The sequence below is a fragment of the Anomaloglossus baeobatrachus genome, chromosome 1 (genome assembly GCF_048569485.1).
Source record: "Anomaloglossus baeobatrachus isolate aAnoBae1 chromosome 1, aAnoBae1.hap1, whole genome shotgun sequence".
NCBI classification, from domain to species: Eukaryota; Metazoa; Chordata; class Amphibia; order Anura; family Aromobatidae; genus Anomaloglossus; species Anomaloglossus baeobatrachus.
The window spans coordinates 647,008,318-647,080,406 of NC_134353.1; the positions used below are offsets into that span (position 1 = coordinate 647,008,318).

A 72,089-nucleotide genomic window follows, 5' to 3' on the forward strand; every position below is an offset into this window, starting at 1 on the left:
TTTATGGCTGGGATGGGTGGAGACCTAAACTGCCCAATTAATGACTTCCATTGGGGTTCAGGTCAAGTCCAAGTCTCAAGCCTTATCTAAAGTCCAGCTGAACCCACTGAACCGAACTTCCAAGGGTTCGCTCATCTCTACTCTTCTGTTGATCTATATGATGAAAAATAATCCTGGGCCATAGGCACTTAAAGAACAGCATTTGCTGTTTCACATTATAGATCTATCAGCAATATACAAAAAACATAGTAACTAGTAACTACAAGCTATAGTCCAGAAAAGTGCAGGAGAGTTGAGCTCTGCTATACAGTGTGTCCACCCATATCCTGTCCACCGCCATTAACTTGAGAACGGCGGCAGCTAGAGTAGAATAGAAGTGGTGTTTAGGTATAGTAAAGTAGCCATGCACTAAGCAATGAAACCACCAATAGCGCCACCTGGTGGAAAACAATGGAGTTAGCATTTTTATCTCGAAAACGGAACGAGCTAGAGAAAAAAGTGAATTAAAAAATTGTAGGGCATCATCAATTCAATACGAATCAACACCTTGCATACAGAAATGCTATGATATGAAACCCATGACCCCCCCCCCCCAAAAAAAACATTGAATGCTGGTCACACATATTGCGCTCATTTAACTTTCATGCTCAAAGTGGCCACTGTCAGCTGCAATGCACATCTGGACTCCATACTATATCTTGCTGCACGTTGTGCAATATGGTAAGTGACACATTTGCACAAGCATCTGTGATACGTCGTCGTAGATCCTGCAATGTGGATGGATGTGACCTCACAGAAAGAAGTCCAATTGGTCAGGTGAGCGTGGAGGCCACTCCACACAGCCACCATACCCAATGACTTGTAGGAAGGTCTCCATGAGGTATCGCCTCACGGATGCAGCCTTGTGAGTTTTACATGTTCTAATCATAGCATTTCTGTATGCAAGGTGTCGTTTCGTATTGAATTGATGATACCCTACAATTTTTGAATTCACTTTTTTCTCTCTCTTGTTCCGTTTGAGAAAAAAATGCTAACGCCGTTGTTTTCCACCAGGTGGCGCTATAGGTGGTTTCATTGCGTAGCGCAAGGCTACTTTACTATACCTGGACACCACTTCTATGCCTATAGCTGCCGCTGTTCTCAAGTTAATGGCGGTGGACAGGATATGGGTGGACACACTGTATACTAGCCAACAATTATGTAAAATCACACAAGTAACTATACTAATGTAGGTGGTAGAAGATAAAATCTGTCAGGCAGGGTAGTGTAGACAAAAAGAGAGTACCCAAAAGCATAAAGTGAATTCTATACTTTAAGTAGCTTGATTATAAATCAGAGAAATGGGACTAATAAGTAGCTCATAGGAAAGGAGAGAAGAGTCAGCTGTAAAAATCAGCTGACCCGTAAAAGTTCGGTTCAGCGGGTTCAGCCGGACTCTAGATAAAGTTTGGTTTGGGAATCGGGCTTGACATGAACCCCATTGGAAGTCACTAATTTAGCAGTTTGAGTCTCCGCCCACGTGCAGCCTTCTATAAACAGAACACTACTGGGGGCGGGTGGGTGAGATTATATTTTTGGTGCACACTATATCCGATCATGCTGTTGTTACCCCCAGTGCGAGTTGTTCCAACGCTACTTGGTCTTTGTCTGTACAATTACAATAAGTATGCATTACATTGCTGTTGGAATGACCGTTTTAACATCTGATGCAAGGATGCCCACACCATAGGCTAGGCTACTGGAATAAAACTTCTAAGAATAAAACAAAAAGCGTATGCTCACACTACAGTAGACCTGAATGTATTTTTATTAGGTTACACTGAAGACTCAGAGGTGTTAATATTATTACCCATTTACATAGCTTGCAAACTTACTGCAATCAATGGGTTTGAGCAACCCCTCACATTAAGTATGATATTGTGAATGATATTACTTCATGAAAAAGCCATTTATCTAAAATGAGGCACCTACTCCAAACGTGGAAAAAATCTGGTCATGTTAGCTAGATGTGCTTGGTTTAGTTACCAAAATAGACTTTTTTCCATAAAGAGGTTGTCCACTACTTTTACATTGAGGGCTTATCCTTAGGGTATGTCATCAAATTATGATCGGCCGGGGTGCGACACCTGGCACCCCCTCCGGTCAGCTATTCCTGGTGCTGATATGCATGTTATGCGGATGTGAAGTACCCAGCCAAACCACGGCCGCTATCAGTTAACTGGCCAGCTCCGGGAACTGAGCATTTTCAGTTGCCTGCTACCGGAACCGGGAGCAGCTGATCAGCAGGGGTGCCGTGTGTCGGACCCCGGCCAATCAGATATCCTAAGGATCAGTCATCGATGTAGAAGTAGTGGGCAACCCCTTTAAATCAACCATACAGTTCCAGATATATGGCCTACTAGTTTAATGCTAATTTTTATGTTCTTTAACACAGGAACGGTGCTCACAGGGTAATAATGCAGAGATGCCTACAGACCTGGCCCCCAGAAAAACCAGTGAGCAACATCCCCTTGTGGAAGATCACCAAAACTATATATCTATTTGTATGGCGGATATACTTAAAAAAAAGAATAAAAGAAAAAGCAACAACTGGCTACTTTTGACCTATTCACATGTCCTTTTTAATTAAATATCACTACCAGTATATAATGTGTAATTTGTTTTCATACTTTTGGTTCTGTGTTTGGTAATACCCTGGGAAAAACTAAAAACAATAAACCACATAATAAAAACACACTAATTAACATTTCCTAAAGTCAGCTCTTGCAGTGAAGACCAGGATGGTGAAACCTTTCCAGCTGCCCACAGAATCTTTCTACCAAGGTCACTTCTGGCACAAAGTCGTAAAGCAGGTGCAGTTCTGAGAAATGTTCGAAACTATTTCTATGGGAAACTGTGATCACTTTCTATGTGTAGGGTTTCAGGTAATTTAAACTTGGAAGAAAGGGCAAAATACACAAGAGTTCTGTAAGAATACAATGTACCTTCACTTTCAAAAGAAAAACGATTATAGTGTATGACATTGCGGTCTAATCATTATTCTTAATCACTCCATTAGAGGATTTTTCTGGTATGTCGCAGCACGGACTGCCCGAGGCCTGTTCTGCAAAGTGCTTTATAGGAAAACAGTCCTCAGAAAACACCATGTGCCTGCAGATATAGGGTTAAATAGAATTACAGTACTGTCTGGCTGCAAATTTGTAGAGAACTTATTTCCTCCCAGGAGCTGCTGTCTTTCAGCCATGGGGACATACACCGGTACCACTCATACTATTGCTCCATTCACTGTGAGTGGCGCCTGGAAACACAACCTAGCACTTTGATTTACAGCCATCTCTGTGGAGTCGCACCTGTGCAGCGCAAACTGTCAATGTGCTGTGGAGTGCTTATAGGATTTGGATGTTTGCGCTGACGGGGTTGCTGACTGTAATGACGCTGATGGAGTCGCTGTAGGCTCTGTCAGACATAATGTTCGGCTCTATGTGAGGCGGGCTCCAAGACAGGATGGACTGTATCTTGGGACCACCTTAAAAAAGGATGTATGGCTCCATGTATTATTGTAAACACAGGAAGGAAAGGTTCATGCTTATCTTTTGATGCATCTTCTATGAGCTTATAATAAGTTATACTACATACGGTATGTGTGAAAATTGCCCATATTTAGTGGTCATGGTAAAATTCCACCTTTTCACACACAAAGCAAAAAATGTACAACTTAAGAGGTTGTACAGTGAAAACTAGTTAATACCTATCCATAGATGACAATTTGCTGATAAGTGGGTGTCCAACTGCTGGGACCTGCACCATTTGGCAAATCAGGGAATTTTAGTGCAATCACAGGATGCTCCGATTGTTTGCTCAGTCCGATTTTAACTGAGGAAAAACTCACAGATCTGCTCTGCCTCATTGACTAACATTGGTACAAGTGCAACATATTGCACTTGTCCATTTTATACTTCAGTGTGAGAGGACCGTAATAGGGATAAAAATTCCTTGTTCTGTGAATCGGTGCAGGTTCCAGTGGTTAGGCCCTCACCGATCAACAAATTATCACCTTTCAAGTGAACAGGATAAAACAAAATTCTATTCACACGCTGGGGTAATTAACCATAAGATTTGTAAGGTATGTTGCATGTCAGAGAGACAGCCTGGGAAATCACGCAGAAATCCCACCATTGTCACAAGTTTGTCACGAACAGCACTCTGCTGCCTCCAATCATTAGGACAAATACACAAATGACTGACAAGTGATGGATGAGGGCGCGGCTGTTTCCACTACTAGGCGAGTTTTTAGGGACCTCATAGTGAGCATATGGTATATATACCTCCGATTCCAGTGCACGAAAAAAAATATATATATATATATTTAAATATACACACACACACCCTGGTGCAGTCACTGCCAACTCCACAGTAACAAAAGGATCTACTAGCTGCCACCACCAATCGTTTATGTAGGATAATTGGACACCCGTTACCGGTAGTGTGTGGCTTCAAGGATGCAGTTTATAGAGCAAGAGGACCAAAGCTATTAAATTTTATATATTGAATCCGAAAAGTAGGCAATATTTACAAAAATATACAAAAGATGTTACAAAAGGGACAAAACAATACAGTATATACAGTTATAAAATAAAAGGGATAAACAAAAGGAAAATACAAGACCTAATGTCAAGGAAATGGCACAGATCTATGGAGGGAAGATGTCCAATAAAATGTGTAACAATCCTACACAGCAGTGTATCTTCCAGTATTGAACAAAGGCATAAACTCTAACTTCGATATTTATTAAAAAACAGCCACTCCCACTTACCTCTCCTTAGTGACCTTAGATGGGGCTGGTCATGGGAAATGGCTCCATTCTCTAGGAAATTAGGAAACTCAACTTCAGGAAATCTTTGCCCCTGGAGGTAACAGGTGAAAGATAGCGTGGTCATATTTCCTATCACAATTTTACTTTTCTATAGATATGAAACAAGGCATAGATAGCATCCATCATCCATCTGACTGATATTAATTTGGAGCTCATAGGTGGGCCTCACAGTTATGTAAAAATATGCATGTCATTGTCTTCAGGATAGCAATGCTGAAAATGTATGTACTTTAACTATACCTGCCACAAGAACCCAAATATTCATAACTGTATGCCGCCTCCGAAGAGCTTAGTTGCCGTCTTTTGAAAATCAGCACAACTGACTCCAGAAATGATAAATCAGATGCTTCCACCCTGTGGTATATACAGAACCCAGGTGCTTTTTTCTGCTTTACTGTACCATTTCAATTACCTGTCCACACCAGGGGGTCCCACTTCAATGAAGGCTGAACAAGGGCCAGATGATGTTAGTTTAGAGTGCAAACTATACTTTTGTTTCCACATTATGAGCCATGTTTTAATAGCTTAGTCCTCTTACCAAACATTATGACATTGCAGTTTATAAGAAAGAATCTAATAATGCTGCTATAATAAATAAAATATGGCATACAAGGCTAGCACCCTATGAGAAGTGAACATCCAAAGAATTTATCTTGCAAGCAGGAAATGCAAACCGAACAAAGTCCTCTAGAGATAAGCAAAGCAGTGTGCCTTGTCAAATATATCATACATTGCAGACCTCATTGAATATCATACATTTGTAAAAGAGAGAAAATATTTTTATTTTATAAAATCCAACATGTGAAAAGCAATAGTGAAAAGCAATCAATTGATGCATCCAAAACAAATAACTTGTTAAACCACCTTGATAAACTGCAACTGAGTTTATCAGTGACCTATATCTTTATGTCTATTTTATTTATCTTTTTACTGGCTCAGTTTGTGCAAATATGTATACATACTCAGTGCTCACCATAAATGAGTACACTCCCTTTGAAAAGTAAGATTTTAATCAATATCTTACCAAACAAAAGAAAAATATCAAAAATTTCCACAAGACTGAGTTTCATAGAACAATTTTTACCGTCCTAGAAGTGCTCAATAGGAGACCAGTCCGGAGACGCTGCATGTTATTGCGGCGCCCCTGCGGCTTCATTTTGGATACGGAGGAGGTCATAACCGGTAAACCACCACAACACATCCAACACATAACACGGGAGCTCTGTGACTGGGACCTGGGCTAGGGTAGGTGCCGGGGGTTGCCATCATGAGTGGTTACGACTAAGGAAGACTCTCTTCCGAAACACGTCAAGCACGTCCCCATGTCTGTACGTGTAATGGATTTTAATCAGCACTAATAAACGGGATTTTAATGATGGATATTTTCCCTGAATGAAGACTGTTTTTGTTGCCGGATTCCACCCCCTTTTCTGCAAGCCATTATGAGGTATGGGACCGCTTGCCCACTAGTTCAGTAACCCAGGAGGCGGGGCACCTGCATGGAAAGATAGGAGCCATCTGACACTGAACTCAGCACCAGGCAACAGTCCGCGCCAGGTTGGACTCAGGAACAGTCGTCAGTAGCGACAAGGACAGGGAAGGGGCCCGTGGTCCGGAGCTGGATGCTCGACCCGGGTTCTTAGGAAGAAGGGGGATCCCAGGGAGCGCTGCAGGCACCTGTGACTCGTTCCATGGCCCAGGAGCTGGGGTGGAGGGAAGACCATTGGAAAGGACATTTAGGAGGAAACACTGGCCTGGACCTCTGAACTATCCAGCAATGGATCTTGATGATTTCTGTGCTAAGTGCATTCAGAGTGGCATAAAAGTCCTCAGACAACCATTAGCAACCTCATTGATGAAATGTCAAGGTGTGTAAGTGCGTATATTTCGGTGTGTGGCACTCATATTTGATAATGAATAAATTGATAGGTTTAGAAAATGTTGCTTCCATCTTTTCATCACTTGCATATCATTAATAGGTCTATGCATACTGTGATCTTCATAACTCCAGGAATTTCTTTGTGTTGCAATTTCAATCTTAACTTCTTCAAGAATGTATAAAATTCTTAAAAAATACTATTCATGGTAAAATTAGAACTCTAAGATGATTACGGAATGTTGAATTGTTAAAGTGTGACCGTCGTTTTCATTTTTATTTCATACATAATTAGTACACATGAATGTTAGAAACTTTGTAATATAGGTTATCAGAGAAATCAGCCTTTTCACCTCCAGGACTGATATATCGCTCTCAATTCATGGAAAAAATTTGTGTACAATAAAGACAGAGATTAATATTGCCAAGATAGGAGATGACAGTTGGTGACTTTAAAATTCTATGGGGGTATGGAGGAGGTTGAAGGTAGGAGCAGACACCGATATTCTGCTGCATGTTCTCCTTAAACCACAGTTACAACTTGCCATTGAATTTTATGAGCACCAACTGTCATCTATCTCAGGAATGGGAAACGTATTTAATGAAGACAGATTTTACTGAAGTTTGACAATGAATGATGAGTCCAGCAGGAGAAAAGAGCATTTCTCTACTTATTATACAGTGTGTCCACCCAGATCCTGTCCACTGCCATTAACTTGAGAATGGCGGCAGCTATAGGCATAGAAGTGGTGTCTTCAACTTTGTAATTCACTTTTTCTCTCTCTCGTTCCGTTTTTGAGATAAAAATGCTAACTCCATTGTTTTCTACCAGGTGGCGCTATAGGTGGGATCATTGCATAACACATGGCTACTTTACTATACCTAGACACCACTTCTATGCCTATAGCTGCCGCTGTTCTCAAGTTACGATACCATAATTTCCCACGGAATCAATAAAGTGTATCACAGCAGCACAACTTAAATAATAACATGAATTACTTAATTAACAAGACAGTAGAGTTGACAGAAGAACATTATACATTAGATTAGGTCATACACAGCGGGTAAACTGAGAAGTAGAAGAAATAAAGTAAACATTTACCTTGATGATTTAACACTAATGTTATTGTTGTACATTCCCATAGCAGTTGGCACAAATGATTTCCTATATTTTTCCTTCTTACACCTCAGAAGGATTAGCCGGTTACAAAGGAAAAATATAAGAAATCATTTGTGCCAACTGCTATGGGAATGTACAAAAGTAACATTAGTGTTAAATCATCAAGGTGAATGTTAAGTTAATGGCGGTGGACAGGATATGGGTGGACACACTGTATTATTAAAAACACAAAAACCTGAGCTGAAACAATGTTCAGTAAACATGCAACATAAAGCATGTGAATTGCAGCCTTAAGACTAGAAAAAACCAAGGAGAAAAAATTGTATGAAAAATACCCTGAATATAAATAAATAAATTGCAAGTGCTTAATAACAGGGTACTTAGTGTATACATTTTTGCAAAAAGGTAAAAAGCTGTCTCACCTCGTCACGGTGTACCCATCTGAGACAGTCCCTAACCTACTGAAGTTAAAAACATTATCAATACCTGACTTGTGTCATGTCAAAACTCCAATATGGATGGTGGCAAGTGGTCAGCTGGGTCCCAGATAAAATACACAGCAAAGTGAGACGCAATCAGCTGTTCAGTCTCAGTACTAGGAGGGCTGCGCCCCCAACTTGCAACCAAGCAAGAAAACATACAAAAAACACAAAAACCTGAGCTGAAACAATGTTCAGTAAACATGCAACATAAAGCATGTGAATTGCAGCCTTAAGACTAGAAAAAACCTGGCAAGTGGTCAGCTGGGTCCCAGATAAAATACACAGCATTTATTTATTTATATTCAGGGTATTTTTCATACAATTTTTTCTCCTTGGTTTTTTCTAGTCTTAAGGCTGCAATTCACATGCTTTATGTTGCATGTTTACTGAACATTGTTTCAGCTCAGGTTTTTGTGTTTTTTGTATGTTTTCTTGCTTGGTTGCAAGTTGGGGGTGCAGCCCTCCTAGTACTGAGACTGAACAGCTGATTGCGTCTCACTTTGCTGTGTATTTTATCTGGGACCCAGCTGACCACTTGCCACCATCCATATTGGAGTTTTGACATGACACAAGTCAGGTATTGATAATGTTTTTAACTTCAGTAGGTTAGGGACTGTCTCAGATGGGTACACCGTGACGAGGTGAGACAGCTTTTTACCTTTTTGCAAAAATGTATACACTAAGTACCCTGTTATTAAGCACTTGCAATTTATTTATTTATATTCAGGGTATTTTTCATACAATTTTTTCTCCTTGGTTTTTTCTACACTGTATTATTAGTAGTAATAATGGTGGTGGTAGTATAATAGTAGTAGTATATAATATAATATAATATACACTACAAAGTTTCTTAATTTCATGTGTACTACAAAAGTGAAAAAAATGAAAGTAACAGTAACTTTTTAAGCTTAAGAAAAAAACCCAACATGCTCTTTACAGTATTTTGCAAGATTATGTTGACCCAGAAGATTGCAAAACTCCCAGCTTGCTATCTGCTTAATTTGTTCCTTGGCGCCTCCACACCTAGCAATTAATTTTCTTACATTAATCGGTTATCTACAGTCAGCAAACAAAAAATATGTTTGTGTGAACGTACCCTTAACATCACTCTGTCACAAGCTCAGCCTGAATTCAGTGACTGGATAGCTCATTAACAACAAGGAATCTTTTTTTTTTTCTTTTCTTTTGAGGCAGTGGTGGGGAACCTTTTTTCTGCCGGGGGCAATTTGTAAATTTATACCATTATTCGGGGGCCGCACAAAATTATCAACTTGAAAATCACCCTGCTATACTTGGTCAAACTCACTAAGCTGCTTCTGTTTGCTCCAACTGTGATATTAGCGATATTGATCTTGTTGCTTCTCACAATTGCTGTATACATCACAAAGACGACGCTGAGGGCAAATGCATCCCTGGGGGGGGTACAGACATAACGGGTATATACATCACTGGAGGGCAGAGACACAGTTGGGGGGCACAAACATCGCTGGTGGTATATACAGCACTGGGGGGTACACACAGGCCTGGGGAGGCTGCAGGGACACACACACAGGCCTGGGGGATGCTGTGGCAGCAGCTCTTCTCTGGGATGAGAGTGAATTGCAGGCTTACTCTGCCCACAAAGTAAGTCTTCACACGGGCATTGGCCAGCACCAAGATGTAATCCTCCAATGTTTTCATGGTTGAGCCTAGAATATATAGGCTCCCTCCAGGTAGGTGGGCGTACATCACAACGTTTAGCATTGAACACGCTGCAAACAAGGGCCGGCAGCCAGCAAGACGCGGCTGCCGCCGGAGCACTGCGATCATGGGAATCTGCCCCTGCTTTAAGGGAACCCGTCAACAGGCTTTTCCCTTATGAGCTGCGGCCACCAGCAGTGAGCCTTTAAAGACATGTTTTTTGTGGGTTGAGGTGAATGCTATTTGGTGGCGATTTTGGTACAGAACATTTTGGATCAGTTCACATTTATCCTGTGCTCTATGCTGAGTACTTACTTTGGCGTTTCCATCTAGAACTTCAAAATACATGATTCAGGTGAAACCCCCGACAGATCCATTCACTAATGAGGCAGCAGCGTTACTCTGGACTTTGAATACATTAGGTTTAGAGCAACATTTTTAGGTAAAATGCAAATTTTTTTTTTTTTACATTCCACATTGCTTTAGTTTGTGAAGCACCTGAAGGGTTAATAAACTTCTTGGATGTGGTTTTGAGAACTTTGCGGTTTAGAATAGTGTCACTTTTGAGTATTTTATTTTGAGTGACAACTCCCTGGTTTATGGGCATGAAAATTTGAAATTTGCGAAATTGATTTTTTCACAAATAAAAGCAAAAATTGTTCTAAATTTAACATCATGAAGTGTCTCAAAAAAATAAAAACCCCACAAATCTCAGAATCACTAGGATCCATTGATGTGTTCCAGGGTTATAACCTCAAAAATTGACATTGGTCAAAATTGAAAGAAAAAAAAGCCTGATCATTAGGGACAAAATTACCATCATCCATAAAGGGTTAAAAGTCAGCAATCACAGCATGCTGATACTTTTTTTTCTTTCACTGCCACTATAGGTGAGAAGGAAACCAAACACAAAAAATGTGCATCAACACTGCCATATTGAACATTGTGCAGGTCCATAATTGTTTTTTTGAGAAAATTTTATTATAATTATATATATATATTTTTTTATTTACTGGTAAAGTTGACCTGGCAATATGATTCTTCAGGTCAGTACTATTATGCAGATAAACCTCTATAGTTTTCTAAGTAGTTTGGAGGGGGAGGGGGGGAATAAATTTATATGAATACATATAAAAACAATTTGCCAAGACTCATAACGTTTTTGGTTTTTTTTTTTTCGGGATTTGGGGGCTATGTGAGGGCTTTTTTTTTCGCCCTTAACTAATGTTTCTATTGATACTATTTTGGGGTAGATTGATCAAAAATATCATTTCTTATTGCATTTTACTGCAACTTTGCAGTGAACAAAACCACACGCAAAATTCTGGAGTTTTAATTTTTTTTTTTCTCATTATGCTGTTTACCGATCAGATTATATATTTTGAAATATACTCTGGCAAACTCAGCAATACCAAATGTGTGTTTTACTTTTAAACGGGGCAAAAAAAAAATAAAAAAAAAAAAATCTATCAATATTGCTCTGTATAGCAAAAAAAAAAATCAATCTCCAATGAAAGACGTCTTGCAGCCGACATTCACAGTAGGTTAGTCAAGACAGACATGGGTCATCAGCTGTCATGACAGCACCCCACGATCACGTGACGGCCACACCAATGGGAGCAGGGAATGATGCATTTCCCATTGGTGGGTGTTAATCTCTGACAGCTGGATTTAACAGTGGGATTTAACTGGTTAGAGGCACATTAAATCAGCCATCATGTGGGAGGAATGATGCAGGCTCGGCGTGCAAGGCCACATCAAAGGCAGGAACACACTACCTTTAACGTACATGTATGCCAAAAGGTAGTGAAGAGGTTGATGTTGCTCTTGACTGCAACAACTTAGTAGACTGACACTATGGACATAACTCCTACTCCCATGACATCTTTGGGATATATACTTCCATTTGGTTAAAGGGTTAGAAACTAATTTCATCTGTTAACATTTGATTCTTATTGCACCCTCAGGTGTGATTCATTAGAAAGCTAGTAAAAAAAAAAAAAAAAGTTAATTCTGTAGTTGATGTGTTCAAAGCAGAAACATGGTAAAGCAGATGAAGCTGTGACTGACAATGGCCAAAGTTTGAGTGCCTGGCATCTCTTAAAATTTTCTCTCCAGTAAAGGAGAGAAACTCTAGCGCAGCACCACCTATTGGAAGTAGCAATCCTAAAAGTTAAATGTGGCTTTTTAACAATCCCATTTCTGAAGATCCTGGCTAAGTCATGAAAGTGTAATCAGAATTATGAAATGTTGTGGATGTCCAATTAATTAGCCCTCATAATCCAGAATCATAAAAACTTGATATTACAAAATTCTCAGTGTATTTAGATAAAGAGACAATGGATGTTAAGACACAGCTGTGAAATTAATAAGGACTAAACTTCTGGACTAAGAAATGTAATCAAATCCAATGCGAAATTACAGGGTCATCTTATTTGCTCACTGCGGCTTAGTGGCACTGAGTGCTACCCATTAGCTGTTCCTGACCACATTTACCAGCTCAACTTAAGTCGTTGTGTCACAAGTTTTCAATATAAAGCACCAATGCAGCAAATCAACTTATGAAGCGACTTCCTTCCTGCTCGGTCTCATATCTTAGATCTTTGTGCCATCTGTACATATTGAAATATTACTTGCTACACATTGTATGTTGGAAATTATGTGAGCAAGGATTAATCCATTCATCATACAAAATCACTTGTATCTAGCAATATTTTCTATACCAATTTACGCAACTGGTGCTGCCTAGAGATTATTTAATAATGTATTTTTAATAAATATAATTTACATTGTCATATCTGATGTAGAAGAAGTCTCAATGAAAAGTACTCCATGTACGATTGCTTCTTTAACTTTCAATTCTTTTTATTTCAATATTTAGCTCAAAAGTTGATCAACTGCAGCGTTAAGGTTTGGATACAGAAAGGTGAATCCACTTTGCAGGGTCCTTTGTGGGACTACGCGCTGGCCCTCAAGTAACATTGGGGCTCTGTCACTCCCAAACAGCAACTGTACAGCAAATCCTGGCGTGACTAGGAAAGCAGGGCGTCCCAATGCTTTGCTTAGGACTCTTGTGAAGTCAGCACTGGTATCTGTGACTGCGGAGGGCGACACGGCATTCAGGATACTGCCAACTTTTCCTTCCTTTTCAATCGTATGACATAAGAGTCTACAGAGGTCTTCAATATGAATCCAAGGAAATGGCTGCTTTCCAGAACCAAAAATACCCCCAAGGCACAACCGGAAGGGCAACAGCATTTTAGGAAACGGACCACCATTTTGGCCCAAAACTACACCTAGTAGAAAGATAAAGATCACATTATAGGTGGTTCACAGTCTACTAACTCCAGACCATCAACACTATTGTGCCCGATACTTGTTAAAGAACATCTGTCAGCAGAATGTTAACTCCCCCTCTCCCAAACAATATGTACATTAGTCCAGCAAAACCTTTACATGGCCAGGCCTTTCTCCCACTACTGAGAAACCAGTGTTTGAACTGATATGCAAATGAGGCTTCAGGACTATGGTAGATTTGAAGCCTGTCACTCCAGTTCTAGTCTGTCCAGTGCTGCCGCCTCCTGCTTAATGACAGCCTCTATGCCAGTGATGGCGAACCTATGGCACGCGTGCCTCCAGGGGCACGCGTAGCCCATTCTGCTGGCACATGTGCTGTCGCCCGATCCTGCAGCTTTGATCTGCTAGTGCAGTCGCGCCGGCAGATCAAATCTGTGTTGGAGCGGAGGGGACATTTCTCCTCCGCTCTGACACTCCTCCTCCCCCCAGGCTGCAGGTGTGTTGCCTAGGAGACAGAGGAGTGTCAGCGAGCGGCGCCGTCTGCTGGCCGCGTGGGAACTGAGGACCCAGCAGCGCGCGAGCGTGTGCAGGTAAGTTGTGTTGCTTTTTTTTTTTTTTTAAATATATAACTCGTGTGCGGCTGTGCCAAGGTGGGGATTGGGGTGGGGGGTGAAGATGCACCAGCATGGGGTGGGGGAACACACACATGCCAGCGTGGGGTGGCGGTGGGGGAAACGCGCATGCCAGGATGGGGGAAACGCGCATGCCAGGATGGAGGAAACATGCCACAATAGGGTACATTTACCAGGAAGGGGTACATTTACCTGGATGGGGGTAAATTAACCAGGATTGGGAACATTTTCCAGGATGGAGGACATTTACCAGGAATGGGGTACATGCCATGATGGGGGAACATTTACAAGGATGGGCAATATGTCAGGATGGGGTACATTTACCAGCATGGGGGAACATGCCAGAATGGGTAACATTTACCAGGATGGAGGACATTTACCAGGATGGGGCCGTGATGGGGACAAATATACCAGAATGTAGGAAATATATATCAGGATGGGGGACATGTTTACCAGGAAGTGGCTGAGGAAGGGGGACATAACTACACAATGAAGGGGAGGGGAGCCACTCTTACGTCTTTATGGGATTTCAAGATGTTCAGACTTTGAAAATGTAGATGTGGATTACAGGGTGACATCTGATTGCATTCCAGGCTAAAATCTGTCTAATATGCTGCAATTTGTTTCCAGAAAGATCAATCCAACTGCTGTGTCTGGAAAGGGCAGGGGCTCAACTTCAATGTGTGGTAAAGCATGAGCGTGATCCCCTGCTGAAAAGACGGCAAAGGTAAGGTTACAATCAATTATTTACATGATAGGATTGGTTGGCACTTCGGAAAAAAAAAAAAAAAAAAAAATTGGGTTTAGGGCTACAGTTTGGGCACTCGGCCTGTAAAAGGTTCGCCATGACTGCTCTATGCTATGAGACTTCAGGCAAAAGCAGCCAGTAAAACAGGAGAAGGGGGTGCAGAGCAAGGAATAGAGCTGGAGTGACAGATTTCCGATCTACTATAGTTCTTCAGCTTTATTTAGGCTACTTTACCATGATGAGATTCTGTTATAGAAATGGTGCAGAAGTTCTGCATCTATTATGTAAGGCTATGTGCCCACGTGTGTGCGCTCTGCACCGCAGCGTTTTGTCACTGCATGTCTGCTTCAGAGCGCAGAATTGTGACTGCAGAATTTGTGCGCTCTGGGTGCCGCCTCTCCCTATAGACAGAATGGAGACAGCATGCAAAGCGCACAAAAGTAGTGACATGTTGCCTTTTAGAACGCAGCGATTTGGCAGCATGCAAATCGCTGCGTTCTAAAACGCAACATGGGCATGGAATATGCACATTCATAGATTGTGCTGGGGACGCAGAATGCAGTGTAACTGCATGCAATACGCACATGTGGGCACAGCCTAAATTAGGTTACTTGTGGGTTTTTCTCATTAAGTGTGAGTGCTTTTTTTTTTTTTTTTTTTTACACCATGTGTTGGACGCTGCGACTTTTGTCTCTTTGTGCAGTCTCAGGCTTTAAATAATGCCGCTTTGTTTTTGGTACGGATTTTCTGCATTTAACGCAAATCTAAAGGCAAATCTGCAAAAAAAAAGCTCAGAATACCCACAAAAGAAATTAACATGCTGAGGATTTGGGGGGGGGCATGAGATCATTTTTTTTTATGAACACCAAAAACTCAATGGGAATGTAACCTTACATATTAATTGAAATGCTGATTTCCAAGTACTGGAAGAATGAACTGGCCATATAAAAGCATTGCTGGACTTTCCTATGAAAGGGCTAGATAAACAAATCCTACTGACAGATTATCTTTAAAAAGGGCCAAGCTAACTTATCTACATATTACAGAGTATATGCAATATACTGTATGCAAGTTTCTAGCAAGGACCCAAAAGAAGAAAAAAAAAAAAAAAAAAATTCTTACCTGTACGTACTTTTACCAGCTGGGTGGTAGGCTTGCCCTCAGAACCACGCAGCTCGGCTGCACCCTCCCAGTCTCTCACGAGGCGGGACAAAAAGTCTGCATTGCCACCACGGCTATCTTCAGAATACTTCTGGGTTTGACTGGGTGGATAATATGCTTGAGGGAGGAGCAAAGAGACAGGTAGTAAGTATCACTCTCAGGTGGAAGCATGTCTGTAGTGTTCCAACACCTCATCTTACCCACTCCAGTGACCACCACCCAAGTGTGTGGAGGGGTCGGGGACTTGTCAATAGCTTGAGTAATAATACGCGTAGTTTCAATCCTGCTGCCAATAACTTCCTGTTTGAACTGTTTGGTCCATCTGGCACAGAAGAAAATAATTTTATTCCTCGAGAAATTCAACAGCTCCCCCTCCCCACCCCCACGATTTTCAGTATATTATAATAAAGTCAAACGATTGTTATTTATATTCAAGAAACCAACATGAGCCATTTATAAAATACACACACCATATGGCAATGTCCTTGTCTTATAAAGCAAAAGGGACAAAAAAGAAAAAGAAAAAAAAAAATACACACACGTTAGTTTAATATGGTGTAGGTCTAACTTTTGCGGCGATTACAGCCTCAATTCTCCAAGGTATGGATTCATACAAGGTGTGAATTGTTTCCAAAGGAATTTTAGCCCATTTTGCAGTTAAAACACCTTCCAGTTCTTATGGTGGTGGAAATCGACGTCTAACTTTAATCTCTAAAAAAATTGATCATAAATGCTCAATAATGTTGATGTCCGGGGATTGTGGGGCCAGATGAGATGCTCAACTTCATTAAAACGTTCCTCGTGCCATGCTTTAACAATTCTAGCTGTATGAATTGGTGCATCATCATCTTGAAAGATGGCATCCCCCTCCAGGAACAGTGCTTGAACCATGGGATGCACTTGGTCACCCAAAATGCCTAAATCTCGGCTGTCAATTCTGCCATGAAGGGATATCATTGGCCCAGCGGATCTACACGAAATAGCACCCCAGATTACAGAACCTCCGCCATGTTTTACGGTTGGGAGAAGGCTTCTTTCGGCTGTCTCCAAACATACTCTGCCGGAGGTTGGAAAAAGGGTAAACAATGATTCGTCTAACAATATCACTATCCAGTGCTTGAGGGACCAATTCTGGAGATTTCTACACCACTCTAAACGCTTGGACACATTTGTCATTGAGAGCAGCGGTTTTCCAATTGCAGCTCTTCCATAGAATCCAGATTTGTGTGGCTCCCGACGAACAGTTTGAGGAAACTGGGTTCTGTAGGTGTTCATTGAGCTCAGTGATTTTCAGAGCCGTGGTCTTGCGATGCTCTCACAATTCGCTTTAGAGTCCGACGGTCTCTCAGTCAACTTAGACTTTCGGCCGGAGATGTGCTTTCCTGCGGACGTTTTTCCTTCTCTTTCAAACGTAGTCATTACTTTGGAGACAGTACCTCTTGACACGCCAAGCATTCGGGCACTTTGTTACACTAGCGCCTGCCATACGAGCACCAATAAATTTGGCCTCTTTCAAAATCAGAGAGGTCTGCCATTGGTATCAGGTTCTCATCAATGTTCTTACAATTCTGCAAAGCAAACAGTTAATTTACATACACATATCACAACACAAATAATCAACTACAAAACATGAACATACGTCACGGTTTGCATGTTTATAACACGTTCAAAGATTATGATGCCAAAAAGTTAGGAGTTTCCATTATTTTTTTTTTGGAGGGGGGGGGGGGGGGGGGCGTTAGACTATCCATATGCCAGCTGTGGTCTGTGTGCTGTCCACTTTTTGCCATATGCGTACGGCATATTTTTCCTCAGCCGGAGTACAACTGAGGAAGCTTAGAGATCAGCACTGACTCATTGATTAACATAGGTGAAAGAGCAATCTAATTTTTTATTTATTGGATTGCACTGTAAGTATTTATACGTAGATGTACGCGAACCCTAAGGTGGACACCTGCACATGCCAGTCAGAGGGGGAATGGAGTGTACTCACAGACTAGGTTAGATACGTACAGACAGTACAAGCCACCCCTGGTACCCGGGCAGCTTCATCACATGCCACAGCTCTGTCTCAGCCAATAGCAGCTGTTCTTCACTGGGACACCCATGACGGTGGCACCCAACTCTGTAGTTTGACAGTGTCCAGGGCAGGTTCTAATGGTATTCTCATATTGGGAATAGCCTTTTGTTTAACTCATACGCTAGCATTAATGATGAGCGAGCACTAAAGTGTTCTTTACTCGAGTTGAGCAGGTTTGATGTGCCAGTGAGCTCGACTCGAGTAATAATTATAACGGAAGTCAATTATTGGGCAGTTAGACTAAAGGGGGCTTTACACGCTACGATATCGTTAATGTTTGATCGTCGGGGTCAAGTTGTTAGTGACGCACATCCGGCGTCATTAACAATATCGCAGCGTGTGATACTTACCAGCGACCTTAGGCGACCTCAAAAATGGTGAAAATCGTTCACCATGGAGAGGTTGTCCCAAACTCAAAAATCGGTAAGGGTTGTTTAGCGCTGTGATTCATCGCTCATGCGGCAGCACACATCGCTATGTGTGACACCGCATGAGCGAGGAACGTCTCCTTACCTGCAGCCGGCCCCAATGCGGGAGGAAGAGGTGGGCGGGATGTTTACATCACGCTCAGCTCCGCCCCTCCACTTTGATTGGCCGGCCGCTGTGTGACGTTGCGGTGACGTCGCTGTGATGCCGAACGTCCCTCCCCCTTGAAGGAGGGATTGTTCGGCAGTCACAGTGCCGACGCCGACCAGGTAAGTACGTGTGACGCTACCGTAGCGATAATGTTCGCTACGGCAGCGATCACAAACAATCGCATGCGCGACGGGGCGGATACTTACACGCTTGCCATCGCTACAAATTGCTAGCGATATCGCTACCGTGTAAAGCCCCCTTAAGTCCACAGAGCATTTCCGGGGGAGGGTGGAATGGGTTGTTTTCTCTTTTGACACACACACACTTAACTCCCAGTGAGCCAGAAACTGCAAGCAGCTCCCACTATTCATTGTAGGGAGACAATTCTTGTGTTGGATCGTTCACAAACGACACAGAGCTCCCGCAACACTCTGTTGAGTACCAAGCAGTGCTAAACACGCTCGCCTATCATTAACTAGAATATATGCATTAAAGCAATATCATTGATCAATGCAATACAGTGGCATCTTTCACCAATTTGGAGCCTGGAGTTTCTGCAGTTTGATTGCAGCCGGTGACAAAACCTGAAAAGGTGGCCACTAAAACTTCAGGTTCACAGCCAGCCCTGGTTAAATCTCACAACAATGATTCGGTAGCTTATACAGGAATATTCAATATAGAAAATGAGGATGTGAAAACAGCAAGTGCTCATATATTGGTTCCCATTTTGCTTATGTTGTGGTGTTACTGGGGAAAATAATAATAATATTATTATTATTATTAATAGCTATTTACATATTTAACCTCTTCACCCGTGCCTATATTCACCTGCCTGAGCCAGCCATTTTCTTCTTTCAATTCTGACCAGTGTCACGTCACTTCACTTTGACAGGTTATATGAAAACTCTGGAACCACTGACATATCCAAGTGATCCTGAGAGTTTTTCGTGACATTGTACCTCATGCAGTTGCATTGAGCATATTGGAACCACAGCTGTGTCACTGAATTTTAAACCATTGGGCGGTAAAGAAAGAATAGTTCCTTTTTTCCTCCCCCCCACACTCAAATGTTGCTTTAAACAAAAGAAAAAAAAAATTTATGTTTATTTACCACTAAAACAACGTTGTCTGAACCCTAGATATGTTACACAAATTTCTCCTGTACAAGGCAATACTGTACAATACTTTACACCCCTCTGGGAATTCATTTAAGGCTATGTGCGCACGTGTGCGCTCTGCACCGCACACAAAAGGTCTGCTTCAGAGCACAGCTGAAAAGCTCCGTTCTGAAGCGCCTGGTGCCTGCAGAATTGGTGCGCTCTGCATGCTGCCTCTCCCTATAGACAGCATGCAAAGCGCACGAAAGTAGTGACATGTCACTTCTTAGAACGCACGCTTCGGGCAGCAGCCGAATCGCTGCGTTCTAATACGCCACGTGCGCACGTCTCATGCACAGTCAGATTATGCTGGGGACGCAGGACGCATGCAGTTACGCTGCGGTGCAGAACGCAGCGTAACTGCATGCAATACGCACACATAGCCTGAAGGTGCAGTGATGATTGTTTTTTTGGAAACACACCCATGGTGTCAAACACCGTGAATGCTGCAAAATTAAAGAATTGCAAATAAGTCCTTGTCATTCCCAGTACATTGTAGTGCCTGTACATTGTGCCCAGCTCCTGGAGAGATACCCCCTCACCCCGCAAATTAAGCAGGCTCTCCTCACTACTACAAAGCCAAACATGTAGACGTAAACTGTGGTGTAGGCACATTGTGGGCTCAGAAGGGAAGGGAGTGTTTGGGAGCAAAGATTTTGCTAGTTTTCTTCTGGAGAGGGGGAGGGGGAAGCCATAGTGCTTTTCCAGGGCCTTTGTGCTACCAGTAATGTGAAAGCCCTCCATTTCCATTCACAGATGAGGGACCCGAGTTGGGACTTGTGTGTTGCGTTAAATGCTATTGGTGGCAATTTGGGGTACAGAAGATTTTGGATCAGTTCACATTTATACTGTGACCTATGTTGAGCGCTTACATTGGGGTTTCCATCTATAATTCCAAAATATGCGACTCAGGTGAAACCCCCTGACTGATCCATTCACTAATGAGGAAGCAGAATTACTCAAGACTCAGTTTGGCCTCTGTTCAGCCGTGTAAAGGCCGCTTTACACACTGCGATATCGGTACCGATATCGCTAGCGTGGGTACCCGCCCCCATCAGTTGTGCGACACGGGCAAATATCTGTCCGTGTCGCACAACATCGCCTGGACCAGTCACACTACTTACCTTCCCTGCGATGTCGCTGTGACTGGCAAACCGCCTCCTTTCTAAAGGGGGGGGCTGTTCGTTCAGCGTCACAGCAGAGTCACTGAACCGCCGCCCAATAGAAGCGGAGGGGCGGAGATGAGCGGGCGAACATCCCGCCCACCTCCCTCCTTCCGCATTGTGGCCTGGAGGCAGGTAAGGAGAGGTTCCTCGTTCCTGCGGTGTCACACGGAGCGATGTGTGCTGCCGCAGGAACGAGGAACAACCTCGTTACTGCTGCAGTAACGATATTTGAGAATGGACCCCCATGTCGCCGATGAGCGATTTTGCGACGATGCCGTTGCGTGTGACACCCATGAGCGATTTGGCATCACTACAGTTGTCGGATGTGCGTCACAAAATCCGTGACCCCAACGAGATCGCTGTAGCGATCTCGTAGCGTGTAAAGCCCGCTTTAGTCTTTTCAAAAGGTGAACAGAACTGTTGTCAGTTGCATGTTAAAAAGATACACTGCCATACCACAAGCCAGATAGGAGATCAGAGTGACTCGATCTGGCTCATTACAGTGAATTTCCCTTTGGGCATTACGTGTCATCACTAGTCAGCATGCATACATATGTATTTATGTATTGCTGGCATTACAACCAAAAGACTATGTTATAAAAAGAAATTGTTTTTGCATTGCCGTATTTTGAGAGCTAGAGTTTGTTTTTTTTAATTTCTCCATTATTGGAGCTGTATGGTGACTTGTTTATGGAATAGGATGAGGTTTTCAGCGTTACAGATTTTTTTAAATTATATTTTATTCCACTTGTTTAGCTGTATGATGAGAGAAAAAAAAAAAAAAAAAAAAAATTTTTTGCGGTTTTTTTTTTTATGGGGTTCACTAGAGCTATAGTTTTATAGACTAAATTGTTCTCAACGCAATGATTCCAAATGTGTATTATTGGTATCATTTGTTTTTTGGGTTTTTTTTTAAATAAATATGGTTACAATGTAACTCCCCCCCCCCACACCCTTTGTTCTTAGTCTCTCTGGACAATAGCTTTTAATACACCGATTGCTGGTATAATCTATTGCAATGCACCTGCATTGCAATGAATTATACCCGTCAGTGTCATAAGCCTCTCAGACTATGCGCTTGGCATGATCTCAGAGGCTTGCCATAGCTAGGTGACCCAGTGAGTCTTGGCCACCTCAGGTTGCCATGGCAATGATTGCTTATCTTCCAAGTGCTCAGGGAGTGATCACAGGGGCCCACACTCCCCTCCCTGCCTCCTGCGATCGCTATAAATCACAGCATTTAGGGGGTTAAACAGCCAGAGGCGGCACAGGGGGGGGGGGGGGGGGGGGGGGGGATTCTGCTTCTGGCTGCGAGAACCGCGGCTGCTTTCACATAAGCTGAAGTCCGCGGCAATCTTGCGGGCACAGCTCCTGTGCTTGCACCATCGGCATGACGTACTGTATAGATCATTGATCAGGACCACCTTGGAAACTAATGTACGGGATACATCTTATGTTGTTAAGGGATTAAAGAGTAACCATTGTTTTAACTTTTAGTTCACAAATTAATAGAACACATGATGAACAGCTGCCATCGCCAATCAGTTATTCAGGATTGAGAATTTTGATAATGACTGATCAATTCTGGCAGGGAGAGGGGAAATTTGTCTGATGAGATAGATTATAAAGTTGCTTATTTTCATGTGTACTATTGATTTATGAGATAAAATTAAAATGACGGTTACGCTTTAACTTCAAAGAGTATCACTGCATGGTTTATAAGTCTTCCTATGCTGGCTCGGCACTCCCCAAAAGGGAGAAACGTTATCCCTTAAACTTAAGACAAAAATGTATTACCATAGACGAAGGGAATTTTGTTTACTTACCGTAAATTCCTTTTCTTCTAGCTCCAATTGGGAGACCCAGACAGTGGGTGTATAGCTACTGCCTCTGGAGGCCGCACAAAGAACTACACTTAAAAGTGTAAGGCCCCTCCCCTTCTGGCTATACACCCTCCCGTAGGAGTACAGATTCCTCAGTTTTAGTACCAAAGCAAGAAGGAGGAAAGCCAATAACAGTTTCAAAAACAAATTCAATCCGATAACTAGATCGGAGAACTTAAGAAACAACGTGAACAACATGTGCACCCGAAAAAAACGAAACCCTAAAAACAGATAGGGCGGGTGCTGGGTCTCCCAATTGGAGCTAGAAGAAAAGGAATTTACGGTAAGTAAACAAAATTCCCTTCTTTTTCGCTCCTAATTGGGAGACCCAGACAGTGGGACGTCCAAAAGCAGTCCCTGGGTGGGTAAAAAGATACCACATGAACGGGCTGTCATACAGCCTCTTCCTACAGGTGGGCCACCGCCGCCTGGAGGACCTGTCTACCTAGGCTGGCGTCTGCCGAAGCGTAGGTATGCACTTGATAGTGTTTGGTAAACGTGTGCAGACTCGACCAGGTAGCCGCCTGGCACACTTGCTGAGCCGTAGCCTGATGCCTCAACGCCCAGGACGCACCAACAGCTCTGGTAGAATGGGCCTTCAGTCCAGATGGAATCTGAAGCCCAGCAGAACGGTATGTGTGAAGAATTGGTTCCTTGATCCACCGCGCCAGGGTGGATTTGGAAGCTTGCGATCCCTTATGCTGACCAGCGACTAGGACAAAGAGCGCATCCGAACGGCGTAGAGGCGCCGTGCGAGAAATGTAAATCCTGAGTGCTCTCACCAGGTCCAACAGATGTAAACCCTTTTCAAATTGGTGAACTGGATGCGGACACAAAGATGGCAAAGTGATATCCTGATTGAGATGAAAGGAAGAAACCACCTTGGGAGAAAACTCTGGAATTGGACGCAGTACTACCTTGTCTTGGTGAAATACCAGGAAGGGAGATTTGCAAGATAACGCCGCCAGCTCGGACACTCTTCGAAGAGACGTGACCGCTACAAGAAAAACTACCTTTTGTGAAAGCCGAGAAAGGGGAACCTCTTTCAAAGGCTCGAAAGGCGGCTTTTGAAGAGCAAGGAGAACCTTGTTCAGATCCCAGGGTTCCAATGGCCGTCTGTAAGGAGGAACGATATGACAAACTCCTTGGAGAAACGTGCGTACTTTAGAAAGCTGTGCCAAGCGCTTCTGAAAGAATACGGATAACGCGGAGACTTGACCCTTAAGCGAGCTAAGGGACAAACCTTTTTCCAACCCAGATTGCAGGAAGGAAAGAAAAATTGGCAATGCAAATGGCCAGGGAGAAAACCCTTGAGCCAAGCACCACGCTAAGAATATCTTCCACGTCCTGTGATAGATCTTAGCTGAGGATGGTTTTCTAGCCTGTCTCATTGTGGCAACAACTCCCTGAGATAAACCTGAGGCCGCTAGGATCCAGGACTCAATGGCCACACAGTCAGGTTCAGGGCCGCAGAATTCAGATGGAAAAACGGCCCTTGAGACAGCAGATCTGGACGGTCTGGTAGTGCCCACGGTTGGCCTACCGTGAGATGCCACAGATCCGGGTACCACGACCTTCTTGGCCAATTTGGAGCGACGAGTATGGCTCGCTGGCAGTCGGACTTGATTTTCCGGAGAACTCTGGGTAACAATGCTAGAGGTGGGAACACATAGGGGAGTCGGAATTGCGACCAATCCTGAACCAACGCGTCTGCCGCCAGCGCTCGGTGATCGTGAGACCGTGCCATGAAAACTGGGACCTTGTTGTTGTGCCGTGACGCCATCAGATCGACGTCCGGCGACCCCCAGCGGCAACAGATCTGTTGAAACACGTCCGGGTGAAGGGACCATTCTCCTGCGTCCATGCCCTGGCGACTGAGAAAGTCTGCTTCCCAGTTTTCCACGCCTGGGATGTGAACTGCAGATATGGTGGACGCTCTGCTTTCCACCCACGTCAAAATCCGCTGGACTTCTTGAAAAGCTTGGCGACTGCGTGTTCCCCCTTGGTGGTTGATGTACGCCACCGCCGTGGAATTGTCCGACTGAATCCGAATCTGCTTGCCTTCCAGCCATTGTTGGAAGGCACGCAGGGCAAGATAGATTGCTCTGATTTCCAGAACATTGATCTGCAAGGTGGACTCTTCCTGAGTCCACGTCCCCTGAGCCCTGTGGTGGAGAAACACCGCTCCCCACCCTGATAGGCTCGCATCTGTCGTGACCACTGCCCAGGACGGGGGAAGGAACGACTTTCCCTGTGACAATGAGTTGGGGAGAAGCCACCAACGTAGAGAGTCCTTGGCAGTCTGAGAGAGGGAGACAGTCCTGTCGAGGGACGTCGAATTCCCATCCCATTGGCGCAGAATGTCCCATTGGAGAGGGCGCAGATGAAACTGCGCGAACGGGACTGCCTCCATTGCTGCTACCATCTTTCCTAGGAAATGCATGAGGCGCCTCAGTGAATGCGACTGGCTCTGAAGAAGAGATTGCACTCCAGTCCGTAGCGAGCACTGCTTGTCCAGTGGAAGCCTCACTATCGCTGATAGAGTATGAAACTCCATGCCAAGATAAGTCAGAGATTGGGTCGGGGTTAGATGAGACTTTGGAAAGTTGATAATCCACCCGAAAGTCTGGAGAGTGTCTAGCGCCACCTTCAGACTGTGTTGGCATGCTTCTTGAGAGGATGCCTTTATAAGCAGGTCGTCTAGGTACGGGATGACCGAGTGACCCTGCGAGTGCAGAACAGCTACTACTGCTGCCATGACTTTGGTGAAGACCCGGGGGGCTGTTGCCAGACCGAAGGGTAACGCTACGAACTGTAGGTGCTCGTCGTGTATGACGAAGCGTAGGAAACGCTGATGCTCTGGTGCAATCGGCACGTGGAGATACGCATCTTTGATGTCTATTGATGCTAGAAAATCTCCCTGAGACATTGAGGCTATGACGGAGCGTAGGGATTCCATCCGGAACCTCCTGACTTTTACGTGTCTGTTGAGCAACTTCAGATCCAGGACGGGACGATACGATCCGTCCTTTTTTGGGACCACAAACAGATTGGAGTAAAAACCGTGACCCTGTTCCTGAAGAGGGACGGAGGTCACCACTCCTTCCGCCTTTAGAGCGGCCACCGCCTGCAACAGAGCATCGGCTCGGTCTGGTGGTGGAGAAGTTCTGAAGAAACGAGTTGGCGGACGAGAACCGAACTCTATCCTGTACCCGTGAGATAGAATATCTCTCACCCAACGGTCTTTGACATTTGCTAGCCAAATGTCGCCAAAGTGGGACAGCCTCCCACCGACCGCGGGTGTGGGCATCGGAGACCGCAAGTCAGGAGGACGTCGTTTTGGCAACGGTTCCTCCGGCTGGTCTTTTTGGGCGTGACTGAGACCTCCAAGAATTTGAACGTCTCTGGTCCTTTTGAGTCTTTTTTGACGAGGCGAATTGGGACCTGCCCTGTCCTCGAAAGGACCGATAACCAGACTGACCCCTCCTCTGTTGGGGCTTGTTTTGTCTGTGTTGCGGTAAGGAAGAGTCCTTACCCTTGGAGTGTTTGATGATTTCATCCAAACGCTCTCCAAACAATCGGTCACGAGAAAAAGGCAAATTGGTTAAGCACTTCTTGGAATGAGAATCTGCTTTCCAATGTCTCAACCACAGAGCCCTACGCAAAACAACTGAGTTGGCTGACGCCACTGCCGTGCGGCTTGTAGCGTCAAGAACAGCATTAATCGCGTACGACGCGAATGCCGCCATTTGCGAGGTCAATGGTGCTACCTGCGGGGCAAATGCACGTGTGACTGAGTCGACTCGCGCAAGCCCGGCCGTGATAGCTTGGAGTGCCCATACGGCCGCAAAAGAAGGCGCTAATGACGCTCCAATCGCTTCATAGATGGATTTCAGCCAGAGCTCCATCTGCCTGTCAGTGGCATCTTTAAGTGCCGCTCCATCTTCAACAGCAACCAAGGATCTGGCTGCAAGCCTGGAAATTGGAGGATCCACTTTTGGACACTCTTCACCCTGAGGTGTAGATGCCCGTCCCGGAGCTAGGAGCTGAGGGGGACCAGGGGGCAATACATGCACAGTGTCCGTGGTCTGAAGTACAGGCCTAGCTCGCAATGTGTCAAGAATTTGTGACATAGTGAGAGACATTCTGTCAGCAAAAGCTGCAAACTCAGTCCCTGTCACCTGGACAGCATTCACAGGTGGTACACCCTGGGACACGTCCAGCAGAGGTCCCGACTGTGCAAGCGCCGCAGGGGCCGAGCACTGCACACAATGGGGGTCCGTGGAGCCTGCCGGTAGAAAAGTCCCACATGCGGTGCAGGAAGCATACAATGTCTGTGCCTTGGCACCCTTGCGTTTTACGGGCGACATGCTGCTGGCTCTCTGCATGTGAGAGAGTCTATAGCCAAAGGGCGACCAGCGCTATGCAATACCAAGTATTTGTAGCCACAAAATACTAAGGATACTACGAGCACAAGAGGGGGTGAGCCCACTGGGCTGCTTACCGCCCGCTGAACAGCGGGTAAGAGGCTGCAGAATGCCTTGTCTGGGTCTCCCCGGCTCCCCTCTGCAGCTCAGCGTGTCAGCAAGAATGGCTGCAGGCTTCTGTGGAGAGGGGCGGTCCGTGGGAGTTCCCAAACAAAAGTGCGGGAACAGTGTCCCCTCTGTGCTGACTGTGAGGGCTGGAGTATGTAAAAACGACTCCAGCCCTCAGCGCTGATGCACTGGCCAGCGTCCCGCCCCTCTCCTGACTGGCAGGTCTGTGGGCGGGAACGAACGAACGCAGGCCGCAAAAGCCGGGGACTCGAGTTATCAGCGCGGCCGCCGTAAAAGCGCGGGCCGCGCTGAAGTCCCCGGCGCACCGCAAGTGCCAGCCGCGCCGCTGTTCAAGCGGCCGGCGCGACCGAGTTCTAGCGTGGGCAGCGTCCCGCCCCTCCCCTGACTGGCAGGTCTGGGGGCGGGAACGAAAGGAAGCAGGCCGCAAAAGCCGGGGACTGTAGTTATCAGCGCGGCCGCCGTAAAAGCGCAGGCCGCGCTGAAGTCCCCGGCGCACTACAAGTGCCAGCCGCGCCGCAGTCCCAGCGGCCGGCGCGGACTATTTCCATAAATGTGCCTGCTTCAGCAAAGCTGAATGAGGCCATGGCACAGGCGCCGCAGCGCTGATGTCCCCCGGCGCACTACAACACCCAGCATGCTGCGGTGTGAGCGCCAGATACACGGGGACACAGAGTACCTTGAGGAAGCAGGGCCATGTCCCTGATGTACTCCGCTCCATCCAGCATCTTCTCCAGGGGCTGTAGATGGAGCACGGTCTCTGTGCCTGGAGACCGGTAAATCCCACTTCACCCAGAGCCCTGTAAAAAGGGATGGGGAAGGAATCAGCATGTGGGCTCCTGCCGCCGTACCCGCAATGGGTACCTCAACCTTACAAACACCTCCGACATAAGTGGGGTGAGAAGGGAGCATGCTGGGAGTCTGTATAGACCCTCTTTTCTTCCATCCGACATAGTCAGCAGCTGCTGCTGACTAAGAACAATGGAGCTATGCGTGCGTGTCTGACCTCCTTGCGCACAAAGCTAAAACTGAGGAATCTGTACTCCTACGGGAGGGTGTATAGCCAGAAGGGGAGGGGCCTTACACTTTTAAGTGTAGTTCTTTGTGCGGCCTCCAGAGGCAGTAGCTATACACCCACTGTCTGGGTCTCCCAATTAGGAGCGAAAAAGAAAATTCAATTTCCCAGAGGAACATAGCAAGGGAAACATCTTATGCAAGTTTGGAACTCTCCACAACCATATATTAACCCTTATATAGACCTCTCTTCCAGGCAAATCAGACATTTTGTTTGTGCTGATGAGGGGTACTCCGCCTAAGGGCTCGTACGCATGTTGTGCAATTGCATGCATTTACTCTGCGCATTGCACTGCAGCGTAAATGCATGCATCCCCTGCACAATGTAGATTGTGCATGAGACGTGCGCATGACACGTGCGCACATTGCTTTGTGGAACGCAGCGATTTGGGTGCTAAAGTTTTGACCCAAATCCGTGCGTTCTAAAAAGCAGCATGTCAATTATTCCCTGCGCTTTAGAAGCAGCTCCCACTGTATATGGTGGTGCAGCATCCAGAGCGCATGAAAATCGGGATTTATTCTGCTGAAACACTGCATCTATTATGCAGTGTTTCTGGAGCGATCTAAAGCGCACATTTGCTGTCAAATCACTGCAGAAAATTCAGCAGGTAAGTGCGCATGAGCCCTAAAACAGATAACTAGAAATAGTGTCTGGTTTGGCTTTTTATCCTAAGTCACATGGCAAGGCTAGTTCAATGGTTGATAGCGACTTTTAGGATTGGAACCCTGAATAGGTGGTGCTATAGTTCAAGTTTTCTTCCTCTCTAAAGAGATTGCGCATATTTTAAATTTTTCAGAGGAGCATTGCATGGCTTTTAGGACTTGACAGCTTGGCAGTCTTCAAAACAAAACAAAAAAAAAAAAAAAAAAAAACACCACCACAAAACCGCTTTTAGAGTACTTGCAGTCTGGCACTATGGATAACTTTTCTAAGCGGCTCAGCAATGCTGAGGCCAAAGTGTACAGGTTTAATTGGGAATTTTTTATGTCAGTACTGTCATGACTGTTTAGATGTGCACCATTCACAGTAATTGGCATCCATTTAAAATAGGTTTTGGAGAAATTAATCATGCAGTCGGATCGGTATCTTGTTACATGTCTCACCTCTTCAGTGGGTTCAGTACATTCTCTCCGGCAAGATTCACAACTGCATCACATGGTGGTAAACCCTTCTTGGAGACATCTGCCTATAAGAGCCCCCCCAAAAAAAAAAAAAAAAGAAGAAAAAAAAATGAGTGGAGTGGGACTTTAATTCTAAGGTCCCTGTACCTAATCTTATAACAGACCCTACCGGCATATCCACCTTTTACCAACACTGCTCTGGTCCCATCTTGTGACTGCAACTTCTGACTGGCCAAAACTCAACATTTACATCACAAGCCCTCAATGCAAGTCTATGAGAGCCAAAATGAGGCTCTCATAGGCTTATATTGAAGAGTGATCTGGAGAAAAGTGGAAGGTTACAAACTGCCAACAGACCAGGGCAGCATGAATACAAGATGAGTATAAGACCGGGGGTGGGGAGGCAAGGCTCACATTGGTCTGGTCAGACTGGCCGCCGGCTCTCCTGATCTGGTCGTGTGAGTTTCATGTATTTCTATGGCACTAACGCGCTCCTATCAGCAGAGCCGGCAGCCGGTCCGGGCAGTATGATGCGAGTCACTCACGTGTGACTCCAGCCCAGTGCGATTATCCTCTCCTCTAGATTCTCATAAATGAGCCGATAGCTGACTGTCAGGAGCCTGACCTGTGATCGCCATCATTAACTTTGATAATTTACGATCATGGAGAAAGAGCGATACATTCCCTGCTAATTGCTCTGTACGACGCCAGTTAACCACTGCCTATGATTTTTAAGCCATAGCTAATTGCTTTGTAAAGTAAAGAGACATTTGGAGGTTTGTCTTACCCATGTAATCTTCTGCTTTCCTGGCTGGCGGGAAATTATAGTGACTTGATGACCTCTACTTTTAAGCAACTGGGAAAAGGACTGACCAATAAACCCACTGCCTCCGCCTAGAAGAGAGGAAAGTAATTATTACCTGTCGATCAATGCAGGCAGCCGGAACAAATACAAAGGCAGCAGAAACTTTAGACCGTGAGCTGTGTGGTTCTGTCACTTGACTATATATTCCAGTGTCAGCAAACAAAGGTATTCACTGTGAATAGAAGTGTTTAAAACTCTCCAGTGTACTTTGTATATTAATTGCACACGGCTTTCAAAATCTCTGATTGCTGTAATGGAATAGGAACTGTCTGGAGCGGAGTTGTAAGGCTGGGTCTATCAGTGACTGGAATGGGGCAGCCATCTGAAACCCTGGAAAACAGCATCTAGGCTGATCTTCAGTCGGGGCCTCTGACTAATGAAGCAGTCACCTCTTGCGGTGTCTGACCTCTTTCAAACACGGTACGTCTTTTTTTTTTTTTTTAAAAAACACAACACACACACACACACACACGGGATGGCATCTGCATTTTTGTGCCTCCCTCAAAAAGCTAAAAGTTATCACAACAGAGGCCAGAGCACAAAATCACTGTCTTTATTATAGTCGATGGTCTCATAGTTGAATACACCTGAATCCCGGATTTCAGAGCCTTTGATGCCCCAAAGGAGCCTCTGATGTCACCAACACAAGATGTGAGCTCTGCCAAGCACCGGGGTGAGCACTAAGTCACCAGGACAGATTTTTACCCAATGGAAATAAACAATGATGGTTCCTACCGAATGACAGCAAGCAGAGATCTTAACCACGATTGACTGACACTCAGTGATGTAGGAAACTAGAACATCATTACTCTACAAACATCTGAACTATGGCTCCATGTGATATCCAAGATGCCTACACATTTTGTATCATTACTGCACCTAGAGGAAAATACAGGAGCTTCAGTGTGCAACCCCCAACCCCCTGTATTTAGAACAACTCCTTTAAAAGGGGTGTGAAATCTAAATCCACAAGTCTGCAGTGACTGTGCCCCATTATGTGTCGCTCTATGTGACTGCAGACTTGGGACTCCTCACATCACACACTGAGAATTAATAATAATATTATATTATATAATTATTATTATGTGTCGCTCTATGTGACTGCAGACTTGGGACCCCTCACATCACACACAGAATTCTGTTATCAAAGCCAGGAATGGCAGCCACAAGTATGTGATATGTATATTCCCGGCCAGATGGATGCGGCCTCACCCAATGCAAGAGTAATTCCAGAGGCCGCACCCTTCTCTTCAGATTTTGGCTGGGGGTCTGTATATCACATACTCATGGCCTGGAGACCGCCATTCCCAGCTCTGACACCGCAGAATCCTCAGTGTATGTGATGTGAGTATACACAAGTCTGCAGTCACAGAGGAGTGATACATGGAGGAGTGACTGCAGGCTTGTGGATGTATACCAGACAACCACTGTAATGGAAACATTAAAAAAAAGGTAAATATTACTATACTAATATTATAAAAAAGGAGTGACCAGTAATACAGAGGTCAGAGTGCACAACTACACTGCTAATCCAAGTATATGGCGATCCAGACACTGCAGGCAGCACTAATATACATGTAGGTCTGTACTAACACATTTTGGTACAACAGGTCTTACACTGTCAGATACAGTAATAGTGATAAATGGACAGCGATATAAACAGACAGATATGCGTTACAACAGACAGAACGACCTGGTGTAAAAGTGTGTGTTACAGAAGCTGCACTGCCCATATCAGCAGCACAGGACCATAATGTACCCTGACACCAGTGCAGCCTGTGCCCCCGCGCCCTGCCGGCTCACCGATCAGCACCCTCATAGCTGCGACCACAGAGCCGTGCTCTAGCTTTCCACAGGTGAGCTGGACAGTCGTACATATACCGCCATCTGCAGGTTGTTAACACAAGAGCTGCAGGATACTTATAGGGCTCCGTCTCTATGGAGTCGCTGAAAAGGATTTACCTGATATCTATCAACGCAAGGATGACCATGGTAAAATGGCCGCCCCTGAACTAAACTGGAGACATTTTTTCATAAGCATTTTTAAACTGTTTTTCACTCTATTGCAAAGAAGTCTTTGCAATCAAGATATCCATAGAGGCGGGTTACGTAAGGAGAGGAGCGGCTGTGGACGGGGGTGAGATCTTGGCGGCGCTCGGTACTGCCCTCGTGTGTTCACTGAGGGGGAAGCTTGGTATTACTGCGGTTAGGCGCTGTTAAATGTAAAAAAAATTTTGTATATATATTTAGATACATATATATAGATATATATATATTTAAAATGTTATTTATCACTTTTTTTTATTATCTATCCATCTTCATTTATCTGTTTATCCATCCTGATATCACTCTATCGCTCTATCATTTATCTGTCAATATTATTTTTCTATCCCTGTATCTATCTATCTATCTATCTATCTATCTATCTATCTATCTATCCATCTATCTATCTATATCTATCTATCCCTCTATCTATCTATCTATATCTATCTATCCCTCTATCTATCTATCTATATCTATCTATCCCTCTATCTATCTATCTATCTATCTATCTATATCTATCCCTCTATCTATCTATCTATTCATCTATCTATCTATCTATCCATGTATCTATATCTATCTCTCTATCTATCTATTCATCTATCTATTCATCTATCTATCTAACTATCCATGTATCCAGGGGCGTAACTACCGCGGTCGCAGCGGTCGCCATCGCGACCGGACCCGGGTGGTTTGGGGCCCGCGGGGACCCGGCAGATCAGCAGCCAGCTCCTCTCAGTGAGAGAGAAGCTGCGCTGATCTGTCACAGTGCACGCGCCCACTATATGACCCGCTGCCACCCCCGACACCGGGCCCTCCTGCCCGATGTCAGCGGCGGCACCGGGGCCCCCCTCCCCCGTCACCGCGCACAGTAATAATGAAGCATAGAGCGGCCGACGCTGCTCTGCATCATCATTCTCCCCCTGTGCCTGTGCGGTGACGTCACTCCTGTGCGACTGCTGTGCTGAGTGCACAGAGCGCAGGGAGGTAGGACGCCGACCGCAGCACCGGGAGAATGAGGAGAGGGGAGGACGAGCAGCAGTGGAAGGAGGAGAGCAGGGAGTACAGCAGCAGTGGAACAAGGAGACGTCAGGACAGAGCAGCAGTGGAAGGAGGAGAGCGGTGAGTACTTGTTTTTTTTTTATATATATATAAGTGAGTACACGGTGGTCAGAGGCCTGGAGTGGGGAGGCTGCATGATACTGTACATGGAGGCCTGGAGTGGGGAGGCTGCATGATACTGTACATGGAGGGGTGGGGAGGCTGCATGATACTGTACATGGAGGCCTGGGGTGGGGAGGCTGCATGATACTGTACATGGAGGCCTGGGGTGGGGAGGCTGCATGATACTGTACATGGAGGCCTGGGGTGGGGAGGCTGCATGATACTGTACATGGAGGCCTGGGGTGGGGAGGCTGCATGATACTGTACATGGAGGCCTGGGGTGGGGAGGCTGCATGATACTGTACATGGAGGCCTGGGGTGGGGAGGCTGCATGATACTGTACATGGAGGCCTGGGGTGGGGAGGCTGCATGATACTGTACATGGAGGCCTGGGGTGGGGAGGCTGCATGATACTGTACATGGAGGCCTGGGAGGCTGCATGATACTGTACATGGAGGCCTGGGAGGCTGCATGATACTGTACATGGAGGCCTGGGGAGACTGCATTATACTGTACATGGAGGCCTGGGGAGGCTGGCAGCATTATTATAGATGGAGGCCTGGGGAGGCTTTCAGCATTATTATACATGAGGCCTGGGGAGGCTGGCAGCATTATTATACATGAGGCCTGGGGAGGCTGGCTGCATTATTATACATGAGGCTTGGGGAGGCTGGCTGCATTATTATACATGAGGCCTGGGGAGGCTGGCTGCATTATTATACATGGAGGCCTGGGGAGGCTGGCTGCATTATTATACATGGAGGCCTGGGGAGGCTGGCTGCATTATTATACATGGAGGTCTGGGGAGGCTGGCTGCATTATTATACATGGAGGCCTGGGGAGGCTGGCTGCATTATTATACATGGAGGCCTGGGGAGGCTGGCTGCATTATTATACATGGAGGTCTGGGGAGGCTGCTTGCATTATTATACATGGAGGTCTGGGGAGGCTGGCTGCTATATTATACATGGAGGCCTGGGGAGGCTGGCTGCTATATTATACATGGAGGCCTGGGAGGCTGGCTGCTATATTATACATGGAGGCCTGGAGAGGTTGGCTGCATTATTATATATGGAGGCCTGGTGAGGCTGCATAATAAACATGAAGGACACCTTATACATTGAATATAGAGGTGTAATATACATAGAGGTCTATGAGGCTGCATTATACTGGAGGTCTATAGGGCTGCATTAAAATGGAGTTCGGGGGGGGCTGTATAATACAAAATGAAGGGACACCTTATACATGGAATATAGGGGTAAATTATACATGGAGGAGTATGGGGCTGCATAATACCATCTGAAGTTTTATGGGGTTGCGTTATAATACATCTAGGACTATGGGGGCTGCATTATAATATATGGAGGACTATGAGGCTACCTTATACATGGACTATGGAAGTGCATTATAAAACATGGAGGACTATGTGGTGCAGTATAATATATGGAGAACTATGGGGTGAATTTTAATACATGGAGAACTATGGGAAATGCATTATAATTGAAGGGCTACTTTATACATGGAGGATTATGGGGGTGCATTATAATATATGGAGGGCTATGTATCTGCATTCTAATATATGAAGGGTTATGTGGGACCCTTTATACAATTATTTGGAACGCTATGTGGGGGCTGGTATAGTATTTTGAGAACTTTATACAAGGGGGACAAAGATACAAGTATGGGATGAAAATGTTTTGTGCTGAGGGAAAAAGGCTCTTTCCCTCAGCACCCAACTTTCCCATGCTCTGCTATACATCTCTCAGCACCCAGCTTTCCCATGTTCTGATATACATCTCTCAGCACCCAGCTTTCTCATGCTCTGATATGGGAAAGCTGGGTGCTGAGGACAGGATAAATATCAGAACATAGGAAAGATGGGTGCTGATAGAGGGATTTCAGGGTGCTGTGGTTGAGAGCCAAGTGTCAGGTACCCCGAGTGTCTGTGTATGTGGAGGGGGGGGGGCCCAGGTCTAAACTTTGCACCGGGGCCCATCCAACTCTAGTTACGCCACTGCATGTATCTATATCTATCCCTCTATCTATCTATCTATCTATCTATCTATCTATCTATCTATCTATCTATCTATCTATCTATGTATCCCTCTATCTATCTATCTATCCATCTATCTATCTATCCATCTATCTATCTATCCATCTATCTATCTATCTATGTATCTATCTATCTATTATCTATCATGTATCTATCTATCCCTCTATCTATCTATCTATCTATCCCTCTATTATTATTATTATTATTATTTATTATTATAGCGCCATTTATTCCATGGCGCTTTACAAGTGAAAGAGGGTATACGTACAACAATCATTAACAGTACAAAACAGACTGGTATAGGAGGAGAGAGGACCCTGCCCGCGAGGGCTCACAGTCTACAGGGAATGGGTGATGGTACAATAGGTGAGGACAGAGCTGGTTGCGCAGTGGTGTACTGGACTGAGGATAATTGTAGGTTGTAGGCTTGTTGGAAGAGGTGGGTCTTGAGGTTCCTCTTGAAGCTTTCCACGGTAGGGGAGAGTCTGATGTGCTGAGGTAGAGCGTTCCAGAGTATGGGGGAGGAACGGGAGAAATCTTGTACGCGATTGTGGGAAGAGGAGATAAGAGAGGAGTAGAGAAGGAGGTCTTGTGAGGATCTGAGGTTGCATGCAGGTAGGTACCGGGAGACTAGGTCACAGATGTAGCGAGGAGACAGGTTGTGGATGGCTTTGTATGTCATGGTTATGTTTGGAACTGGAGTCGTCGGGCAATGGGAAGCCAGTGAAGGGATTGGCAGAGTGGCGAGGCTGGGGAATAGCGAGGGGAGAGGTGGATTAAGCGGGCCACAGAGTTTAGGATAGATTGGATGGGTGCAAGAGTGTTGGAAGGGAGGCCAAAGAGCAGGAGGTTGCAGTAGTCAAGGCGGGAGATGATGAGGGCATGCACTAATGTTTTTGCTGAGTCTTGGTTAAGGAAAGCACAGATCCGGGAAATATTTTTGAATTGTAGTCTCCATGAGGTGAAGAGGGCTTGCATGTGTGGCTTGCAGGATAGAGCAGAGTCGAGGGTTACTCCAAGGCAACGAGCTTGTGAGACTGGAGAGAGTGAGCAACCATCAAGTTTGATGGAAGGGCTTGTTGGAGGTGATGAGTGAGGAGGAGGAAAGACAATGAACTCTGTTTTGTCCATGTTAAGTTTTAGGAATCGCGCAGAGAAGAAGGATGAAATAGCAGACAGACATTGTGGAATTTTGGTTAGTAGAGGGGTAATGTCAGGTCCAGAGAGGTAGATCTGTGTATCATCGGCATAGAGATGATACTGAAAGCCGTGGGACTCTATGAGCTGTCCCAAACCGAAGGTATAGAAGGAGAACAGCAGGGGTCCAAGAACTGAGCCTTGGGCGACACCGACAGATAGAGGGCGAGATGAGGAAGTGGTGTGAGAATAGGAGACGCTGAAAGTTTGGTCGGTTAGTATGAGGAGATCCAAGATAGGGCCAAGTCTGTAATGCCCAGAGATGAGAGAATCTGTAGTAGGAGGAAATGGTCTACTGTGTCGAAGGCAGAGGACAGGTCCAGGAGGAGGAGGATAGAGTAGTGTCGCTTGGCTTTGGCGGTTAGTAGATCATTGGTGACTTTGGTTAGGGCAGTTTCAGTAGAGTGATGTGGTCGGAAGCCAGATTGTAGCTGGTCAAAGAGGGAGCAGGAGGAAAGATATGAGGACAGTTCAAGATGGACATGCTGTTCCAGTAGTTTTGAGGCATAGGGGAGAAGGGATATGGGGCGATAGTTTGACACAGAGGATGGGTCAAGGGAGGGCTTTTTTGAGGATGGGTGTAATGGAGGCATGTTTAAAGCATGAGGGGAATACACCACTTGTTAGTGATAGGTTGAATAGATGGGTTAGGGCTGGGATGAGGACTGTGGTGATGTTGGGGATGAAGTGCGATGGGAGCAGGTCCAGTGCACAGGTGGTTAGATGTGATCTTGAGAGTAGAGTGGAAAGATTGTTTTCTGTCATGGTGGAGAAGCTGGATTTGGAGGAAGAAGGCTGAGTAGCTATGATGAGGGGCCGTGGTGATTGTGGGCCAAAGCTTGCTCTGATGTTGTCAATCTTTTGCTTGAAGAAAGAGGCAAAGTCTTCAGCTAAGTATCTATCTATCTGAGTATCTATCTAGTATCTATATCTATATATCTATCCATCTATCCCTCTATCTATCTATTTTTCTGTCTATCCATCTGTCTATTATCTATCCATCTATCCATCTATCTATCTACTGTATCTATCTATCTATCTATCTATCCCTCTATATATCTATCTATCCATCTATCTATCCCTCTGTCGATCTATTTTTCCGTCTATCCATCTGTCTATTATCTATCTATCTATCTATGTATATATCCCTCTATCTATCCCTCTATCTATCTATCTATGTATATATCCCTCTATCTATCCCTCTATCTATCTATCTATCTATCTATCTATCCCTCTATCTATCCCTCTATCTATCTATCCCTCTATCTATCTATCTATCTATCCATCCATCTATCTATCTATCTATGCCCCCCCCGTGCCAGCAGCCGGCGCTGCTCAGATCCGGGGCCTACGGTACGGCTCGAGGGGTTCCCCGGACCCGGGGGTCGCGCGGTCACTCCGAATAAAAGTGGGACGTATTTGTACGGGGTTGATTGTAGAATGTCTGTGACGCCACCCACGGTGTGTGGTGAAGTGGGACACCACCGCTGCTGTCGTGGGATACCCGGGGAAGATGTAATGACAGCTGGATGTTAACTCCTCCGTGGGTAGGGATGGTTGCCCCGGGGCCCAGTGTCTCTGTGCAGGGTATGGCGACGGCAGGGGCTTGCACGCCCAGATGGACCAGGGGATAGTTGGTTACTCACTATTGAATGAATCATATGAGTCTTTTGGTATACCAAGGTGCTGGTGGCCGGCCGCTGCAGCTGGTTGTACGCTGGTCCGCCCACCCAGGCTGATGGTTGCTGTCCTTTTCTCTGCATTGTTTTTGTGTATTGTGGGCTGCCTGGTTTGGAACTCAGGAGTCTGCTCCCAGCTTTCTGTGTGCCTAAGGAGCCGTGCCCGCTGACATTGACCCGTGAGATCTATGGGCCCTGGCGGTTGCCCTATCCCTCTCTGTGGGTGGTTGTCTGCTTTTGGGACTTTGGTTGGGACAGGACCTATAATCTTTCCCTCATTCGGTTAATTAGCTAGGCCGCTGGTTTCGGTCCTGACTTCAGGGCCCGAGTACCCCCTCTGTGTACGGTTTCCGGTCGGGTCTCCGGTGACGGTACCGGCAGGCTCCAACCCTTCTCTGGTCCTCCTTGGATCTGCCGAGCCATCTTCCCGTCTCCTGCTGACGGAGACCACCGTCTGCCACCCAGCCAAGGTACCAGGGCTCCGACCCTGGCACCGTTCAACTTGAACTTCCTCTGCTGGAGCTACACCTAGCTCCAGACCACACTCCTCTCAACTTGAACTTCAAACTTCATCCGACTCAGAAATGCTTGTTTTCCCGCCCCGGGCTGTCTAGACCCCTAGGTGGGTGTTCCCTAACCACCTGGTCCTGCCCACTGGTGTACCTGTCTTGCCGTAAGGGGGGGTGACTAGGGTTTCAGGTCGGCGGTATGTAACTTAGGTGAGGGAAGATGTTATGCAGGGGCCTATGTGTGACTAATATCTAACTATCCATCTATCCCTCTATCTATCCATCTATCTATGGTTTATCTATCTATCCCTCTATCTATCTATCTATATATCTATCTATCCTTATATCACTTTTTTAAGTATATAATCTGTCAGAGGGGCAGTCAGGACTCGGAAACCCCATATATGTGGGGTGGTTTACCGATCACGCCAAAACCAGCAGCTTTGAGTGATTTATCTAATGTGTATAGGGGTCTTGTAGTGGTGGTAGTCCGGCTGTTTTGGATCCCACACGGATCCCTATGTAACATATAATAAAATCAGGCTCCGCCCACCTACAGGTAGCCAATAACAGAACACTTCTGTCGCGGGCTTTTTCCCCACGTTTTTACCCCCAGCGAGGGCCATTCAGAGACTGCAGTCACTCTCCCTGGGGGGGCGGCTCACGTCGTTCATTGTATCCTATCGTTCACGAATGATCGTCACTAGTCTTAGTCCTTTTTTAATATTAGCTTGGAAAAAGCTTTATTAATTCCATACATTTATTTGTATTTTCCTCACACAGGTTTTTTGCAGGATTTTTTTTCTTTAACCCCATAGCTAATTTTCACTTTAAAGGGGTTATCCGGCTAATTTTGAGTTTTTTTTATTATTACCCTATTGGGCTACATTGGGGCAGGTAAGTAGATAGAGACCAATTACCTGCCCTGCTGTCAGCCCCTCTCCCCCGGCTCAGAGTGGTCATGTGAACGCTCCTGCCGCGATTTTGCTGCTTCCGGTCATTTCATTTCAACATGGGCAGGGCCATGTTGACATGCAAATCTGGAACAGCATGTCGCCTCCCTGCTGGGCTGTACAGTGCGTGGAGTCCCCGCCCCCTTCCCTGCACCCTCCCACACATTCCCCCGCACCCGTACTCTGCCCACAACCTCCCCCTGCACTTCTGTGGGACCCGTGACCTGGGGGCGGGGCCTGGCGGCGGCTGCCGTGATGTCACCGCCAGCACCGGGCCCCTGCTCAGGATCGCACATTCAAATATACCGGCATCACAGATGCCGGTACATTTGAAAGCGCTGATGAGAAGGAGCGTTGCGCTTCTCATCACTGTCCCGCTGTCTGTGCTCTCTTCAGCACAGCGGTGACGTCACTACTGTGCTGATATATCCAGACCAGACAGCGCGCAAACGTGCAGGAGCGGCGGGGACCGAGGACGGGTGAGTATGTACTCCCTACATGTGTTGCCTATGGGGGGGGTCGGTGCAGAGCCCGATGTGTGTATGCAGTGCAGAGCCCGATGTGTGTATGCGGTGCAGAGCCCGATGTGTGTATGCGGTGCAGAGCCCAATGTGTGTATGCGGTGCAGAGCCCGATGTGTGTATGCGGTGCAGAGCCCGATGTGTGTATGCGGTGCAGAGCCCGATGTGTGTATGCGGTGCAGAGTCTGATTTGTGTATGCGGTGCAGAGCCCGATGTGTGTATGCGGTGCAGAGCCCGATGTGTGTATGCGGTGTAGAGCACGATGTGTGTATGCTGTGCAGAGCCCGATGTGTGTATGCTGTGCAGAGCCCGGTGTGTGTGTGTGCGGTGCAGAGCCCGATGTGTGTGTGCGGTGCAGAGCCCAATGTGTGTGTGCGGTGCAGAGCCCGATGTGTGTGTGCGGTGCAGAGCCCGATGTGTGTGTGCGGTACAGAGCCCGATGTGTGTGTGCGGTGCAGAGCCCGATGTGTGTGTGCGGTGCAGAGCCCGATGTGTGTGTGCTGTGCAGAGCCCGATGTGTGTATGCGGTGCAGAGCCCGATGTGTGTATGCGGTGCAGAGCCCGATGTGTGTATGCGGTGCAGAGCCCGATGTGTGTATGTGGTGCACAGCCCGATGTGTGTGTGGCGCAGAGCCTGATGTGGTGGTGGGTGGAGAGCCCTATGTGTGTCTGTGTGGGGGGAGGGATTCAGAGCCCGATGTGGTAGGGGATGCAGAGCCCGATGTGGTGTGGGGTGCAGAGCCCGATGTGGGGCTGTTATTTGCAATGCTGTAGTGATAAGAGGTCAGTGCTGGGGCAGAATACTGACAGGGAATGTGTGTGTGCAGGGGGCGAGGCTGGACACTGGAGTGGGGCTGGACATTGAGGCCGGGCGGTGCCAGCTCTGACTGGGAGGTTTTGCACAGGAAGTGGTCAGTTTACTTGTGCTGAATGTAAACATTGAGCTGCAGAGAATAAAGGAATAATTCAAGAGGAACAAAAGTTAGAAAACAAAAAATAACAATGTAGGGGTGTTTTATATGACAATACAGCACAGATTAGCTTAAACTCAAAAATTTTTGTTATGTCGGACAACTCCTTTAATGACCAGACCAAATTTTGCAATTCTGACCACTGTTACTTTGTGAGGTTATAACTCTGGAACGCTTAAACGGATCCCAGTGATTCTGAGATTGTTTTTTCGTCACATATTGGATTTCATGTTAGTACCAAATTTTGGACAATATTTTTTGTGTTTATTTATGAAAAAAATTGAATTTTGGCAAAAATTTTGAAAATGTAGCAATTTTCAACTTTTGAATTTTTATATCGTTAAACCAGAGAGTTCTGTGACACAAAATAGTTAATAAATAACATTTCCCACATGTCTACTTTACATAAGCACAATTTTGGAAACATTTTTTTTTTGTTAGGAAGTTAGAAGAGTTCAAAGTTTATCAGCAATTTCTCATTTTTACATCAAAATTTACAAAACCATTTTATAAGGGACCACATCACATTTGAAGTGACTTTGAGAGGCCTAGGTGACAGAAAATACCCAAAAGTGACAACATTCTAAAAACTGCACCCCTCAAAGTACTCAAAACCACATTCAAGACAAGAAGTTTATTAATCCTTCAGGTGCTTCACAGGAACTAAAGCAATGTGGAATGAAAAAAAGAAAAAAAGAAAATTTTACCTAAAAATGTTGCTCTACTCCAAATTTATTCATTTTTAGAAGAAATAACACAACAAAATGGACCCCAAAACATGTTCAACACTTTCTTATGAATGCGCTGATACCCCACATGTGGTCAGAAACCTCTCTTTGGACAAATGGGAGGGCTCGGAACAGAAGGAGCAATATTTGAATTTTGGAAAGCAAATTTGGCTGAAAAAGATTGCGGGCACCATGTCGCATTTGGAGGGCCCCTAAGGTACATAAACAGCAGAAACCCCCACACGTGACCCGATTTTGGAAACTAGGCCCCTCAAGGAATTTATCTAGATGTTTGGTGAGTACCCTGAACCCCCAGGTGCTTCACAGAAGTTAATAACGTTGAGGCATGAAAATAAAAAAATAAAATTTTACCACAAAATTGTTACTTCAACCATGTAGCTTTTTTTCACAAGGGTAACAGGAAAAAATCAGCATAAAATTTATTGTGCAATTTCTCCTGAGTATGCTGATACCTTGTGTATGTGTGGTGGAAATCAACTGTTTGGGTGCACGGCAGGGCTCGGGAAGGGAAGGAGCGCCATTTGAGTGCACAATTGGCTGGAATCATTAGCGGACGCTATGTCGCATTTAGAAAGCCCCTAAGGTGCCTAAACAGTGGAGGTCCCCCACAAGTGACCCCATTCTGGAAACAAGACACCTCAAGGCTTTTATCTTGGTGTATAGTGAGCATTTTGAATCCACGAGTACTTCTTAGAATTTGATAAGCTTAGGTGGCCATATTGAAAATTTTCATTTTTTTCACAAAAATGTTGCTTTACCATCAAATTTCTCACTTTTTCAAGAGGCAACAACAAAAAGTGGTCCCGACAGGTTGTTGTCCAATTTCTTAGGAGCGCAGGGACACCTCACATGTGGTCAAAAACCTCTGTTTGGATAAATGGGAGGGCTTGGAATGGAAGGAGCACCATTTGAAGTTTGGAAAAGTTGAAATAAATTGCGAGCATCATGTCACATTTGCAGGGCCCCTTGGGTACCTATACAGCAGTAACCCTCCCCCACAAGTGACCTTATTTTGGAAACTGGACCACTCAAGGATTTTATTCAGGAGTATACTGTAGTAAGCATTTTCAATCCACAAATACTTCACAAAAATTTTGCTGTAGCAACAAATTTCTCACTTTTAGGCTATGTGGCCATGATCCAGCAACACGGTGTCTAGTATATAGTGTCAGCCTTCCTGCAGAGATGTGACTGTTGTCCACTGAAGAACGCAGCTGCCCATGCCCACGATTTGGGTTCAGGCTGCTGTGGACTTTAGTTCGATTCTACCTTCAGAGAACACTCTCGTCTTCGCAGCATAAATTGACATGCTGAGGTTCAGGAAGTTGCACCACAGGTCGGTTTATGCTGTGGAGAAAAGAAGCACAGTGGGCAGGAGATTTCTAAAAATCCTTCCACCGTGCTTCTACTGCACAACGCAGTGTTATGGATGCAGGGAAAACACTCTGCGCCCAAAACGATGCAAACCCTGATTGTGGGCACATGGCCCAAAATGCTACAATAGATGAATGGATGTCAAACATGTACACAACGTCCCACCCCCTGCATATTCTAAGCTGGCACCCTTTAGTGACTTTCATATTGCACTAAAAGGTGCCTAGCCTTGTATTTAGGCCCCCAAAAAAATAATAATTAAAATAAATAAATGACGTGGGGTCCCCCCTATTTTTTTTTATAGCCAGCTAGGATAAAGCAGACAGCTGTAGCCTGCAAATAATAGCTGTCAGCTTCACCTTGGCTGGTGATCAATTTGGAGGGCTCCCCAGGCTGGTTTTTTATTTAAATTATTGATAAATAAATAATAAAAAAAAAAACAAAAAAAACTTTAGGTCCCCCCCAAATTAGATCACCAGCCAAGGTGAAGCTGACAGCTGGGGTCTGGTATTCTCAGGGTGGGAAGAGCCATGGTTATTGGACTCTTCCCAGCCTAAAAATAGCAGGCCGCAGCCACCCCAGAAGTGGCGCATCTATTAGATGCGCCAATCCTGGCGCTTCGCCCCAACTCATCCCGTTGCCCTGGTGTGGTGGCAAACGGGGTAATAAATGGGGTTGATACCAGCTGTAATGTCACCTGGCATCAAGCCCAGCAGTTAGTGATGTCATGGCATCTATCAGATACCCGACATAACTAATTTACAGTAATAAAAAAAAGTGACAACAAAAAAAAAAATTATTTGAAAAAACACTCCCTAAAACATTCCCTCTTTCACCAATTTATTGAAAAGAAAAAAAAAATCGGGTGCCCTGTAATCCATTTTGGAAGTCCCGCGACGATTCTGGACCTTCTAGAATATGGGGGGCAGGCTCAGGGAACATATCCCCCATTTCTAGGAGTGCAGACCCTCCTTTTGAGGAGATTGGGTGCAAAGAATCTGCACCCACTCTCCCCGGGTCACAGCAGCAGAGTGCGAGCAGCCAGCGCAGCTCCACAGCTCACACTAAACACAGGAAGCTGAGCTGTCAGCTGCTCTGCACATGTGACCAGCATACATTGTGAAGGAGGAGGGGGCCGCGGGGGATCAGCTCTGCAACAGGTACGGGGGTCACCGGAGGACACCGGGGGGAAATAGGGGGTGACCTGGCAGGGCCTGGGGAGCAGTTTTCTGTCGCATGTGTCATGGCACATGCGACAGAAATCAGAAGGAGAGGATGAATGCGGGCTCTGCGCGCTGCCGTCTTGGATTATGGAGGGGGTTGGGGGTCGGGGGGGGGCACTTTGGCGACACCTGGGGACCGGAGGGGACCGGGGAGGAGATTTATCTCCCATCTAACATGTTTGTTCATGCCAGATGGGAGATAAATCATTTTTTACTGGCGCTGTCATTTACTGTAACTTGATCATTGGTATACGGTGTATACCGGTGATCACGTGATCGGGGACAGTAAAAAACGGCCTGAATCATGCTCTCCAGGATCTCAGCTACCCCCGGTAGCTGAAACCCTGGAGATTTTCCGTCGCTGGGGGGCGCTACAGGCTTATTTTGGCATGACGTCTCAAAGCGTCGGTACAGAACAGGTACCCTGTTTTTCCGACATCTTGAGACGTTAGGCCGTCGTTATGGGGTTAATCGACATGATCGTTGTGAATTTTTTATTTATACATCCATTTTGTTGATGTATTTTTTTCTATAGGCAAGTCACCCACAGCAAGGTTTCCTCAGTAAAATATGAAAATTCGTACCTTTCTTGCCGCTGCGAATAACGCTGTGGATTTTCTGCAGCAGATAAGTCCTAAGTGTACGTATGTGTGTATGTGTGTGTGTGTGTGTGTGTGTCCGCTAAAGGGATCCGCACAATTGCATTTACAATCACGAAATTTTGCACAGCCACCTCATTTGACTCAGAGAACGTCATAGACTATGTTTTGAGGGGAAAATTTACGCTTTACAGCTATTCGCCAAAAAAATCTGCTTACATTAAAGTCAATGGAGCTGGGAGCTACAGGTCATTAATAGGACCTCTGATTGGTTGCTATAGGCAACGAAGGACATTGTTAGTATAAGAAGCTTCTGTGTGACATAATATGACTTCGGTGAAGTAATAGAGAGAGACACAGAGAGAGATAGAGATAGAGACAGACAAGCAGAGAGAGAGAGAGACAGACAAGCAGAGAGAGAGAGAGACAGACAGGCAGAGAGAGAGAGACAGACAGACAGGCAGAGACAGACAGGCAGAGAGAGACACAGACAGGCAGAGAGAGAGACAGACAGAGGCAGACATACAGAGACAGACAGACAGGACAAATACAGGCAGATAGAGAGAGAGAGGGAGAGTGGGAGACAGAAAAACACATATTTACTATCCCGGGCAACATCAGATACTACAGCTAGTATATATATATATATATATATATATATATATATTGTGAGGCAGTGACAGGGGTAATATTTGAAGACCGCTATGTGTCCCCCAGAATGTGTCTGGAAACCCTCTGAGTTTGCTATAGCTATTACTGGGAGTATAGCACAAAGGGTAACAGGGAGACAGATCCCTCCTCCCAGTCCAGGTTTTGTAGCAATCCTCATGTCCGGCATTTTCGTTTAAATCATGCCTAGCACAGCAGGGTGTGTCTCAGTTGAGAGCCAGGCTTGGTGAAGCTAACACATGCGGTGTGAGCTGGGCTGGCTCTGTGTGGAGTGAACACAGGCCAAGAGTGTGAGCCTAGGAGAACCTTATACAGATCCCTGCGGTTATCGGGGTCCTAAGGTAACAAGACTTTTTGATGCAAAGAATTTGTCTATATGCACCGGCTGTGATCCAGAAGAGACTTTGACTGTGGGAAATTGGATCTATTTATGCTGCAACAATAAATAGACTGTTGGTGTGAACACGCTGCTGCCTCATGTTTTTGCCCAAACAACGCTGCTACCTCACATTATGGTGGAGAATGCGGGCATGGCAGCCTGGTTGCTAAGGGCAATGGCCTAAGAGGTACTTACCCGGAAAAAAAAAAAATTTCTACTGACTGTTTGCGGTGGATCGGCGGGTCCACGAAGCCTGCAGGCGTTGCAGCCTGGTTGCTAGGGGCAACAACCCAGTTTTCACATGTTTATGATCAAGCCTACAAAGTTACAGTTTAACTCAGCAGCCACCATGGAGGATCTTATAAAGCAGCTGGCCCAGGCTAATGCTCAGCAGCAACAAACCAATGTCCAGCTCCAGCGGGCGTTCGTTCAGCAACAGGAGACAAACAGCTTGTTGGCTAAGCAGCTTTCTGCTCTGCGAGAAGCGCTCCCAGCGGTAACTCCAGGTCATCCAGTCCTTCCTGCGGCCCAGGACAGAGTAAGGGCGGCACTTACGAAGATGAGTGCAGAGGACGACCCAGAAGCCTTTCTCTCCGTGTTTGAGAGGACCGCTGAGTGAGAGAAATTGTCTACCGACCGTTGGACTGATGTTGTGGCCCTGTTCTTGGTAGGTGAACCCCAAAAAGCCTACCTGGATCTCAGCACGGAGGATGCCAAGGACTATGGCATACTGAAAGGTGAGATCCTTGCACGAATGGGGGTTAACACTTATCTCCGGGCCCAACGAGTGAACCAGTGGTCCTTTGAGGAGGGAAAACCTGCACGCTCACAGGCCCATGTCTTACTAGACCTTGTAAAAAAATGGCTGCAGCCGGAGACCTTGAACCCCGGACAGATGATTGAGCGGATGGTGATTGAACGGTTTGTGCGGACTTTGCCAGCCCCCATTCAACGGTGGGTGGGACAGGGGGACCCCGGTACCCTAGACCAGCTAGTGAATTTGGTGGAACGCTACACAGCTACCCAGGAGTTGGTCCGGGACTCTGCTTCACGGCGGGCACTCCGTAGGGATACGCCCCCTTCACAGTTGGTAAAAGACTCCCGTCCCTCCTCGGGTGCTGCCCCGTCTTCAGCCCTGGCAGAGAGTAAACCCCAGACTAAGGTCAGCAGGAGTCCCGGTTCCCCAAAGTCAGACACCCGAAACAGGGACACCTCTGCTGTTATGTGCTGGCGGTGCCATCAGCTCTGGCATGTGATGGCACAGTGCCCACTCACATCAGAACCCATGGACTGCCGGTACGCTCGCCGGGTATCAATGTATGCCCATACTGTTTGTACCGTAAGCACTGTTACTATGGGGGAGGAGCCCCATCTCTGCAAAGTACGTGTTAATGGCTATACAGCAGAGGCTTTGTTGGACTCAGGAAGTTTAGTGACTCTTGTACATGCCTCCTTGGTCTCCGGGGAAAACCCTACGGGACATAAAGTAGGGGTACTTTGTATTCATGGAGACCTACGTGAATACCCTATGGAAAGGGTCACCATTGCTACCTCGTGTGGAGAGGTACAACATGAAGTGGGGGTGATGAAAAGACTTCCATATGCTGTTATTTTGGGAAGAGACTTGCCCCTGTTCTGGACATTATGTGGGAGGCGATCTAGCCCTCCGAGGTGTATGGTTGAACCAGGCCCTGAGCCGGACGATCCCGACTCAGGGATACCTGCCATAGGGGTCACCAGTATAGGGACAGAGTGTAACCCTGCCAGGTTCCCCCTAGAGGTAATGGCAGGAGAGGTTGAGCCACCCGAGGCAATCCCGGAGTTGAACGTGTCTCCAGATAATTTCGGAACAGCACAGCTCCGGGACCCCACATTGGCTCCTGGACGTGGAAATGTACAGGTAATTGATGGGGTACCCCAGCGGCCTGGTGCCAGGCTGGAAACTCCCTACATGGCTCTAAAGCGAGAGTTGCTCTATCGGGTTGATACAATCCGGGGGGAAATAGTGGAACAGTTGGTGGTCCCTCAGCCGTACCGCCGTCAGACCTTGGAATTGGCTCATAACCACCTAATGAGTGGGCACCTAGGTGAAGAGAAAACGCGGGAACGCATGTTTCAGCGGTTTTACTGGCCAGGGGTCGGCGCAGAAATTAAGAGGTTCTGTGAGTCCTGCCCAGTTTGTCAGTTGACCGCACCAACGCACCGTTTCCGTAGTCCTCTGATACCTTTACCCATTATAGAGGTGCCTTTTGAGCGGATTGCTATGGATCTGATCGGACCCATTGTAAAATCAGCCCGTGGTCACCAGCACATCCTGGTAGTGATGGATTACGCGACACGTTATCCGGAGGCCATTCCACTACGTCACACCTCGGCGAGGCTTATTGCTCGGGGTTGTTTGCTATGTTCTGTCGCGTGGGGTTACCCAAGGAAATCCTGACCGATCAGGGCACTCCCTTTATGTCTAAAATTACAAAGGAACTGTGCAAACTCCTCCAGATCAAGCAGCTACGCACGTCGGTGTACCATCCCCAGACTGATGGTCTAGGGGAACGTTTTAATAAAACTCTAAAGGCTATGTTGAAAAAGGTGGTCTCCAAAGAGGGGAAAGATTGGGACATGTTATTGCCCTATTTAATGTTCGCTATCCGCGAGGTCCCACAATCTTCCACCGGGTTCTCGCCATTTGAGTTACTGTATGGCAGACATCCGCGGGGACTGCTGGATATAGTTAAGGAAACTTGGGAACATGAGCCCACCCCTCACAAAAGCACAGTGGAATACGTTATGGGTATGCAGGATCGTATCACGGCAATAATGCCCATTGTTAAAGAGCATTTGCTGGATGCTCAGGCAGCCCAAAGTACTCAGTATAATAGAAAGGCCTCCATCAGGTCTTTTAAACTGGGAGATCGTGTCTTAGTCCTAATACCTACTGCAGAAAGTAAGTTCTTAGCCAAGTGGCAAGGTCCCTATGAGATCCGGGAGAAAGTGGGGGAAGTAAACCATAAGGTGTATCAGCCAGGTAGAAGAAAACCAGAGCAAATCTACCATGTAAACCTGCTGAAGGCATGGAAAGACAGGGAATGTATGGTGGCTGACGTAACGTTGGACCTAACCTTTTCAGGTGCCTTGACAACAACAAAGGAGGAGTCCCCTGATGATGAATTGGGAGTGAGGATAGGGGATTCTCTCTCAAAACAGCAGAGACGGGAGTCTCGGAGGTTAGTGCAGCGGAATACGGATGTGTTCTCAAGTCTACCAGGCCGAACAACCGTAATCCACCATGATATTGTCACCGAGCCTCAAGTAAGGGTACGCCTGAGGCCATACCGGGTACCAGAGGCTCGTAGGCAAGCCATTGCGGAGGAGGTAAAAAAGATGATCCAACTAGGGGTTATTGAAAAATCCACGAGCGAATGGGCCAGTCCCATTGTGCTGATCCCGAAACTAGACGGTTCTTTAAGATTCTGTAATGACTTCCGAAAGTTAAATGAGGTTTCGAAATTTGATATGTATCCCATGCCCAGGGTCGACGAGCTGATAGAGAGACTGGGACGGGCCCAGTACTTCACGACTCTCGATCTCACTAAAGGTTACTGGCAGGTGCCGCTGACAGAGGCGGCAAAAGAAAAGACCGCTTTTGTCACGCCAGGGGGGCTCTATAACTATGTCGTCTTGCCATTTGGTTTACATGGGGCTCTGGCCACGTTTCAGAGATTAATGGACATAGTCTTAGAACCCCATCAACCATATGCCTCCGCATATTTGGATGACATCATCATCTATAGCAGTGACTGGAGCACCCACTTATCTCAGGTACAAGCGGTAGTGGATTCGCTCAGAGCTGCTGGTCTGACGGCGAATCCAAGCAAATGTGCTATGGGTCTCAAAGAAGCCCGTTACTTGGGGTATGTGATAGGCCAAGGGGTTATCAAGCCACAAGTAAACAAAATCGAAGCCATTCAAAACTGGCCTCGTCCCCTTACCACAAACCAGGTAAGAGCCTTTCTGGGTATAATGGGGTATTACCGACGATTCATACCCAATTTTGCTGGAAGGTCGGCGCCTTTGACCGATCTCTTAAAAGGGAAGAAGTCGGTCATGGTCCACTGGACTACACAAGCAGAGGAAGCCTTTCAGGTGCTAAAGGTAGTCCTATGTTGTCAGCCTGTCCTTGTCAACCCTGACTTTCAAAAGGAGTTTATAGTACAGGCAGATGCCTCTGAGGTGGGTCTGGGTGCAGTTCTGTCCCAGGAGGTAGATGGAGAAGAGCATCCGGTCACCTATTTGAGTAGAAAGCTCACCTCGGCAGAGAAGAACTATAGCATAGTGGAGAAGGAGTGCCTGGCCATAAAATGGGCTCTGGAATCCCTACGCTACTACCTGCTGGGGCGACACTTTCGCCTGGTGACAGACCACTCCCCTTTGGTCTGGATGAGGAATGCTAAGGAGAGAAATGCTAGAGTCACCAGGTGGTTTCTCTCCTTGCAGAACTTTCACTTTTCTGTGGAACACCGGGCTGGTAGGTTGCAGGGCAATGCGGATGCCCTGTCCAGAGGTCCCTGTATGTTGGCAAAAGTTCAACCCCGCCCGTTTGAACTGAGGGGGGGGATATGTGAGGCAGTGACAGGGGTAATATTTGAAGACCGCTATGTGTCCCCCAGAATGTGTCTGGAAACCCTCTGAGTTTGCTATAGCTATTACTGGGAGTATAGCACAAAGGGTAACAGGGAGACAGATCCCTCCTCCCAGTCCAGGTTTTGTAGCAATCCTCATGTCCGGCATTTTCGTTTAAATCATGCCTCGCACAGCAGGGTGTTTCTCAGTTGAGAGCCAGGCTTGGTGAAGCTAACACATGCGGTGTGAGCTGGGCTGGCTCTGTGTGGAGTGAACACAGGCCAAGAGTGTGAGCCTAGGAGAACCTTATACAGATCCCTGCAGTTATCGGGGTCCTAAGGTAACAAGACTTTTTGATGCAAAGAATTTGTCTATATGCACCGGCTGTGATCCGGAAGAGACTTTGACTGTGGGAAATTGGATCTATTTATGCTGCAACAATAAATAGACTGTTGGTGTGAACACGCTGCTGCCTCACGTTTTTGCCCAAACAACGCTGCTACCTCACAATATATATATATATATATATATATATACTAGAAGGTGGCCCGATTCTAATGCATCGGGTATTCTAGAATTTACGTATTGTGTAGTTAATGTATGATTTTTGTTATATATATATATAGATGTTGTGTGTAGTTGCCAAGTGTTTGTGTAGGGCGCTGTAAATGTTCTGGGTGGGGGGTGTGTCAGAGCGGTGTTGTTTGTGTGTTGCGTTCTGTGTGTTGCGTTGTTTGTGGAGCGCTGTGTGTCTGCAGCATTGTGTGTGTGTGGTGCTGTGTGTGTTGCGCGGTTTGTGTGGGTGTGGCTGTGGGGTGCGTGTGTGTGTTTTGGGGGGAGGTATGTTTTGTGCAATGTGTGTGTTGCGCGGTATGTGCGTATATTTGTTGTGTGTTGGGTGTTGTGTGTGTGTGTGTGCGGCGTTGTCTGTGTGTGTGTGGGTGTCTGTGTAGGGCGGTGTTTGTGGTTCCCAGTATGTGTGTGGTGTGTTGTGCTGTGCGTGTGTGGCGGTGTGTGTGTGTGTTTTGGGGGGAGGTGTGCACCCCCATCGTGCTCCATCCCCCATGCTGCACATCCCCATCGTGCTCCATCCCCCATGCTGCACATCCCCATCGTGCTCCATCCCCCATGCTGCACATCCCCATCGTGCTCCATCCCCCATGCTGCGCACCCCCCATCGTGCTCCATCCCCCATGCTGCGCACCCCCCATCGTACTCCATCCCCTATGCTGCGCACCCCCCATCGTGTTCCATCCCCCATGCTGCGCACCCCCCATCGTGTTCCATCCCCCATGCTGCGCACCCCCCATCGTGCTCCATCCCCCATGCTGCGCAACCCCCATCGTGCTCTATCCCCCATGCTGCGCAACCCCCATCGTGCTCCATCCCCCATGCTGGGCACCCCCTATTGTGCTCCATCCCCCATGCTGCGCACCCCCCATCATGCTCCATCCGACATGCTGCACACCCCCCATCGTGCTCCACCCCCCATCGTGCGCCATCCCCCATGCTGCACCCCCCCATCGTGCTCCATCCTCCATGCTGCACCCCCCCATCGTGCTCCATCCTCCATGCTGCACACCCCCCATTGTGCTCAATCTCCCATGCTGCGCACCCCCCCATCGTGCTCCATCTCCCATGCTGCGCACCCCCCCATCGTGCTCCATCTCCCATGCTGCGCACCCCCCATCATGCTCCATCCTCCATGCTGCACACCCCCCATCGTGCTCCGTCCCCCATGCTATAATAGTTCTTCTATTATACTCAGAGAGGAGTATAATAGGAGGACTATAATGGGAGGAGTGGTCCTGAGGAAAGAGGAGTATAATGGGAGGAGTGGTCCTGGGGAAAGAGGAGTATAATGGGAGGAGTGGTCCTGCGGAAAGAGGAGTATAATGGGTAATGGGAGGAGTAGTTCTGGGGGGGAGGTGTATAGGTGCCCAACGTGTACCGGGGTGGGGCCGAGAGGACTAACATGTGCCGGGGGCGGGGCTGAGCAGGCCACTGGGGGCAGGGCCGAGCGGGCCAACGTGTGCCGGGGGCGGGGCCTAGCGGGCGAGGTGTCAGCGTATGCCGGCTCCCTGCACATGTGTATGCCGGTGTACGCTGGTAACCATGATACACATCGGGTAACCAAGGGAAGCGCTTCCTATAGTTACCTGATGTGTATCATGGTTACCAGCGTATACCGGCTCCGTCACGATCCCTGCATCGCAAAGTTCTGTCCACCGGGGGCGGAGCCGAGCGTGCCAACGTGTTCCGGGGCGGGGCCGAGCGGGCGAGGCGTCAGCGTATGCCTGCTCCCTGCACATATGTACCGGGAGCCGGTGTACGCTGGAGCGGGCGATGCGTGCAGAGGGCCGGGGCAAGCGGCCAATCCATGCGGGGGGCGGGGCCAGGCCGAGGCGAGCGGCCAATCCGTGGGGGGACGGGGCCAGCGGAGCCCAGCGGCCAATCCGACAGTTGTCACTGAAACGACACTGTCACTGTAACGACAGAATTTTGGAGCAAGACAGACAGACAGACAAACAGAATAAAGCAATTATATATATAGATATATGTATATATATACTGTGTGTATATATGTGTATGTATATATATATATATATATATATATATAAGACTCACTCCGGGTAAATAATAATAATTGTAGATCTAAAAGCATTATGCATAGTGGGTTTTTTTTTTATAGCATTTTAACGTACAAAAAAAAAAAGTCTGCAAAGCAAAAGACTCCTTACCATTCGTATTTTCAGTTTCTAACTCTTGATTGCGCTTGCTCGCCCTCTTGTGTTTGCTTAGGTGTAAGGCTATGTGCGCACGTTGCGTAGTAGCCCTGCAGAAATTTCTGCAGCGATCTGAAGAGCATACGTGCGCTTCAAATCGCTGCAGAAAATGTCCGTAGAAAAAAAAAAAAGCCGATTCCATGCGCTCTGCCTGCAGCTCCTGCCATAGACAGAGCAGGAGCTGCCGGCAAAGCGCACGGAAGAAGTGACATGTCACTTCTTCAACGCAGCGCTTCGGGCAGCAGCCGAAACGCTGCGCTCTAAGACGCCACGTGCGCACGGCCCCTGCACAATCTCCATAGACTGTGCAGGGGACGCAGGACGCATGCAGTTACGCTGCGCTACAAAGCGCAGCGTAACTGCATGTATTTCTGCAACGTGCGCACATAGCCTAACACAATCAGTACTGCATTCTATTTTTATCCCTCCTGAGATTTAGCTGTGGTAAATGTAACTAAGGAGTACTTCTCACATAGCGAGATCGCTAGCGGGATCGCTGCTGAGTCACGGTTTTTGTGACGCACCAGTGACCTCATTAGCGATCTCGCTGTGTGTGACACTGAGCAGCGATCTGGCCCCTGCTGTGAAATCGCTGCTCGTTACACACAGTGCTGGTTCATTTTTTGGACGTTGCTCTCCCGCTGTGAAGCACACATCGCTGTGTTTGACAGCGAGAGAGCAACGATCTGAATGTGCAGGAGCAAGGAGCCGGCTTCTGGCAGCCTGTGGTAAGCTGTAACCAAGGTAAATATCGGGTAACCAAGCGAAGTGCTTAGCTTGGTTACCCGATATTTACCTTAGTTACTAGCGTCCGCCGCTCTCAGGCTGCCAGTGCCGGCTCCCTGCTCCCTCCACACGTAGCCGGAGTAGACATAGGGTAAATAAGCAAAGCAGTTTGCTTATTAACCCGATGTGTACTCTGGCTACGAGTGCAGGGAGCCAGCGCTAAGCAGTGTGCACTGGTAACCAAGGTAAATATCGGGTAACCAAGCAAACCATTTTGCTTAGTTACCCGATATTTACCTTAGTTACCAAGCGCAGCATCGCTTCCACGCGTCGCTGGTGGCTGGGGGCTGGTCCCTGGTCGCTGGTGAGATCTGCCTGATTGACAGCTCACCAGCGACCATGTAGCAACGCACCAGCGATCCTGACCAGGTCAGATCGCTGGTAGGATCGCTGGAGCGTCGCTAAAGTGTGACGGTACCCTAAAACAAGCCAACAAACCGGTTTAACCCCTTCACCCCCGGCCACTAAAACACCCTAATGACCGGGCCATTTTTTGCAATTCTGACCAGTGTCACTTTGACAGGTTATAACTCTGGAACGCTTCAACGGATCCTGGCGATTCTGAGATTGTTTTTTCGTGACATATTGTACTTCATGTCAGTGGTAAATTTAGGCCGATATTTTTTGCGTTTATTTGTGAAAATTTAGGAAATTTGGCGAAAATTTTGAAAATTTCGCAATTTTCAAACTTTGAAAATTTATGCCCATAAATCTGAGAAATATGTCACACAAAATAGTTACTAAATAACATTTCCCACTTGTCTACTTTACATCAGCGCAATTTTCGAAACAAATTTTTTTTTCGTTAGGAAGTTAGAAGGGGTCAAAGTTCATCAGCAATTTCTCATTTTTCCAACAAAATTTAGAAAATAATTTTTTTTAGGGACCACATCACATTTGAGGTGACTTTGAGAGACCGAGGTGACAGAAAATACCCAAAAGTGACCCCATTCTAAAAACTGCACCCCTCACTCTGCTCAAAACCACATCCAAAAAGTTTATTAACCCTTTAGGTGCTTCACAGGAACCAAAGCAATGTGGAAGGAAAAAATGAAAATTTTACTTTTTAACACAAAAATGTTACTTTAGCCATAAAATTTTCATTTTCACAAGGGAGAAAAGAGAAAGTGCACCCTACAATTTATTGTGCATTTTCTCCTGAGTACGCCGATACCCCATATGTGGTAAAAATCAATTGTTTGGGTGCACAACGGAGCTCGGAAGGGAAGGAGCGCCATTTGAATTTTTGAACGCAAAATTAGCTGCACTCATTAGCGGACGCCATGTCGGGTTTGAAGACCCCCTGAGGTGCCTAAACAATGGAGCTCCCCCACAAGTGACCCCATTTTGGAAACTAGAGCCCTCAAATATTTTTTCTAGATGTTTGATGAGCACTTTGAACACCTGGGGGCTTCACAGAAGTTCATAACGTTGAGCCGTGAAAAGAAAAATTTTTTTTTTTACCACAAAACTGTTGCTTCAACTAGGTAGCTTTTTTTTTTCACAAGGGTATTGGGAAAAAATGCAACATAAAATGTATTGTCCATTTTCTCCTGAGTACGCAGATACCTCATATGTGGTGGAAATCAAATGTTTGGACACACGGCAGTGCTCGGAAGGCAAGGAGCGCCATTTAAATGCAAAATTAGCTGCACTCATTAGCGGACGCCATGTCAGGTTTGAAGACCCCCTGAGGTGCCTAAACAATGGAGCTCCCCCACAAGTGACCCCATTTTGGAAACTAGAGCCCTCAAATAATTTTTCTAGATGTTTGGTGAGCACTTTGAACACCTGGGGGCTTCACAGAAGTTTATAGCGTTGAGCCGTGAAAAGAAAAAAATTTTTTTTACCACAAAACGGTTGCTTCAATTAGGTAGCTTTTTTTTTCACAAGGCTATCAGGAAAAAATGCACCATAAAATGTATTGTGCATTTTCTCCTGAGTACGCAGATACATCATATGTGGTGGAAAGTAATTGTTTGGGCGCATGGCGGGGCTCAGAAGAGAAGGAGCGCCATTTGACAGCAAAATTGGTTGGAATCATTAGCGGACGCCATGTCACGTTTGGAGACCCCCTATGGTGCCTAAACAGTGGAGCTCCCCCACAAGTGACACCATTTTGGAAACTAGAGCCCTCAAATAATTTTTCTAGATGTTTGGTGAGCACTTTGAACACCTGGGGGCTTCACAGAAGTTTATAGCGTTGAGCCGTGAAAAGAAAAAAATTTTTTTTACCACAAAACGGTTGCTTCAACTAGGTAGCCTTGTGAAAAAAAAAGCTATCAGGAAAAAATGCACCATAAAACGTATTGTGCATTTTCTCCTGAGTACGCAGATACCTCATATGTGGTGGAAAGTAATTGTTTGGGCGCACGGCGGGGCTCAGAAGAGAAGGAGCGCCATTTGACTTTTCAAACGCACAGACGCAGTGCACTGATCGGCCGCTGCAGGACGCACGGTCGGATGCGATAAAAAAAGCGTCGGGGATACGTAAAAAAAAAAGTCACGCCAAAAATTGACCATGGATGCAGATATGTTATGTGCATCCCTGATCAGCGCTCGGCGGGACGCACAGACGGATGCGATACAAAAAGCGTCGCGAATACGGAAAAAAGTCACGCCAAAAATTGAGCAGGGATGCCGATCCGTTATCTGCATCCCTGATCAGCGCTCGGCGGGACGCACGGTCGGACGCGATACAAAAAGCGTCGCGAATACGGAAAAAAGTCACGCCAAAAATTGAGCAGGGATGCCGATCCGTTATCTGCATCCCTGATCAGCGCTCGGCGGGACGCACGGACGGACGCGATACAAAAAGCGTCGCGAATACGGAAAAAAGTCATGCCAAAAACTGACCACGGATGCAGATCCGTTATCTGCATCCCTGATCAGCGCTTGGCGGGACGCACGGACAGATGAGGTGTAAAAAATGGACAGGATACAAGAAAAAAAAAAAAAAAAAAGTTATACTCACAGTACCAAGAGGATCACTGACCAGAAGAGTTGCAGAGGAACAAGAAGGCAGTGAGATAGACAGCTTTACACCAGCAGCAGGCAGGACGTTGGACAGATCAGCAGAAGGACCCAGCGATGGAGGCAGATGTGATCGGGCCAGTGAAGACCTCGGACGACCCGTGAAGGCAGGTAAGAGGACGTCGGGGGGGGCAGGGGGGGATGGGGAGAGGGGGGGGCAGAGGGGGGGCAGATGGGGGGGGGGTTAGAGGGAGAGCAGAGGGGGCGGAGAAGCAAAGGCAGAAGGAAGGAACCTTGGAAGCAGAATAGAGATGACAGAGGAGGCAGGCAGATCGCGTGGGGAGCAGATCGGGATGCCGGGGGGCAGATCGGGGCGTAGGGGGGCAGATCGGGGCGTAGGGGGGCAGATCTGGGGGGGCACGGGCAGGGGCCTTCACGGGAGCGCGCAGGGGCCTTCACGGGAGCGCGCAGGGGCCATCGCCGGAGCGCAATACTTACCTTTGGAGCTGGCGCGGTGACAGCAGAGGCGGCGTCTGCGGCGGCAGCAGCGGTGGCGTGGTACCAAAAGTACCAGCCACTCCACGCTGCAGCCATGTTGGGGGAGGGTCCCCAGAGCAGTACAGGCCTGGGGAGGGCGGCCACCGGCAGATCAGACCGCCCCACTGCACACTGATTGGAGCGATTGCGCGTCATAGCACGATCGCTCCAATCAGTGCTGCAGGGGCTGGGGGCGGCATGTTTGAGGTCCACCTATGATATGCTGCAGCAGCTGCGGCATCTCATAGCTGGATCTCACAGGATCGCACTAATTCGGGCATTATTTTTGCCGAAATTAGTGCGATCGATGTGGTTGGCGGTTCAGATTTGAACAGCCAATCACATCGATCGTCGATAGGGGGTGGCGATGCCACCCCCCCTGGGGTCAAGCAAAGGTCCCCTGCTGTAAGAAACAGCAGGGGACATCATTTGAAAGCCGTTGCTATGGCCACGGCAATCAAATGAAGTTTAGGCAGTAAAATTACGTCCCTGGTCGTTAAGTCACGTTAAAATAGGACGTAATTTTACTGCCCGCGGTCGTGAAGGGGTTAAGGAACTGGGCAGGACCAGGGTGCTGATCTGTGTCCTCCTGCTTTTAATTGTATCTGTACCGCCCCAGGGCTCGGACGGCTGCCGAGCCGCTCGGATCCGTGCTCGTCGGTGGGTGGCTCGAGCTCCTCCCGGACCCGGGGGTCACGTCGCTCTGAAGGGAAGCTGGTACTACGTGTAGGGATTTCGGTGGTGAGGTTCACGGCCGAGGCCGTGGTGTTTAGGGATGTAAGTCCGTGATGCCACCCACGGGTTGTGGTGAATGTGGACACCACCGCTGCCTCCTGGTCACAGGGAATCTTGGCTCCTACCCAGATCCCTGACAGATGTTGACACAGTGCTACCTCTCTCCTCTACTCCCTAACTCATCTGTTTTTGTGTTCTTCTCGCCTCAGGCTCTCCGAACTCCTCGGAGGGCGTGGCCAACCGCCTGGCTCCGCCGCCGGGTGTGAACGTCAAGACCTGAGAGGGGTGACTCAGGGTTTTTAGGTTGGCTGGTTACACCTTTTTAGGGGCTGGTGTTTGTGCAGGGGGTCTACCTGTGACTACCTGGCTAGTCCAGGGCGTCACATATCCGCGGTCTTGTCAGCACTGCAGTTGCAAGGCGCCATTCTCGGCTCCCTACTTACCCCCTTAGGATAACTGGTGGTACGATGACATTGCTGTCTCCTTGTCTGCGGCATACTGCAGGAACCTGACCTGTAGTATACCAGCCATTGTCTTCTGCTAATGCAGAGGGGTTCAATGCTAGAAGACTGTGCAGAGATGGGGAATGATGAGTATTTACTGGGAGGGAAAATCCAAAAGTATGAGGGGTGCTGCACAATATGTACTACTCTACTGCTGACTGTAACTGTGTATGATCAGTACTGTTTTTTTAGAGTTATCATTTATTTAGATTCCAGATTCTTATCTATATATATAATTGCCTTATTCCGTCTGTCTGTCTGTCTGTCTGTCTTGCTCCAAAATTGTGTCCTTACGGTGACACAAAGCTGATTGGCCGCTGGGCTCGCCATGGCCCCGCCCCCCTGCACGGATTGGCCGCTCGCCCAGGCTGCAACCCCACACGGATTGGCCAGCCGCTCGCCCAGGCTCCGGCCCCCCCCCACAGATTGTCCTCTCGCCCCGGCACCCTGCAGGCATTGGCAACTCGGCCACGCCCCACCCCCCTCACGCAATGCACGCTAGCTCTGGCCCCGCCCCCCCACGCATTCCCCGAACCGACACGGTCACGGAGCCACGACTCCCAGGTGAGTACTGTACCCCCGGGAGCCCACATCAGCGTACGCCGCCAACCCAGCCGACACATACCCTCGCATTGCTGGGGCTGGCCGGCGTATGCTGGTGTGGGCTCCCGTGCGAGCAGGGGACGAGATGCGCTGGTAACCATGGTAGCATAGTTACCAGCGCATCAAAGTCCTGCAGCGGCGGAACATACACACATAACAGCACACACACACACACATACACACACACACACACATCAGATCACACTCACTCTCACACACACCTCACACACACATCACATCGCATCCACACACTCACAGCATCCTGGGATATCGCTTGCTTCTCGGCGGCGATCCTGTGCTGTGAGCTTCCAGGACCTGCCGGAGGATCACATGGCCAGAAGCATGTGGTATCTCCGGATGTTGTGAGTGTGAGCGCGTATGTGTAATATCGTCAATGTGTGTGTGCGTGAGTGTATGCGATCGGGTGTGTGTGAGTGTATGCGATCGGGTGTGTATGTATGTGAGTGTATGCGATCGGATCTGTGAGTGTCGGCAGAGGAGCACGGCGTGCTGGAGGAGGCTGGGAGGAGAGAGGCTGATCCTGGGGAAGGCTGGGATGGGGAGGCTGAGAGAAGAGAGGCTGATGCTGGGGGAGGCTGAGGCTGGGGTAGGCTGGGAGGAGAGAGGCTGATGCTGGGAGGAGAGAGGCTGATGCTGGGGGAGGCTGAGGCTGGGGTAGGCTGGGAGGAGAGAGGCTGATGCTGGGAGGAGAGAGGCTGATGCTGGGGGAGGCTGATGCTGGGGGAGGCTGATGCTGGGGGAGGCTGAGGCTGGGGTAGGCTGGGAGGAGAGAGGCTGATGCTGGGGACAGAAAAGGCTGATGCTGGGAGGAGAGAGGCTGATGCTGAGAGGAGAGAGGCTGATGCTGAGAGGAGAGAGGCTGATGCTGAGAGGAGAGAGGCTGATGCTGGGAGGAGAGAGGCTGATGCTGGGAGGAGAGAGGCTGATGCTGGGAGGAGAGAGGCTGATGCTGGGAGGAGAGAGGCTGATGCTGGGAGGAGAGAGGCTGATGCTGGGGGAGGCTGAGGCTGGGGTAGGCTGGGAGGAGAGAGGCTTATGCTGGGGACAGAAAAGGCTGATGCTGGGAGGAGAGAGGCTGATGCTGGGAGGAGAGAGGCTGATGCTGGGAGGAGAAAGGCTGATGCTGGGAGGAGAGAGGCTGATGCTGGGAGGAGAGAGGCTAATGCTGGGAGGAGAGAGGCTGATGCTGCGGGTAGAGAGGCTGATGCTGCGGGTAGAGAGGCTGATGCTGCGGGTAGAGAGGCTGATGCTGGGAGGAGAGAGGCTGATGCTGCGGGTAGAGAGGCTGATGCTGGTGCAGCATGGGGGATGGAGCACGTTTGGGAGTGCGCAGCATAGCGGATGGAGCACGTTTGGGAGTGCGCAGCATGGCGGATGGAGCACGTTTGGGAGTGCGCAGCATGGCGGATGGAGCACGTTTGGGAGTGCGCAGCATGGCGGATGGAGCACGTTTGGGAGTGCGCAGCATGGCGGATGGAGCACGTTTGGGAGTGCGCAGCATGGCGGATGGAGCAGGTTTGGGAGTGCGCAGCATGGCGGATGGAGCACGTTTGGGAGTGCGCAGCATGGCGGATGGAGCACGTTTGGGAGTGCGCAGCATGGCGGATGGAGCACGTTTGGGAGTGTGCAGCATGGCGGATGGAGCACGTTTGGGAGTGCGCAGCATGGCGGATGGAGCACGTTTGGGAGTGCGCAGCATGGCGGATGGAGCAGGTTTGGGAGTGCGCAGCATGGCGGATGGAGCAGGTTTGGGAGTGCGCAGCATGGCGGATGGAGCAGGTTTGGGAGTGCGCAGCATGGCGGATGGAGCACGTTTGGGAGTGCGCAGCATGGCGGATGGAGCACGTTTGGGAGTGCGCACCATGGGGGATGCAGCACGATGGCGACTGCGGAGTATGGCGGATGGAGCACGTTTGGGAGTGCGCAGCATGGGGGATGGAGCACGTTTGGGAGTGCGCAGCATGGCGGATGGAGCACGTTTGGGAGTGCACAGCATGGCGGATGGAGCACGTTTGGGAGTGCGCAGCATGGGAGATGGAGCACGATGGGGGGTTCGCAGCATGGCGGATGGAGCACGTTTGGGAGTGCGCAGCATGGGAGATGGAGCACGATGGGGAGTGCACTGCATGGGGGATGGAGCACGATGGGAAGTGCACACCTCCCCCCAACACACACACACGCGCGCTCACTACACAACACACCACACACACACACTGGGAACCACAAACAACTGCCCTACACAGACACCCACACACACAGACAACGCTGCACACACACAACACCCAACACACAAACACCGCGGCATACATAAATATACGCACATACCGCACAACACACACATTGCACAAAACATACCTCCCCCCAAAACACACCACACACACACAAACCGCGCAACACACACACACACACACACACACAACGATACAGACACACAGCGCTCCACAAACAACGCAACACACATACAACACCGCTCTCACCCCCCGTCACACCCAGACAACACCCAGAACATGTACAGCGCCCTACACAAACACTTGGTAACTACACACAACAACATCTATCTATATATATATATATATATATATATATATATATATATATAACAAAAATCATACATGAACTACACAATACGAAAATTCTAGAATACCCGATGCGTAGAATCGGGCCACCTTCTAGTTTGTTATATTTGCTGATTAACAGCAATAATCTTCCATGGCATGCTAACCTGCAGGCACTCCACATTCATACCAGAAATGTCCCAGAAGTGACCAGAAGGTGAGCGTTACCTCTTTAACTGTGTGTCTGTCGCTTGCATTTTTCCCCAACACTTTTTTTCATTTTCCCATATGTAGACCTTATTCTCACCATGTTCACCGATACCCTCTCAGTCTTTGCTCCACTCCTCCTCACTCTCCTTCGCTATCCCCAAACGCCAGCACTCTCCAAACAAATATTCATCTCCCCTTCCCTCTTACTTCCCCACCCGTTCTCATCTGATGACCTGCTCCTAAATCTCAGATCTCTCTTAATAACATGCAGACCATGCCGTCCACTCTCCTTCTCCCACCTGCTCTAGCTTTCTCTACTTCTCCTCACTGCTGGTGACATATCTCCCAATCCTGGACCCCCACAGATGGGATACTCCTCTTTATCACCCCCTATCGCTTCCCACCTACTAGTAAGTAACGCAACCTCTCCAATATAAAATCCATTCCCCTCTCACCCACTCCGCCGCCCCCTCTCTCTGGAGCGCTCTGGAAAGCCTGTTCGGTCTGTAACAAACTGCACATCATTCACGACCTCTTTACCTCTAGCAATCTATCCTTTCTGGGTCTCACCAAAACATGGCTGACACCCGCCAACACTGCCTCCCCTGCTGCACTGTGCTACAGCGGCCTCCACTTCACTCAGACTCCTCGGCCTGGCAATAGACAAGGTGGAGAAGTGGGCCTCCTTCTTTCTAACAACTGCAGCTTTAGTCCAATCCCACCTCTACCCTCCCTTGTCCTCCCTTCTTTTGAGGTACACTCTGTCCACATCTATTCTCCCTCCAACCTCCAAGTGGCCGTCATATACAGACCCCCGGGCCCTACCACTGCCTTTATCGACCAGTTCTCTGCCTGGCTTCTACACTTTCTCTCTGCTGAGTCAGTCAGCTGCCTCCAAACTCCTCTCCCTCACTTCATCTTTTGGTCTAACTCAGTGGTCCACCTCTGCCACCCATAAAGATGGACACACATTAGACCTTATTTTCACCCGTCTCTGCTCTCTATCTAATCTCACAACCTCCCCTCTCCCCTTATCTGACCACCATCTACTGACCTTTTTAGCCCTGTCCTCCTCACCTGCCCCCCCTGTCCAGCACCTAGCACATCCCCGCAGAAACCTTGCACACGTCAACATACACACCCTTTCTGACTCTATCCTACCACTGTCCTCCATATCTTCAGTCCACAACACAAACGGTGCCACCACTTTCTACAAAACCACTCTCACATCAGCTATTGATTCAGTTGCTCCTCTTGTGCACGGCAGAGTGAGACGAATCAATAGACAGCCCTGGCACAACAGCCTCACTAAAAAGCTTTGGCAAGTGTCTAGGGCTGCAGAGCGGCTCTGGAAGAAAACGCACTCCCAGGAAGACTTCACCATATTCAAAAATGCAATTCACACATTTTGTTTTGCCCTTACCTCTACTGAACAGGATTACTTCAGAGCTCTCATATCCTCTTTAACACACAACCCCAAACAGCTATTTAATACTTTTACCTCTCTCCTTCGCCCACTACTGCCCCCTCCAACCTCCCTCATTTCCGCAGAAGAATTTGCCACATATTTCAAAGAAACGATCGACCAAACCAGACAAGTCTTTTCTGCTCAACCACCACAACCCCTTCTTATAACAGACCACTGCCCCTCCCCCATAAACTTCCTCCCCACCATCACCGAAGGAGAGCTTGCACATCTTCTCTCAAAAGCGCACCTCACCACCTGCGCACTTGACCCTATCCCATCCCACCTCCTCCCCAACCTCACCACTATCCTTATTCCAGCCTTAACCCACCTCTTCAACCTATCTTTAACAACTGGTACCTTCCCTTCTGCCTTTAAACATGCAACAGTCACACCCATCCTAAAGAACCCTTCCCTTGACCTAACCTCTACTACCAGCTATCGCCCCATATCACTACTCCCATTCGCCTCAAAACTCCTGGAACAGCACGTCCATGCTGAACTTTCCCCCCACCTCTCCTCTAACTCTTACTTTGACAACCTACAGTCCGGCTTCCGTCCACATCATTCCACAGAAACTGCCCTGACTAAAATCACAAATGACTTACGTACTGCCAAATCTAACAACCACTTCTCTATACTCGTACTTCTAGACCTATCTTCAGCCTTTGACACTGTCGACCACTCCCTGCTACTACAGATCCTGTCTTCCCTTGGTGTCAGAAACCTCGCCCTCTCTTGGATCTCTTCATACCTCTCCAACCGCACTTTTAGTGTCTCCCACTACCACAGAACCTCTTCATCCAGCCATCTCTCTGTTGGCGTCCCTCAAGGCTCTGTCCTGGGACCCTTACTCTTTTCCATCTATACATTTGGCCTGGGACAACTCATAAAGTCCCACAGCTTCCAGTACCACCTATATGTCGATGACACTCAGATCTACCTCTCTGGTCCAGATGTCACTTCTCTGCTGTCCAGAATCCCAGAGTGCCTATCGGCTATATCTTCCTTCTTCTCCTCTCGCTTCCTAAAGCTCATTGTGGCCAAAACTGAACTGATCATCTTTCCTCCATCTCCCCTACACTCTCTACCTGATCTATCTATTATAAATAACATCACGCTCTCCCCAGCACCCAAAGTTCGGTGCCTCGGAGTGACCTTTGACTCTGCCTTGTCCTTCATACCACACATTCAATCCCTCACCACCTCCTGCCATCTTCAACTCAAAAATATTTCCAGAATCCGTCCCTTCCTCAATTCTCAATCTACAAAAATGCCAGTGCATGCTCTCATAATCTCCCGCCTCGACTACTGCAACATCCTCCTCTGTGGTCTCCCTGCTAACACGCTCGCCCCTCTCCAGTCCATCCTTAATTCTGCTGCCTGAATGATCCACCTCTCTCCTCAATACCACCCCGCTTCTCCTCTCTGCAAATCCCTCCATTGGCTCCCAATCTTCCATCATATCCAATTCAAACTACTAACACTGACCTACAAAGCCACCCATAAACTGTCTCCTCCGTATATCTCTGAACTAATCTCTCGCTACACTCCAAAACGTAATCTCCGGTCCTCCCAAGATCTCCTTTTCTCCTCCTCTCTCATTCGCTCCTCATGAAATCGCCTCCAAGACTTCTCCCGAGCATCCCCAGTCTTCTGGAACTCGCTGCCTCAACATGTCAGACTATCTACTACACTTGCAAACTTCAAACGGAACCTGAAAACTCATCTGTTCAGAACTGTCTATAATCTTCAATGACCCCATCACCGTGCGGAGCTGCCGCCCCACCGCCGTGCGGAGCTGCCGCCCCACCGCCGTGCGGAGCTGCCGCCCAACCTACACCCCACCTACTGTCTCCTCCCCAAAATCCTTTAGAATGTAAGCCCGCAAGGGCAGGGCCCTCTTCCCTCTGTACTAGTGTGTCTATTGTAACTTGTATATGTATTCTGTATGTAACCCCCTTCTCATGTACAGCACCATGGAATCAATGGTGCTCTATAAATAAATAATAATAATAATAATATCTCTGTAAGCCAAGTAAAGAACCTGTTTATTCCACCCCTGAATATATTGGGAAGCCCTAAAAGATTATTTCCCATTATAATAATTGCAGTCCATGGATGTCTGGAATTATTGCATTGGTTTGAGTTTGCTGGGACTTCACACATTTTTCATCATCTATTTAAAGGGAATCTGCAAGTTTTTGCTATGTAATTGTGCCACCCCTGCAGCGGATCGAACCGCTCGGATCCGTGTGCACTGATGACTTGTGGCTCGAGGGTCTCCGGACCCGGGGGCTTGGGGCCACTTCTAAACGTAAAACGGGGGAAGTTATTTACAGCGGAGGTATAGTTCGTGACACTACCCATGGTGTACGGTAATGAAGGGATACCGCCGCTGGGAGTAGCCGGGGTGATGGAGTGGGGCAGCAAGGTATCATTGCCCTCCACGGGTAGGGGAAGGCCCCGGGACTCAGTGGGATGCCGTAAGGTGCAGGTGTGATAGGGTGAGAGTGCATTGATGACCTTTATCCACTGTGAATGCAAAATGCTTGTTTTGCATCTGCCTTTGACTGTTTGGTTACTATAGCAACAGCTCAACTGACTTCGGCTGTGGACTTGGAGACCTGAGGAGGTGCTGTGTGTGAGCTGAAGGGAAAGCGAGAGGTGTGCCTAACAGAAAGGAGCCCACCCTGTACACGATCTACATTTTTGGCATAGTCGGCAGGATACAGCAATTGCCATGGACAGGAACGGAGAGGCACTAGTAGTCCCACCCCACGTGCCAGATCAGCCAACGCCCCCGGTATTAGCTCAGATAGGGTACCTTCCAGTGGGGACTTTGTTCCCTCCTTTGGTTAGGTTTGATGGTAGCAACATCAGCCTTCAGGATTGGATGTCTAACTTGACTCCGGAGTTACAGGCAGAAGTAGCTCTGAATGCCCTAGAGGGTGATGCCCGACGGACACTGATGGTGCGCCCTGAATCCGAGAGAGATACCATAGAGAAGGTATTTACCATGCTGGAGAGGGTCCATTTGGCCCGTGTGCAAGTGGCAGAGCTGAGGAGTGGATTCTTCAATCGGTCACAGCGGGAAGGAGAAACACTTATGCGGTATGCAAACGCCTTGCAAGAAGTAATGCAGGAGATCCGGACACATGACTCAGCGGGCATGGGCGCCTTTCAGAAGCTGGACAAGATTCTGAGGGACCAGTTCATTGCTGGGATAGCTAATAAGTCTTTACAGGATAAGCTCCGAGAGATGATTCGGAGCAACTTAACTCTGACATTTGATGACAGCTAAATAGCAGCTTTAGAACGGGAGGAGGAATCAACTCCTGTGATCAAGAAGTGGGTGAGCAGCGCCCATATTGCAGAGGGTCAGAAAAGATCAGGAGAGGCGGCTGTCTTGAGGGATGCAATCCAGACTTTAACAGAACAAATGCAAGAACTCCAACTGAAGGTAGCTCAGGTGAGGGACCGACCACTTCACTCACCTCCAATGCCTCCGTGACCCCAAGTCTCTATGGCAAAACCGGCCAGGAGACGGATTCCCATGAGGTATGATACATTGGGACCCCAACCCCGCCGTGGGCCCCAATGCTAGCGCTGTCAACAATATGGCCATATTGCCAGAGACTGCTCTGCACAGATGGGGGGCCGAGTCGGCGTAATAACTACCGGTCGCCGCAGTAGTTGGGCATCCTGTGGCAGTAATCCAACAGTCAAGCCCAGTGTATGAGGAACATGACCTGTATGCCAAAAGCTCTGTAATAGAAGCCGAATTAGCAGGTCAACGGGTACGCTGCCTAATCAATACCGGGTCGGAATGCACAATTACGCCGCTGGAATTCTTTGAGAGACATTTTGGGCACTTGATGGAACTAGAAGATGGAAGTGTCATCTGGCTGACAGATGCCAATAACAATGAGATGGATGTACAAGGGATAGTCTGGATGCATATCCAATTGTTCAGCCAGAGCATTGGCAAGAAGGGGGTTGTGCTTGTGAACCATCAGTCTCTGAGAGGCTTGGGCATGACGCTGGGTATGAATGTGTTTAGAGATCTAGATCACCACATGTATGCCACGAAGGGCCTAAGTTTTGGCAACTGGCCACCACGCATTGTCCGACACAGAAAGTTCTACAGCAAATGGTGAGGAGCTGTAGCTTGCAAAAGAGCGCCAGGTGCGGTCAGCCCATCGGACGAATGAGGGTGCCGCTAAAGACTCAGGTGAAGATCCCACCATGACAGGAAAAAATATTGATGCTGCCTGAGGGTGCTCGGCGACGACTGAATGGGCTGGAGGTCCTGATCGAGCCTGTGACTCAAGGGGAAGCATCGACCTGACTACTGATACCCCGGGCTCTTGTCACCGTAAAGAATGGATGCACACCTATACGATGCATTAATGTCCTAGACAGTAAAATAACCATTCCAGGCAATACCCTGCTGGCCGAAGTCTATGTGCTTGATGGGGAAATTCTTCGTCGGAAGGGTTTCACATTATAGCCAGATAGGAGGTCAGCCTGGACTTATGCTGTAGGTGTCCAACAAAGAGAGACCCCGACAGCTGAATGGAATGGCCAAGTGATCATGTCTCTGATGGGAGTGGACTGCCGAACCCTCACCCCAGGGCAACAAAAGCTTCTCAAAGACACTCTTTGGGAATACCAGGAAGCGTTCTCAAGACATGATGAAGACATCGGGTGTACTTCCGCCATTGAACACAAAATTCCTGCCGGTGATGCTGTGCCAATCCGGGAACGCTATTGGCAAATTCCACCCAAGACGTATCAGGAGGTGAAAGATATGGTGGCCAGCATGTTGGAAAATCGGGTGATCCAAGAGAGCCAAAGTCCATGGGCAGCACCAGTGGTCTTGGTGAGGAAGAAAGACGGATCCCTCCGGTTCTGTGTGGACTACCGGAAACTGAATGCCCAGACTGTCCAGGATGCCTACCCTCTTCCGCGGATTGAAGAGTCGTTGTCCGCCCTGTCATGCAGTTTTTTTCAACTCTTGATTTGGCCAGTGGGTACTGGCAGGTACCGGTGGCCGAGAAGGACAAGGCAAAGACGGCTTTCATTCTACCTATGGGACTCTACGAGTTTAATCACATGCCATTTGGCCTGTCCCATGCCCCAGGGACCTTTCAGCGGTTGATGGAGCACTGTCTGGGTGACCTCAACTTTGAGTCGGTATTGATATACCTGGATGATTTGATAGTCTTCGGAACTTCATTCGAGGATCACCTCCAAAAATTGCCACAGGTCCTAGAGCGGTTGCGAGACCATGGTCTTAAGATCAAGTCCAGGAAGTGTCAATTGTTTCAACATCAGATAGAGTACTTAGGACATGTGGTCACCCCAGAGGGGGTGCAGCCGGCCACCAGTAAGGTGGAGGCAGTTCAGAAGTGGCCGCGGCCAAATAACCTACAAGAGGTGCGGGCCTTTCTGGGTCTGGCCAGGTATTCCCGAATATTTTTACCAAAGTTTGCTCATCTGGCTGGCCCGATAAATGAGTTGCTGAGGGGCATGGCTGGGGAACCCAAGACTCGGCCCATCGAGTGGGGATCACATCAGCAAGAAGCCTTTGAAGCACTGAAAAAGGCATTGACAAGTGCCCCGGTTCTGGCCTATGCGCGATTCGATGCCCCATTCTTGTTATATATTGACAGGAGTTTACATGGTCTGGGGGCAGTACTATCACAAATTCAAGATGGACGTGAGAGAGTAATTGCTTATGGCAGTAGGTCTCTGAGGGAGTCAGAGCGCAACCCCAACAACTATAGTTCCTTTAAGTTGGAGCTTTGGGCACTGGTATGGGCCATGACAGAAAAGTTTACTGAGTATCTGACGGGTGCCGAAGTGACTGTAATGACTGATAATAACCCATTAGCACACTTAGGGAACGCCAAACTAGGAGCTCTTGAACAGAGGTGGATGGCTCGCCTTTCCAAGTACCAATACTACATCCAGTTTCGGTCTGGAAGGGAGAACAGCAATGCTGATGTACTCTCCCGAGTTCCTGTAGGATTGCCCACCCGGAATGCTGATGAGCTAGAGGACACTGAAACAGTGAATCTCGGTCGATTACCTCTATTCCAGAACTTGGCACATTCAAGTGGGGTGGCTTTTGGGATGCCAATGGTGTTGGGGAAGGCTTTGGATGATTGGTGGGGAATCCAGGATGCCTGTCCGGACCTACGGAGAGTGAGAAAGTGGGTCCGGACCAAAGTCTGTCCACGGCCAGAAGAGAGGGCCTGCCTGACCACAGAAGGCCAGAAGTTGCTGAGGCAGTGGGATAAGCTAAATGTTATCCAGGGAGTCCTGTGCCGGACTGTATACTTAAAGTCTGAGTTGCAGTACCGACAACAGATTGTTATCCCTATGTCTTTGGGATCAGAGGCCGCCCAAGATGTCCATGAGAGGGGCGCCCATTTTGGGAGCGATAAGACCTACAAGTGGCTCCAACGGCTAGTATATTGCCCTGACTTGGGAGATATGGTAACTGAGGCATGTCTGAAGTGGCGAGCTTGCGGGTTGAGTAAGAGTCCCGAACAATGGGCCCCTGTCCAGGCCATCTTCACGTCTGCACCCCTAGAAATCTTGATGATTGACTATGTACAGATTGGGTATTCTGCCTCAGGACACTCATACTGATTGGTTATGACAGATCATTTTACAAAATATGCAGTGGCCGTACCCACCATTGACCAGACAGCAGAGTCAGCAGCTGAGGAAGTTTGTAAACAGTTTATACAGGTGTTTGGGTGTCCAAAGAGGATTCATTCAGATCAGGGGGCATGCTTCCAGGGCTGTACCAGCTTTATGGCAAAGAGCGTTCCTGCATGACCCCATATCACCCAGAAGGGAATGGGGCATGCGAGCGATTCAATCGCATCTTGCTCCAGATGCTGCGGGCTCTGGAGGATAGTCAAAAGGCTAGGTGGCCTGAATACTTACCTGAACTGATGTGGGCCTATAACAACAGGGTACACAGTACCACCGGTTAATCACCACATATGCTCATGATTGGGAGAGCCGGACGAGAAATCGAGGATCTCCATATGCCTGATTCAATGGAGCCACCTCCGAGAAATAACACTGCATAGGCGCAAGAGCACTGGCGTAGGCTGAGAGCAGTGCACAAAGTTGTGGGGGAGCGCCTCAAACAAGTGGTACACCCCAATCCTGGACCCGTGCAGAAAGACGAGTATGCTCCGGGTGACCGAGTGATGGGCAAGGCCAAAAAGCCAACTGGAAAGTTGGATGGGCGGTGGGAGGCAATCCCATGTGTGGTGAAAAGGAGGGTATATCCTGCCATCCCAGTCTATGAGGTGGAGCCAGTGGGGACTGGGGGACCCTCGCGGAACCTTCATCGTAACATGTTGAGACGCTGCACCTTTGAAGAGCCCAAAGCGACAGAGGAGGTGCTTACCCCTACTCTGAGTACAACGGAAACCCCTTTAGTTGAGGAATGGTGGGTTGTCCCTGTCCCAGGACCAACTGAGGTTCCGTCTGTGGTAAGCTTGCCACCCAGGGAGGGAGTTGCGCAACCGGCATCCCCTCCCCCAATTAATGTACTCGAAGTCCCCAATCCTACGGCTTTGCGTAGGACAACCAGGTCCAATGCTGGTGTACCTCCACAGCGCTATGCGCAAGATGAATTTGTATGTGAAGGGTTGCCGAGGACGTCAACCTCAAGTGGGGTGGCATGTGATAGCATGAGAGTGACCTTTATCCACTGTGAATGCAAAATGCTTATTTACCGTTCATTGTATGCATTGTTACTGACATGTGATAGGGTAAGAGTGTATTAATGACCTTTATTCACTGTGAATGCAAAATGTTTATTTACTATTCATT

General features: G+C 47.7%; 1 protein-coding gene across 1 annotated transcript; it reads right to left on the minus strand.

The window, feature by feature from the left end:
- Window positions 1-12,875: 12,875 nt before the first annotated feature.
- SDR39U1 (short chain dehydrogenase/reductase family 39U member 1) lies at window positions 12,876-32,286 on the minus strand. The gene is made up of 6 exons (XM_075319733.1): window positions 32,149-32,286; window positions 30,268-30,374; window positions 29,463-29,545; window positions 16,070-16,191; window positions 15,831-15,986; window positions 12,876-13,327 (listed from the first exon to the last, which is right to left on the minus strand). Exons 1-6 carry the CDS (start codon window positions 32,162-32,164, stop codon window positions 12,909-12,911), a joined length of 903 nt encoding a protein of 300 aa, XP_075175848.1. The 5' UTR covers window positions 32,165-32,286; the 3' UTR covers window positions 12,876-12,908.
- Window positions 32,287-72,089: the final 39,803 nt, after the last annotated feature.

Bases quoted from the DNA above. Each gene is read 5' to 3' on its own strand.
- SDR39U1 (XM_075319733.1), bottom strand. The intron at 16,192-29,462 runs GTGAGACATGTA...CTTCTGTGCCAG, and splicing joins GTACTGAACCCACTGAAGAG to ATGGACCAAACAGTTCAAAC. The intron at 15,987-16,069 runs GTAAGATGAGGT...TCCTCCCTCAAG, and splicing joins GGTGGTGGTCACTGGAGTGG to CATATTATCCACCCAGTCAA.